General features: G+C 41.9%; 1 protein-coding gene across 1 annotated transcript; it reads right to left on the reverse strand.

Moving 5' to 3' along the window:
* Positions 1 to 23,921: 23,921 nt before the first annotated feature.
* Positions 23,922 to 45,979, reverse strand: MELK (maternal embryonic leucine zipper kinase). Its single transcript, XM_072155115.1, has 18 exons — positions 45,824 to 45,979; positions 37,836 to 37,921; positions 36,650 to 36,735; positions 36,019 to 36,135; positions 35,322 to 35,465; positions 35,171 to 35,239; positions 33,270 to 33,362; positions 32,242 to 32,340; positions 31,226 to 31,294; positions 30,999 to 31,097; positions 30,742 to 30,828; positions 30,392 to 30,520; positions 28,798 to 28,932; positions 28,478 to 28,697; positions 27,480 to 27,567; positions 26,837 to 27,005; positions 26,649 to 26,752; positions 23,922 to 24,311 (listed from the first exon to the last, which is right to left on the reverse strand). The coding sequence occupies exons 2-18, from the start codon at positions 37,897 to 37,899 to the stop codon at positions 24,125 to 24,127; spliced, it is 1,959 nt and encodes a 652-aa protein (XP_072011216.1). The 5' UTR covers positions 37,900 to 37,921; positions 45,824 to 45,979; the 3' UTR covers positions 23,922 to 24,124.
* Positions 45,980 to 72,089: the final 26,110 nt, after the last annotated feature.

A 72,089-nucleotide genomic window follows, 5' to 3' on the forward strand; every position in this document is an offset into this window, starting at 1 on the left:
GAAGGCCTGGTCAGCCGCTGGGGGCCAGGAACGAGAATTGACACCTTTTTTCGTTAGCGCCACCATAGGAGCTACCAGAGTCGAGAAGTGAGGAATGAATTGTCTATAATAATTTGCGAAGCCCAGGAATCTTTGAATAGCCCGTAGTCCCACTGGGCGTGGCCACTGAAGAACCGCAGATAACTTGTCAGGATCCATTTGCAAGGCTTTATCGGAAATAATGTAGCCGAGGAATGGAAGGCTTCTTTGATGAAACAGGCACTTCTCCAGTTTGGCGTAGAGATGGTTGGCCCTGAGGCGGCTGAGCACTTGCCGTACATGGGAATGGTGGGACTCGAGGTCAGCAGAATACACAAGGATGTCATCCAGGTAAACCACAACACAGCGGTACAATAAGTCCCTGAAGATATCGTTGACAAACTCTTGGAAAACGGCTGGCGCATTACAGAGTCCGAAAGGCATAACTAAATATTCAAAATGCCCATCACGGGTGTTAAAGGCGGTCTTCCACTCGTCGCCCCTCCTGATGCGGATAAGATTGTAGGCCCCACGAAGATCCAACTTGGTAAAGACTCTCGCACCCCGTAGGCGATCAAACAGCTCAGTGATCAACGGCAGAGGATAGCGATTCTTAACAGTGACTTTGTTAAGACCGCGATAGTCAATACAGGGGCGGAGAGAGCCTTTTTTGGTGACAAAAAAGAAGCCGGCGCCTGCCGGAGAGGTGGATTTGCGAATGAAGCCTCTTTGTAGATTCTCCTGGACATACTCGGACATGGCGGCTGTTTCAGGTACCGAGAGCGGGTACACCCGACCCCGAGGAGGAGAAGATCCAGGCAGCAGGTCGATGGGGCAATCGTAGGGACGATGTGGAGGAAGGGTCTCAGCTTGTTTCTTGGAGAACACATCCGCAAAGTCCTGGTATGGAGCGGGAAGCCCCCCCAAAGGCTTAGGAGACAAGGTAGAAGTCCCAACAGGGAGCGGATGTAGAACCTTCATACAGTGCGATGAACAATCCGGACCCCAGCGGAGAATTTCCCCAGAAGACCAGTCCAGAACAGGGGCATGATGTTGCAACCAGGGGAGGCCCAGCAGGAGAGTGGAAGTGCACTGGGGCAGCACAAAAAAGGACAGTCTTTCTCTATGTAATGCTCCAACTTGCAGGAGCAGGGGTTCTGTGCGAAACCGGATGGGCACGGAGAGAATTTGGCCACTGACCGAGGCAATGGACAATGGCTTCCTGAGACGAACCACCGGGAAGTGATGCTGGGCGACCAGGGCAGCATCCATAAAGTTCGCTGTAGAGCCCGAATCCAGGAAGGCGGAAACTTGGATCTGGGTGCCAGTGCCAACGCTGAGGAGTACGGGGAGAGTCAAGCGTGGAGAAGCTTTATTCTCACCTAGGGACGCTTCTCCTGAGAAGCCTAGGTGCTGGCGTTTCCCGGACGTTGGGGGCGGACAGGACAAGCCCCGATGAAGTGCCCTGGGCTGGCACAATACATGCACAGGTTCTCCTGACGTCGCCTGGAACGCTCTTGTAGAGAAAGCCGGACTCGGTCCACCTGCATAGGTTCATCAGCAGAAGATTCAGCCGGGGGCTGAAGCGGCTTTTGGAATACAGGTGCCAGGCGAGGAAGACGTCTAACACGGCCTTGGGGGTACTCAGAGCGTAGTTCCTCAGCACGCTCCTTAAACCGCACATCAATTCGAGTGGCCAGGGTGATTAGACCACTCAGAGTTGACGGCAGGTCCCGTGCTGCCAGCACGTCCTTGACCTGCGCAGAAAGTCCTTTCTTGAAGGTAGCAATGAGGGCCGCATCGTTCCAGGCAAGTTCAGAAGCCAGGGTGCGGAACTGAACTGCGTACTCTCCCACAGATGAGTTACCCTGGCGCAGGTTCAATAATGCAGACTCCGCAGAGGAAGCTCGGGCCGGTTCCTCGAAGACTGACCGGAACTCTGCCAGAAATTCCGAGAGGGTAGCGACAACCGGGTCATCCCTGTCCCAAAGAGGAGTAGCACAGGCCAGGGCCTTCCCGGAAAGAAGGCTGAGGACAAATGCCACCTTGGACCGCTCTGTGGAAAACTGCGACGGCATAAGTTCTATGTGCAGGGAGCACTGGGTGATGAAGCCCCTGCACATCTTGGGATCCCCGTCATACTTGCCGGGCAGAGAGAGACGTAGCCTGGGTTCAGCAGCAGGAAGATAAGCCGGGGTAGCAGGAGTCGCAGCGGCCACCTCAGGAGACTGTTGCTGATGCTGGGTTGCTAGCAGCTGTTGCAGCATGGCGGTGACTTGCTCCAGTTGATTCCGTTGTGCAGCAATCTGCCGGGACTGGTGGATCACGATGTTGGCGAGATCAGGCTGACTGGGAGAAGAAGCCTCGGCGGGATCCATGGCCGGATCTTACTGTTAGGATCAGTGGATCCTCTGGACCACCGCGGGAGATGTAACTAACCAACACCCGGAACCGGAGCCTAGCGGCACCTGGTATTCACCAGAGCCCGCCGCAAAGCGGGTTGGACTTGCTGCGGCAGGATACCACTAGGTCGTTCCCAGGTGTGACTAGCCCACGGTGGCAGCCGAGGTCGAGGTACCTTAGCGGATGACAATCTCGTAGACAGGTCCAGGCACAGGGGGTCAGGGCAGGCGGCAGAGATGCAACGTCAGGTCCAAGTCCGGGGTCAGCAACAGGAGGTCCAGGCAGGTGGGAACGGGAACACAGGCACACGGAACACAGCAACACGGAGGAACTCGGGTAACACAGGAGCGGGAACACACAGGAATACACGGGAACACAGGAAAACACGGGAACGCAGGAATACACAGGAACGCAGGAATAATCGCTAGTAAGCTTTCTCTAAGGCTATGAGGCACAAAGATCCGGCAAGGGTAACAGGAAGAGGCAGGCTTATAAAGATTTTGGCAATATGGCCAGCGCCAATTAATGGCGCGCTGGCCCTTTAAATTTGGAGAAGGTGCCGCGCGCGCGCCCTAGCAGTCGGGGACGCGCGCGCACAGCGGAGGGGAGCGAGCCAGGAGCCGGGACGGGTAATATGCGCTGGCGGCGCGCTGGCGGGGGCAGGGCGGCACGGGTGAGCCCGCGACCCGCGATGTGGGTCGCGGGACCACCCGTGACACACTGTTTCCACGTGGTTGTGTTTCTTCAGACTTCTGGAACATGTACTTCTGGTATACATAAACTGAATAGATGTGCTTGTTTGGCTTTAAAGGGAACCGGTCACCCGGAGACCCATTTCTAGAAACCCACCCAGTTCACACACAGCATAGTACATAATGGCCAAAGAGTTTTTGCATAAAAAATAGGTTTTACAGAAAATAAGATCTGTTATATGGTACCTTTCAATGCTGTGTTCATATATTTGAAAATTGCACCTCTATAGCCACTCTCAGGGGACAAGTGCCTAGTCACAGAACACATGGCTTTGAAAAGGTACTATATTATATTTTTTTTAATAAAAACTATTTGGCAGTGTATGTACTATGTTCTGTGGGGACTAGGGGGTGCCAAAATGGGTGTCCTGGTGACAGGGTTTTATTAATCCCACATGTCATTAAGATTCCTGAAAGTCATGCTTGATGGTATGGGTACCTTTCAAGGTAGCAAAAGAGGCTTAGTTTTCCCTGTCCAATCCAGAAAAAAAACACACTAGCACATTTACCAGAATCCCCCAATAATAATTCCTTTATTTATAAAGTGCACACAGATTACACAGCGCTGCACAGAGCCAAAAATCGGTCCCTGTCCCCAGTGGGGCTCACAATCTAATCAACCTACCAGTATGTTTTTGGTGTGTGGGAGGAAATCGGAGGACCTGGAGGAAACCCAAACAAACACGGAGAGAATGTACAAACTCTTTGCAGATGTTGACCTTGGGACATGAACCCAGATCCCCAGCGCCGCAAGGCACCAATGCATCATCAATGGCTATAAGTTTCCACACGCCTTAAATCTCTGAAGAACTCCCTGACCCTAGTAAAAAGCCTCTAACTCAGCTAAACCAGTTGGGAATCTATTCCTTCTGAAATAGAAATACTGATTTGGCTTAATGTCATTAGGCTTCTTTAAAGTGATGCTTGATAAATAGACTGCCTTATAAGGTAGCAAACAAGGCGTGTTTTTTCCTGTCCCATCCTGGAAAACTTATTTGCATATTTGCCAGAATACCCTAGTCGAGCATCAATGGCTAAGTCTCCACATTACCTTACTTTTAGTATTCATGAGATAAAATTCTTAGACAAGGAAAAATTCTAAGGATATACACTCACCGGCCACTTTATTAGGTACACCTGTCCAACTGCTCGTTAACACAATTTCTAATCAGCCAATACCATGGCGGCAACTCAGTGCATTTAGGCATGTAGACATGGTCAAGACAATCTCCTGCAGTTCAAACCGAGCATCAGTATGGGGAAGAAAGGTGATTTGAGTGCCTTTGTTTTCAATAATTTTTATTGAATTTTTAAGATAATAAAACATTTTAAAACATGAAATTTTGTTTGTCAGTTATGTAGCAACATAGATACATTTCTCATAAAGTACACAATATGTATATATTCTTATAATTAGCTTAAATAGCCCAGCAAAGACCTCTGAAGCTGAGTCTCTCTAATACATCTAAATCTTTCTGACAATACAATAAAACCAAAAAGAAAAAGAAAAAAATAAACATAATGAGGGGGGATTGGACGGAAGAAAGGGAAGGGAAATTGGGTACCCCTGGCCTGGGGTGAGAGCCCGAGAAAGGACCTAAAATACCAAAAACATTGCTCATTCAGTAGAGGAATATGTGATCCAGTCTTGCCAAATTTTTCCAAAAAACGCTTCTTTATCATGTAACATACTGAACAACTTATCGTTAATCATAATCCAATTTAACTTAGATTTTACCAAATGCAATGGAACAACAGCTTTTTTCCACGAGGTTGCTATTGCGATCTTAGCTGCTAAGAAAAGGTTAGAAGCAAATCTATGTTGTGCAATCGAGAGGTCTGGTATTGTTCCATTTAAGAGTGCGTAAACAGGAGAGAGCTTAAGATTTATTTGCGTTATGGAATATAACATATTAAATATGCGTCTCCAGAATCGCTTGACCTTAGGACAATGCCACCATATGTGAGCATGAGTACCCTCCATCCCGCACCCTCTAAAACATTGAGATGATACTGTAGGAAAAATTTTTGACAGGCGAGAGGGCACCATGTACCATCGTGAAAAAACTTTAAAGTTTGCCTCCACTAAATTAGCATTTATCGAAATCTTAAAGGTGCGCTCCGCCATATCTTGCCACTCTCTCATTGTTAGATTGATATCAAAATCCTTTTCCCACTCTAGCATATAAGGAAGCTTATTGACAGAAGAGACCATCATAGTATATATTTGAGATAAAATACCTCTCCCCGTGTTACTATGTAAACAGAGTGTTTCAAACATTGTTCTAAGACTTATATCAGGAGTTACTTTCGTAAGCGATTGCAAAAAATGTGTAATTTGGGAAAATCTAAACAATTCTGTATCTGGAAAATTATGAATAGAGCGAAAGTACGACACAGACCGTATTCCCAGTCTATCAATAAAGTCAGCGATTCTATATAGGCCTTTGTCCAACCACCATTGAAAGGCTGATGGTGTTAAGCCCGGAGTAAAGCTTGGATTGGAGAAAAGCCTTGCAGCTGGCGTATGAGCAGAAACCATCTTGAATCTTCGTTTCAACCTATCCCAAATTGCTAAGTTAGAAGAGAGGAGTGGGCACATTATAGCCGGCCTGTCCTTAGGCGCCATCCAAGGGAGTAGATCTATAGGAGTCGGGGAGCATGCCGTTTGTTCGATAAGACCCCACAGAGGTAGTCTAGACCGTCTGTGTATAAAAACCAATGGAGCTAGTCTAGCTGCATAGTAATATTTTGTAACATTTGGAACCCCTAGTCCCCCATCTATTCTTGGGGTATACATAGTGGTTTGCACTATCCTGCTACGTTTTTGTCCCCATATAAATTTATTAAACATAGATTGGAGGTTCTTTAAGTATAATCCTGGAATATCAATAGGTATAGTACGAAAAAAATAAAGCAGGCGAGGTAACAAAGTCATCTTTAATGCCGCAATGCGACCAAGCCATGATATCTGCAAGGAGGACCAAACTCTCAGCTCATCCAAAAATTTGTTGTATAATGGTTTGAAATTCGCTTCGAATAACTTGGTGAAATTTGACGTCAGATTGACCCCTAAATAGGAGATTTTATCTTCCCTCCAGCGCATCTGAAAATTTAGTTGTATTAGTTTAGCCATGCGAGTGGGGATAGTTAAATTTAAGGCTACAGATTTGTCATGGTTAATCTTGAGGCCTGAACGGGAACCGAACCTATCCAGAACCTGATACAAATTTGGTAGCGTAGTTAGAGGGGATGTTATCATAAATAGAATATCGTCTGCGAACAAGGCACACTTATGTTCCCTACCTCCCACTCCAATTCCCTTAATATTACAGTTTATCCTAACCAAATGGGCTAAGGGCTCAATGGCTAGTATAAAAAGAATGGGAGATAGGGGACACCCCTGTCTAGTTCCACATTTAATCTTTATGCGATCTGACATGAACCCCTTAATATTAACTTCTGCTGTTGGAGCGGAGTACAAGCTAGACAGTATTGTTATAAACTTTTGCCCGAAACCCCAACGTTTGAGTATATAAAAAAGATAGTCCCATTGGAGGGAATCAAATGCTTTATGGATATCAATTGCTAAACACATAGCCTGTTTTGGTGGGGTGTTATCCCACTTAGCATGAACCAGGGAGATCAAATCTATCACTCTCCGGGTTTGGTCTGCTGCCTGTCTGTGGGGTACAAAACCCACCTGATCAGGATGGATATATCCCTCCAAAAAAGTGTTAATTCTCATGGCCAGGATTTTTGTAAGGATTTTCACATCATTGTTAATCAAAGATATTGGCCTATAATTTTGGCAGTTAGTGCTATCTTTCTCTGGCTTTGGTATTAGAGAAATATGAGCCGCTAGGGCTCCCGGGAAGGGAAGCGATCCCTCTCTAATAGAATTAAAGTATTGTACTAAGTGGGGCACCAATAGATCAGAAAATTTCTTATAATAAAAATTTGAAAATCCATCCGGACCTGGACATTTAGATGGTTTAAGCAATTTTATAGCCTTCAGCACCTCCTCATGGGTGAAGGGGGCATCAACCAGGTCTTTGTGTGATTCACTTAGTACTGGGAGCTGAATATCCGCGAATAAACGGTCAGGAGACCGACAACGAATTTCCTGACTATAAAGCTCCTTGTAGTAATTTGCGAAAATTTCCAATACTTCTTTTGGATTTTGGGTTAATCTGCCATCTGACTTCCGAATTTTGGGAATAGAAAAGGTTTGGGGACGGGGGGTTAGCCTACGGGCCAGCAAAGTACCGGTTTTATCACTTTGAGAAAAAAATTTGAATTTGGACCATCTGATACTGCGCTCCGCAGCAGAAGTGAGACATAAGTTAAGTTCCGTCCTTGCCTCCTCAATTTGGGCCTTAAGGTCCTTATCAGGGTTCTTTTTATGGTAAGTCAGTAGAGAATAATATTTCCTTTCCAGTTCCTTTCTCAATTTTTCCCTCTGTTTCCTCAATCTAGAAGCTGATTGCATAAGTAAGCCTCTAATTAAGACCTTATGTCCCTCCCAACTCGCAGCTGATGAAGTAGGAACTCTTTGTTCTTCTCTATAATATGCCTTTATAGCCTCTTCTATTCGGTCTGCTATTGCCGGATTTGTAAGCAATGATTCATTAAGTCTCCAAGGTGAGCTTGGGGGTCTTAACCAAAGAGACTCTAAAGTCAGCGAAATCGCATCATGGTCCGACCACGATATAGGAATTATTTTGGCAGAGAGCAGATGGAAAGTAAGATGTGACTGAATAAAGACATGATCAATTCTTGAATAAGTGGCATGAGCCGCCGAAAAATAAGTGTAGTCCCTAGCTGACAAATTTTTGGTCCTCCATGCATCTATCAGATCAAAAGAATGTAAAAGCTTAGCTAAGCTCAGCCCCTGTTTCGGTGGTGGACGTAATGTAGAACTAGAGGTATGTGACTTATCTAAAATATGATCTAATGCTAGATTAGAGTCCCCACCTGCAAATACGCTCCCTTTAAAGTGAGGAGCTAAATCTTTAAACATTTGAGAAAAAAATTTCAATTGGCCTTCATTTGGTGCATAATAATTTACAAACGTAACCGGGGCTCCCTGAATCGAACCAGAAATGAGTATATACCTACCATTGGGGTCATAGATCATATGTTCAAACGAGAATGGAACCTTTTTTGAGAAAAATATGCCCACTCCTCTCTTCTTTTCTGACGACAGCGCTAAGTAAAACAATGGATAATGATGGTGCATATATCTGGGACAGGATGTTGTAGAGAAATGTAATTCCTGTAGGAAAATTACATCACTATGCATAGAGTGAAATAATTTAAAGGCCGCTCTCCTTTTAACCGGAGAATTAAGACCCTGTACATTATGGGAAATTAATTTAAACGTCTGGGTAGATGTAAAATTTTCAACAGCCATCATCCTCTTGTTGTACTCTAGGCTTACCTTCGCTCTCACTTAAATCCAGGCCAGGGGGGGAAAGGAATCTAAGGGATTGGGGAACATCATACAATAAAGGTAGAAAATAATTTAACATATACAGAACCAAAAAAACATTAATTCTCTTTATCAATGTGGGATCATGGTCGAATACCATGACCCCAAAGTAGAATTCTGATCCGTCCCAGTAGCAGACCAGCTAACTACCAGGGCGGGTCACAAATTCAGGGGAGGCCAAGCGACAACCTCCCAGACCTAAGGCAGCAAAGGTATCCTCTTAACCCTCATCCTACATCAAAACGAATGAACAATTTTGTTATTTGAAAATGAAACGTCAACAATACGAGACTTTCTACGTCACAATGACTGACTATCAGCAGGTTATGGTAAAGTGAAACCTCAGGTCGTCGGCAATTTTCTCTTCCATATTGGAGAAAGAGGCGCAGTCTTACGAGGCGGTCGAGTAGTGGTGGGTTTCTGGGAGGATCGCAGTTCCATACGTCCAGGTTCCTTTTGCAACAGTCCCAATTCAGTTAAGACTTCCTCTCCCTCCTGTAAAGATGCAAACTGGTGCAATTTGTTGTGGTAATAAAACATTAATCTGAACGGAAAAGCCCACCTATATTTAATGTCCTGTGAGCGCAAGACCTGAAGTAGTGGCTTTAAATTCCTTCTTCTTTGTATAGTGCGGGGTGCTAAATCAGTAAAAATTTGTATATCAAAGTCTCGGACATGTAAGGATTCAGTTCCTCTTGCTGCTTTCATAAGCTGTTCTTTAACAGAGAAAAAATGGGGCTTAACCACTATGTCCCGAGGTATGCCATCTGATCTAGGAGCGGTAAGGGCTCTATGAACCCTGTCTACATCGTAGTATCTCTCTGGGAGATCGGGTAATATTTTCTTAAACATATCGTGCACAAATTGTTCCAAATCAACCACTGATTCTGGTAGGCCCCTAATCCTGAAGTTTTCTCTGCGGGACCTGTTCTCTAAGTCCTCAATTTTGGACCATGCTTCCTCTAATTGACTATGAATATCTGAAATAGCAGCAGAGTGCTGGTTAATGTGAGCTACTGTCGAGTCCACTTTAGTTTCAATAGAATCAATTCGGTTGCCCAACATTTGAAAGTCCTCTTTTATATCTGAGGTAATTTTATTACAGGCTTTGCCTAATTCGTGTTGAAGCAATTGAGAAAATTTCCCTATGAGTTGCTTATCCCCAGAGTAGTGATAGTCTCCTTGACATACCTCAGGCTGTTCTGAATCAGTGGAGGCCGCTGAGCTCTGCTGGCTGAAGGCAATTTCGGCCATAGCTTTGTCCATTGCTCCTTGTGAATCCTGTGAAGCTCTGAGACTCCCCTGAGAAGGATCTGGTGTGGTTATAGCTGGAGTTCCCTCAGGCAGGTTCGCCATGTCCTCATATAGCTGAGGGGAAGATGGCGCCGCATGCGAGCCTGCGTCTTCCATCAAAGATGGCGGCGGCGGGAAATCCTGGGTGGGCTCCGGAGCCGATTTCCCTGGAGCTCCCGTCTTTTTTTGATTGCCTTTGGCCATCACGGGCAGCCCACTGTCTTCCCACGTCTCTCGGTGAGCTGTGTAGAGGGTAAGTGCTGAGAGTTGCTTATAATAGCTGCTTGCGGTCTGAAGAGGCGCGGAGCTCTACTCGCCTGCTGCCGTCTCGAGCGCCGCGCGCATGCGCCTCGATTTGAGTGCCTTTGAACATGGCATGGTTGTTGGTACCAGAAGGGCTGGTCTGAGTATTTCAGAAACTGCTGATCTACTGGGATTTTCACGCACAACCATCTCTAGGGTTTACAGACAATGGTCCGAAAAAGAAAAAAACATCCAGTGAGCGGCAGTTCTGTGGGCGGAAATGCCTTATTGATGCCAGAGGAGAATGGGCAGACTGGTTCGAGCTGATAGAAAGGCAACAGTGACTCAAATCGCCACCCGTTACAACCAAGGTAGCCAGAAGAGCATCTCTGAACGCACAGTACGTCGAACTTTGAGGCAGATGGGCTACAGCAGCAGAAGACCACACCGGGTGCCACTCCTTTCAGCTAAGAACAGAAAACTGAGGCTACAATTTGCACAAGCTCATCGAAATTGGACAGTAGAAGATTGGAAAAACGTTGCCTGGTCTGAGGAGTCTTGATTTCTGCTGCCACAGATGGTAGGGTCAGAATTTGGGTCAACAACATGAAAGCATGGATCCATCCTGCCTTGTATCAACGGTTCAGGCTGGTGGTGGTGGTGTCATGGTGTGGGGAATATTTTCTTGGCACTCTTTGGGTCCCTTGGTACCAATTGATCAACGTTGCAACGCCACAGCCTACCTGAGTATTGTTGTTGACCATATCCATCCCTTTATGACCACAATGTACCCAACATCTGATGGCTACTTTCGGCAGGATAATGCGCCATGTCATAAAGCTGGAATAATCTCAGACTGGTTTCTTGAACATGACAATGAGTTCACTGTACTCAAATGGCCTCCACAGTCACCAGATCTCAATCCAATAGAGCATCTTTGGGATGTGGTGGAACGGGAGATTCACATCATGGATGTGCAGACGACAAATCTGCTGCAACTGTGTGATGCCATCATGTCAATATGGACCAAAATCTCTGAGGAATGCTTCCAGCACCTTGTTGAATCTATGCCACGAAGAATTGAGGCAGTTCTGAAGGCAAAAGGGGGTCCAACCCGTTACTAGCATGGTGTACCTAATAAAGTGGCCGGTTAGTGTATTTACTGGCACAAATCTGATGTGATCAAAAAAACAATTAATTCGTTAAAGCCCATTTAATCAGCAATCATTTCCTGAACAAACAGTATCATAAAACCCATAGAACACAACACACAACGGCTTATGAATAAAGTGGTTTCAAAGTCTATTGCATTGCTAAGCCTAAGATCTGAACAAATCATTGTGCACGGTTCAGTCCATCATATGGAAAAGGGGCACGGCACAAATACCAAAACATGGCCTTCCATCTAAATAGACAGCCCAAACAAAGATGGGGAAGACGGATGCTGCTGTATACAAGGCAGGGAAAACCAGTTATAAAACCTTAAATTCTTTATTTAAATATATTCAATATATGCTACATAAAACATATGCTACATAAAAAAACAATCCATATGCATCTACAATTCCCCTCTTCCCACCCTCCCCATTTTACCCAGACGAAGAAAGAGCAAAAGAACAAAAACAGAGAAAATGCAATCATTTTCTTAATAACATTAAGACTATTTCCTCTATTTCCAACTACATGAACAACACCATCTAATTCCCAGATCTACCCAAGAAAAAAAGAAAAGAGAAAGAAAAGAGAAAGAAAAAAAAAAAAAAAAAGAAGACCCCACAACACAACACATAGGGATCCCCCCCTTTTCATCTCCTCCTCAGTCCACCTCATACATTAAAGATGTTAATCTTCTAGCAACCTCCTATATTCCATTGTGAATTGATATTTCACTAGTTCCCCCAAGTCTTCTGAAATAATTCTTGTTTCCCTTTCATATATGCTGTCAATTCTTCCATTTTTTCATTTTCCTGATCTCTTCATTTCTCTGGACCCATTCCTTATATGTGGGAGTATTTGTGTTTTTGCAATTGGAAGTTATACAAGCCCTCACTGCATTAACTAGGGGACCCACAATTAAATATCTATATCTCTCTGGTGCCAGTTTAGACAATTGTAACAGACAAAGAGGTGGGACCACTCTATCTCCTCTTCTCCTAATTGCCTCAATGTTCTTCCAACCTGATCCCAGAGAGGTCGAATGCCAGAGCACTCCCAAAAGACATGTAACATGGTAACTCTCCTTTCCACATCTCCAGCACATTGGTGAGATAGATGGATGCATCTTATTTAATACAACTGGAACACTATACCATCTCAATATTATTTTATACCCTTGCTCTTGTGTATTAGAGGCCATTGAAGAGCAGTATGTTAAATTATAGATCTGTTTCTCTTGTTGTTCTGTTATGTTAATATCAAGATCTCTTTCCCATTTCTTTATAAAGTTTGGTCTCTCTCTGGTCTCCCCATCTCTTATCAGAGTGTAGATTACTGACAGAGTGGGAGATATGGCCTTTACCCAGACATCTCTCTTCAAATAATGTTAACTCACGACAAAAGGAGCTTGCTGGTGGTAGGGATCTTAAATAATGATGTAATTGGAGTGCTCTCCAATATCCCAAATGGCTGGGAGTCTCTTGTGAGATTAAATCTCTTAGCGACCACCACTCATTCTCCTTTATATAATCCTTAGCGTATATTCTCCCAAACTGTTTCCACTCTTTAAATTTCTGGTCTTCCCTACCTGGTTCGAATTTTGGGTTATTTAGAATGGGAAACAGGAGAGAATGTAGGAGATAGATGACTTCCTCGTAAATATTTATTAGATATTTTTAATGTGGGAGTTATAGTTGGATGTTTGAAGTCAGATTAACATGGGAGTAGGATCCAAGGGGCACTCTTAAGAGAAATCGGTGAGACGCTTTCTTCTATTTCCATCCATAATTTTATGTCTATGTCAATCTATTACCCTTGAAAGATGAGTGGCTATATAATATCTAAGTATATTTGGCACTCCCAGTCCTCCTTTGTATTTTGAACGGTGTAATATCTCCCTTGAGATTCTCTCCTTCTTCCCCCTCCAAATATGGCAATATATTGCCAAATAGGCAAAAATACATGGTTATTTTTTCAAAAAATGATTTAGGAATAGTAATTGGAATTGCCTATAGAAAATACAAGATTCTTGGGAGTAAGTTTATTTTTATTATAGCACATCTGCCCAACCAAGAAAAAGTCCCCTTACCCCAATGATCCAGGTCTCGCTCTACCCGATTCATTAACGGTATAAAATTCTTTCTAAACAATCTATTCAAATCAGCCGTTAAAGCAATTCCCAAATACTTAATCTCCCCTTGAACATAACACCAGTGCTAGAATGGAACAGTTAATATAAAAGCATAGTTGTGTTAACTATTAAAGCTGGTACTGACACACCCCACTGATTATAGTGTTGGTGCTGCTGTTTAGCAGGGATTCTTTGCATCATACAATCACTGTGTGAATGAAAATTTAAATTGACAGCCTTTAAAAAGGGCCAATCAATGCAACTCAAATTTTGTCAAATATGATACAAGGAGTCCCTGCTTCCCCATAAAACAGAAGGGCCAAACTATAATCAGGATTACAGATACTGCACTGCAGGTACTCCTTACATCATATACCACTACGGTGCTCAGAGCCCCATCCCTGGCACTTCGGTCAGTCTGAAGTCCATTTATCACACGATCCATGATTCACAGATAGACAATCCTCATGTGCTTTAAGTTCTACCTCAGACTCCTGGCAGGCATTGTAGCTACATCCTAGTTCCAAATTTCAGGCCTGCCTTGATAGAGGAAAATGCAGCAGTATAATAAGCCCTTAATAGATTTTATCCGTAAGAGTCTATAAGATTAGTTTATTCTTATAGAATTAAAATACATTACTGTTAATGTATAATGAAAAACATCTAGTCAACAATCACAGGTCAAGTCAGATGAGCCTTATTCTAGGTTTGTAAATTGTCAGAAAAATTAGGAACCGATTGATAAGATTCATAAATTCTGTTTTAGGCACTACAGTTATTACTAAACTCTGGAGTTTTACTTTGGTAGTTTATTATAGGTTCAGAAATCCCAGATTGATTTATAGCTTGGCATTCCATCCCCATCCATTACGTATTTATAACCTTCACTCTGTCAGTAATAAAGACAAGTAGTTGATGTACTTTGATATTCACTTTCGGAGGCAGTGTATATGTGAAAGTGAATAAGATTTTATTTTTACTCCAAGTTCTGTGCTTGCATTGATTTTTGATACCATCATTGAAATGCAACAGTCTTAATTTACCATCACACTGGAGGATGGGTAACAAGATATATTAGGGGAAATTTAAAGGCAGTTACGGCATAAATTTTTCAAAAATATCAATATTTTCTATACGGGGACAACTCCTTTAAAAAAAAATAAAATTATATATGTTTTGAGAGCTTTTTCTCACCTTCCTCCCTTACTTCTATTAAGCCACAGTGCCACACTTTAATTTCATCCCAAAAACAACCGCGTGCATGCTTCAAGCTTGAAGCCAATTCTAGAGTAGGTGCCAGGTCACTATATTCAATAAGTGTCACTTTGGCCACTAGGCATAATAGACTGAGTTTTGCCAATTCTGTAGGGCAGTGATGGCAAACCTTTTAGAGACTGAGTGCCAAAACTACAACAAAGACCCACTAATTTATCACGAAGTGCCAACACAGAAATTTAATTAGTGATTTATACTCCCTGTTCTGTCACAGCTTTCATTCATATCAGCACCCTGAGGACACCAATAAAGCAGAAAATAGAAGAAATTTGGATGGTCTTTGTAGTTTCCCTCCAGGATCCCATAAACAGGAAGAATTGTCAGGGCCGGTGCGGGAGCTACAATGATAATCCAGATCTGTCCACACCTTCCCACTCCTCCAGTAGTCCCAAGTAGCACTGTCACTTTAAAATAGCTCTGTGCACAGCAAGTCCTGGGCTGTCTGGAACTGCAGGAAGATACCTGGAGTCTCCTCTGGTGATGGCCTGGGTGCCCACAGAGAGGGCTCTGAGTGCCACCTCTGGCACCTGTGCCATAGGTTCGCCACCATTACTGTAGGGGTTTTCTATACAGAAATCACATAATTTAGATTAAAACAGAATTAAAATAATAGATAACACCTCTATGGAAAACCCTATTATTATTGTCTCAAGAAGACAAGTTTTTTTTTATACCTTCATCTGCTTATTGCATGCCTAAAGCTCTCCAAAGACCTGAATGAGTTGGCTCCAGTCCATTGCGGCCAATGGACACTGCATAGTACACCACTAAATGCTGTTACTAGAGTTAACGCAAAAGTCAGACATGAGATTTAAAAAAATTCTATTTAACTAGTTAGTTACTTTTCAAAGTGATGCATATTATGAATTCTGTAAATATTGGTAAAAATGCCCCCTCTTCCACTTTGGGCAGTACTTGTTAGAAGTATCTCCCTTTATTGAAACTACAGGAATCAGTTATTTATTAACTGAAATACCCTACATCTGTTCATACAGTACGGTAACCTGTCCCATATACACAGCTTACAAATGAGGCTACCTGCACACAACGCTAACAAGGGTTCCCTTGAACTTTGTTTGCATCCAGCGAGGCATCCACGGGCGAGCTCCTCTCACACACTGATGACATATGAAAATAACTGCCACGGACACAAAACCACTTAAGTACTGTGCGCAGCGCGACCGTGGCATTTAACTTGCCTGACAGGGGTCTCTCCCCCACGATGGGCCATTTTCGGGTGGCGCCGATCGACGGCATAGCAGCCCTGACGTCCGATCAGGATACAAGGGCTGTCCTCAGGTAGTGCCTGTAAGATCCCGGGATCTTAACCCCTTCCCAACATATGACGTAATAGTATGTTACAGGTCGGGTGCAGCTTTCGGTTTACCAGCTCTCCATAGCCAGTAAGTCTTTGCTGCTAGCACCAACCGCTGGTGTCAACCCGTATTGCAGGGTATGTACCTGCATATGTATTGCAGGGTAGTTGCATGAACAAGCAATCAGAGGATTGCTTGTTCCTGTTCCATGATGGAACTAATAAAACCACAAGAAATATAATGCAAAAAAATAAAGTCTAAATCCTAACATACACCACATATATAGAAATTTTACCTGCTAGATGAACACCATAAAAAAAATTATATATAATAATAATAATAATAATAATAGAAAATGTTATGTCACTAGAAAGAAGGAGATGCAAAAAATGATAGATATTATAAAGCCATTTGGAGAACAAAAAAAAAATTGTTGCCCACAAATTTCAATATGAATACCAACCCCAAAATGGTCACACTGGAAACCCACCTCTCAAAAAAAAAAAAAGCCATCATATGGCCCCAATAAAGAAAAAGCTAAAATTTTATAGCCTACAAAAGGGTGCAATATGGTAATTAAAATCTTGGCAGCTGCACGGAGCTCCTTACCAACTACCACCTGCTGTGCCCCCATAAAACAAGCTACTGCCACATGTGGGTGTACGTACTTGGGAGAAATAGCACAACAAATTTTTAGATGGGTTCCCTCTTTCTCTTTTGGAAAGGTGTTCATTTTGGAGCCAAATAAAACGTATAACCAACAAAATTTGACCATTCATAGTAATTAAATCAAAATGAACGTGAAATTTAGATCAAGGGGTTAGCAATCTTCTTAAAAGAGGTTTGTTAGTTTGAGGGGTGCAGATTGGAAAATGGGTTATATATTGGAGTTTGATAGATTTAAAATTTCATTAACAGTAATTATCCCTAAAATAGTAAATTCTGAAATTACAAATCGAATATCGGTTTTCTGCAAGCCATATGACGAAATTAATTATCCAGACATTTCAAAAATTCTGAAAATGTAAAAGCAGACATATGGGAAATGTTATTCAGTAACTAATTTATTTGGTAAAAACTATCTGCCTAAAAACTTCTTGGCCAAAATGAAGTACAATATGTGAGGGAAACAACAACAACCTCATAATCGCTTTGATAAGTAACAGTGTTCAAAAGTTATAACCATATAAAGCGACACAAGTCAGAATACAAAAAAATGGGGCTGAGCCTTACGCTACAAAATGTTATTAAGGGGTTAAATACAAGTCTGATCTCAAACAACTGCCATTAATTGGATATTTGAAGTGCTGCCATCAGGGTGCTGTCACACGTCGCGTTTACTGCATGCGTTTAAAAACGCATTGCTACAGCTGAAGGGGTATTTCCCTAATTAAACAGCTGTTAACGCTTGCGTTTACAAAACGCAAGCGTTAACGCATTGTTAACGCATGCGTTAACATCGCGGTTAACACATGCAGTTGTTAACATATTGTTAACGCATGCGTTAACCGCGATGTTAACGCATGCATTTTGTAAACGCAAGCGTTAACAGCTGTTTAATTAGGGAAATATCCCTTCAGCTGTAGCAATGCGTTTTTAAACGCATGCAGTAAACGCGACGTGTGACAGCACCCTCAGGTTCCCTTTAAAGTGTAACAGTCATTCTGAGAAAAAAAACAAAACACTAAAATACATAATTCTGCTCCAGGGGTCCCTGGGAATCATTCCTCAAAGTATTTTGCCTCATGGTCCTCATTTAGTACCTTTTTTGGCCCATAGCAACCATGGTTTCCAGCTCTCAAAAAACCTATAATCAGCAAGATGGATGGGCGGGACCTGCCCCCTGTCACCTCATCACAAGCCCCTGCTGCTGACCAATGAGGCCAGAGCTACCTATTTATCTATGTAACACTCCAGCACAGCACACGAGGTGACAGCTTGAAGACTTGGAGTGTCTCCTGCCATTTCCTTGTGTGAGGTGATGGAGGGGAGGGAGGTCTGCAGTTTGTCTGTGGGGATTATTTGTTTACATACAAGTGTAGTATGTCTCTGCTTATGAAGACGGAATGTCCATAGTAACAGCCATATGAGAGATTACTGACACCTAGAAAATTACCTGCCCTACAACATATCAAAAGTTTTTTGAAATGACGGTTACACTAAGCTTTAATCTTTTCTTTGTCATATGTGAACAAGTAACAGCTTCCATATGCTCAGGTTACTGCAGGGGGCTGTATGAAGGCTTTTTATTGGGACATTTTATTAAATTAAGTCATTAAGGAATTATATGGCAGGCTTCAAATAGACAAAAATCAATAGTCTTGTTGCAGGACAATGCTGGGCTTTATGTAGCCCAAAATGTAGGCAGAAATCCCAGACCTTAATCCAAATGAGAACTTCCATACGCGTACTTTACGGATCCATGCATATGCCAGTCTAGAAGCTCATAAATGACCAAATGCAGGTTTCTGATGACTCCTCCAAGGACACCATATACATAAAATAGTCTTTATGCCCTCCCTCAGAATTACATTGGAAGTTGGCATTATAAAATGCATGCAAAGGTCATATGCCTGCTATTTAAACTTTTGCTTTGAGGGGCAAATTCTAACAACCCCATATTAACTTTAGTTTCCATTGGCTACTTTTCTCTCAACAAATAACTTTTAATTTTCAGTAATTGAGATCTGATGCATACAATGTTAAATGTGATTTAACTTAACCGTAAATGTGTGAACGCTTTTCTTTATTGAATTCCTTTCAGTTCATATGGACAGCTGATAAGGGAAAAATCAGGTTAGGTTTCAAATAACAATTTAGAGACAATAACTGGCTGTTGTTACCCTCCCCAGCACAGCTGAAGAATGAAGTTCTCTAGGTATGGAAGCAGTTTTATTTGCCATGTACGAACTTGAAGGCTTTCAAAAACGTCTGATCCTGCAGAGCGCAGCAATGAGCAATACATGGAACAGAGAAGATGGTTTTCCTTAAAGGAAACCTACCATTTCAAATGGTAGGTTTAAGCTGTAAACACCGAGCACCAGCTCAGGGTGAGCTGGTGCCGGTGCTTAGCTTCGTTAGTGTTAAAACCGTGATATCGCAGTTTTAACACTTTTTAAACTTTATAGCAGAAGCCGCTTCGGCGCTGCGCGCGACCGTGCGCGCGCAACGCCTGTGGCATTTCCTATGTGATCGTGCGCACGCAGCGCCGAAGCAGTTTATGCTATAAAGTTTAAAAAGTGTTAAAACCGCGATTTTAACATTAACGAAACTAAGCACCGGCACCAGCTCACCCTGAGCTGGTGCTCGGTGTTTACAGCTTACACCTACCATTTGAAATGGTAGGTTTCCTTTAAATGGGTTGTCCAGGATTTACAAGCCTTGCTTTTACCTCTTCTGGCGCTACCATGGCTCTTGTCCAACTTCTGCATGACCGATTCACATTGTATCAGTGCAGGAGTCTAGACAAACAGGGGCACGGCTAAGACTGCATGCAACAACGGGAGCGCAGATAGAGGCAAGGATAAGATTTTAGTTGCTTTTATAGCCCCCTCATAGGCCTGCTATAGATTTTTTGTAAACCCCAGACAAATCCTTTAACCCCTTAACGCTGAAGCCACTTTTCACCTTCCTGACACGGCCCATTTTTTTAAAATCTAACATGTGTCTATTTAAGTGGTTATAACTTTGGAACGCTTTAACATATCCAGTTGATTTTGAGATTGTTTTTTCGTGACACATTGTACTTAATGTTGGTTGAGAAATTTAATCAATATGTTTAGTATTTATGAAATAAATGGAAATTTGGCAAAAATTTTGAAAAATACAATGTTTTCCAAATTTTCTATTTTTTGGAAAGTTGGTCATATCACTAAAATAACTTGATAACTAACATTTTCCATATGTCTGCTTTAACTTAGCATCATTTTTCAAAAATATTTTCCTTTTTTTAGGATGTTAGGAGGCTTATAACTTTAGGTACAATTTTTCAGATTTTCACGAAAATCATCAAAACCTACTTTTGGAGGGTCAATTTAGTTAGAAGTGACTTTATAAGGCCCACATGACAGGAAACCCCCACAAATGACACCATTTTAGAAACTACACCCCTCAAAATATTCAAAACAACCTTTGGGAATGTTGTTAACCCTATGAGCGTTTCATGAGGGTGAAAGAAATTAAAGTGAAATTACAGAAATGTAATTTTATCTTACTATAGATTCATTGAACACTAAAATTTGCACCTTCACAATGGGTTAAAAAGGAAAATGCATTTTACAATGTTTAGGGCAATTCCTCCTGAGCATGCCAATACCCATTTTGTCACTGTACCCTGCTGTACGGGCACAGGGGGGCACTTGGAATGGAAAGAGCGTTGTTTCGTTTTTGCAGGGTAAATATGGCTGAAAAAGTTTACATGTGTCAGGATGCATTTGGAGAGCCATAATGGTACCAAAACAGAGGAAAGCCCCAACATGAGACACCATTTTGGAAAGTACACCCCTTGGAGAGTTTATCAAGGTGTAATTTGTGTATTTGCCCCAACAGGAGTTTGATTCAATTAGGCCCCAAAAGGGAAAAAAGGTGAAAATTTTCTCAAAAAAGTCAGTCACTTTTACCCCAAATTTTCGTAAGCCACAAGGGATAAAAGATGAAACACCCCCCATAAATGTGTAAAACTATTTCTCCTAAGCACAGAACTGCACCACTTTTGCATATAAAAGTGGTGGTACGCAGTGAAGCTCAGAAGGGAAAGAGGGGCTTTGGCCTTTTAGAAGCCAGATCTGACAATCATCCTTTATATGTGTCAGGATGCATTTGGAAAACAGAGGAGAACCCCAAGTGTCACCATTTTGGAAAGTACACCCTTTGGAGAATTTAGCAAGGTGTAATATGTGTATTTTCCCCTACAGGTGTTTGCTTCAATTAGGTCCCTAAAAGGAAAAAAAGGTGAACTTTTTCCCAAAAAAGTCACTTTTACGGCTAATTTTTTGTATCCCATAAGGCATTAAAGATGAAACAACCCCAAAAAATGTATACTAGCATTTCTCCCGAGTGTAAAATTGCCCCACACATGCAAGTAAAAATGTTGTGAAGCTCAGAAGGGAAAGAGGGGCGTTGGCCTTTTAGAAGCCAAATTTGACAGACATCCTTTACATGTGTCAGGATGCATTTAGAGAGCCGTAGTGGTACCAAAACAGAGGAAAACCTGAAAAGTGACCCTTATTGTTGAATGTACACCCCTTGGGGAATTTAGCAAGGTGTAATATGTGGTGTAGTGTAATACACGTGGTGAAATGAGCATTTTGAACATATAGGAGGTTTCCAAATATGATGCAATGGAGTCCAAGATGGAAATTGCAATTATTTCTGGAAAGTTCAGTGCTCGTTATGTGGCGCCCCATATGAAATAATCGAGGGGTATAGGGAGCAACGGGACATAACAGTTGTTACAATTATTCATTTTACTGAAATGAATTCACAACAGGTTGGGCGTGAATTGTGAATGTGTTGCGTATAAGGAGGTAGAATATACCAGGGGACCAACTAAACTTGTCACTCTGGAGTTGTCGCAGGTCTCTTAGTAGTATATAGTGTCCATCCTAACAATCTGTGCCCAGTGTGACGAATACTGCCGCTTTTGGCTGGACCAAAATCGACCAGCCAATAGCGGCAAACATGGACAGAGGGTGGAAACAAAACCCCTCTGGACCGCAAGGCACAATTGGTGGCTGTCAGGAACAGCCGCCACCCTGCCCCGATCACAGTGTCTACAGACATGGTGATCGGTATTACTGACGTCATAAGTAAATTCGCTGCTATTGGCTGGTCTGAATTGATGAGCCAATAGCAGCGATCATGTGGGTGGGACGTAACCCTTCTGTTCCATGGGGCAGGATGGATGGTCGTCAGGAACAGCCGCCATCTTGCCCCGATCACTGTCTGAACCGTGTTGGAAAGTCACTACCCGCCGCACCGTTCTATAACAACGAGTGTTGGGAATAGGCTATCCAATCTTTATTTTTTAAGCAATTTAGACAAATAAGGGCTTATTTTTTGTGAGATGAGATGCACTGTAAAAAACAACCCCTTCATTTTAGTGGGTTTTTAGCTTCTTGAAGCAATTTTATTAACTTTTTACGTGTGGAGGAAAATAAAATCATTAATTCTTGTTTTGGATTTTTAGCATTTTTTTTGGGGGGGGGGGGGGTGTTCACTGTAGCATAACAATAATATATTATCTTTATTCTACGGATCACTACGATTACGGTGATACCTCATTTATATAGTTTATTTTATATTTGTCCAATTTTATTGAAGGAAAACTAGAATAGAAAAAAATTGCACTTGTTTTAGTATTGCCATTCTTATAGCGGCATAACTATAGTATTTTTTGGTTTACGGAGCTGGTTGTAAGCTTATTTTTTGCGTGACAAGATGTTCTTTTCATTGGTATCATTTTGGTGATTAACTTTTTCGGATCACTTTTTAGAACATTTTTTGTAAAGCAATTTGATAAAAAGTTTAATTTTTTGTTTTTTTTTTTTTTTTACCACGTTCACCGAGCAGTTCCAATTCTGATTAGGATTTATTGTACAGATTGTTACGGACGCAGCGATACCAAATAAGTGGGTTTTTTTGTGATTTAGTGTTTTTTATACTTTATTACAGGGAAATGTGGTGTTTGGGGGGGGGGGGGGGGGGACTTTCACTTTCTTTTATTATTTATTTTTATTTTAAAAAAAGCTTTATTTTTTTATACTTTTTTTTACAGTTACTGACATCTTAGCTTGAACAAGTGATCTTCTGATCACTTGTTCAAGCTCTTTTACAGGTTACACAGTGCAATACAGATGTATTGCACTGTGTAATGTAATGCGCATGCCCAGTGTCTTACAGCCGGGTCCTGCAAGAAGGCTTCTGGATGCCGGTGCCCGGGGCTGCAATCGGAGGAGCGGACCCCCCCCCCGGTAAGCGCCGCAGGGGGGTCTGATTGCCTTTTACTTATCTTTAAATGCCTCTAACACGCCGCGGTCAGCGCGACTGCGGCGTGTTAGGGGTTAAAACCTGCGATCGGAGAAATCTCCGATCGCAAGTGTTAGAGGCGGGTGTCGGCTTGACGTAATAGTACTGCATTTTGCGGGAACGCATCTCCCGCCATGCAGTACTATTACGTCAAATGTCAGGAAAGAAGTATATGTGACCAAGTTTATTTTAATTAGCTTTACATGGGTGAATGCTGTATAAGACCAAGCATCAGGGCCTTTAAATATTAGTGACCATTTGGGCCTTGTTTGTAGCTTGAGAAAGGCTCAATGTTTGGAGCAGAAATGTTGGAATAAAGTTCACCTAGGTATTTTTCACCTTGAACTTATGGTGTGCTGCTCATTTATGGGATATAATAAATATATTTTGATGCAATGGTTTCCCCCTTCCTGTGTACATTTACTTTTTTTGGAAATGTATTGGCTTGGATGACCTTTTAAAAGGGATTATCAAGATGCATTCACAGTTCTGATCATTACCCATTGGTCTTGGACCAAAACAATGAATTTACATTTCATTACAAAGCATTCAGCTACATCGTAGGAGGGCTGGCATTTTGTTGCCTAAATACATTTATTGGAATCAATCCCATTTTACTCCACACATTGAGCAGCCAGTTTAACTCTAGTAACCACAGCTGTGGCTTAATTAACGACCTCAATAAATCCTACTTAAGATCTACAGACAGCAGAATTATGCAAATTCACCAACACCCATGTCCCAGTAAACATTCCTTGTTTTAAGAAGATTTCCCCTGCTACATCTTCTGAGGGATGGGTACAACAACAATTGGGTAGTGTTAAAATTATTTTATTCTTGGTGTAACATGACAAACATTTAAAAAAGGTCACAAATAAAAGACAATTTTGCTTTACAATTATTCACATGATCACTTACTCAAGACTTCCCAATCACTAACATTTTACAGACTATAATACAGAACAAGCATTTTAAAGTGGTTATTTTATGTACATAGTGAAACAAAGCTCCACAGTAGCTAGACCACAGTAACCCTGCAACTTGAAAGAATGTCTTCCACCAGTCTCTTGTATACCCAAGCATCACCTTTAAGGCGCTGTCTTCTGATACCTATTATATCTGGCTTGTTGAGTTGGCACACTTCAAGTTCGAATTGCATTGTCACCTTTCCAAAGTCCGACTGTGTTTTGCATTTTAAAGTATACCTGTAGAACATAAAATTCTAGATGTGAAATACATTTTACTGCAGTTTCAGCTCCCAATCAATCGGTGAGGGTCAGTAAGATTCCAGTGTGGGTGGGGACTGACCAGACACCTCATGATTCCTCTTTGCTGTGAGATGCTGTGTGACAATGTGGTTATATTATCAGGGTACGGGTTTATATACACTTTTGGTGAGCTTCTGAACACTCACTAGTATATGACACTTGGAAAGAGATGAGGAGATGCATTTTACACATTACATTCTCCCCTCAGTTTTACTTGTCCTGGAATGCAAGGGTATGTCTGCCGACCCTATATGCAGAAGAGCCAGGGTTGGATCCAGGGGCAACAGAAATTGTTTACACCAGGACTGATAGAGACAGGTTGGAATTATATCTGAAATGCTGCATTATTGTCAAGAACAGAGAGTTAAAATGTTATTTTGTTATCCCGAGTATTTTTAAGAATCTTATCTTCATGGGAATACCCCTTTAAAGGAAACCTACCACTTAGAAAAGGTCACTATGAACCAAGCACACTCACTTTGCTGTTGGGAACCAGATTCAGGTGCTTCCCTTTATAATCCACAAAATCTTGTAGTTTCTTCAGTAGACAACTCTAATCTATGCAAATCGGCACCGGACACTCCTGTGCATATAACACAGGGCATTTGGCGCTTATCTGCCAATAATTTATGCACACCTCTTGCTGAGCTTCTATCCTGCACCTTTTCTGACATTTGGGAGCTCAGCTTTCATCCGGCCCTCCCTCTGCTTCGGCAGTTCGAGAGCCAGTGATGTCACCCAGCTCTCGGGAACACTTGTGCAGTCATTTTCCTCAATGAACAGTCGTGCAGAGTTTGTATCTTGCAGCTGCGCCGAGGAGCAGGCGGCTGCGCATATAGTGAGCTGATCACACACACGTGAGAGTGATCCCGAAAAGCCAGTGACTTCACTGGCTCTCGGGAACTGACAAGGCAGAGAGGCGGCGGGATGGAAGCTGAGCTCTCGGAAATGTCCGAGAGGGCGGGATTGAAGCGGAGCAAGAGGCGTGCATAAATTATTGACAGTTAAACAGAGTGCAGTGTGTGATATGCACAGGAGTGCCTGGTGCCAATTTGCATACATTAAAGAGCGATCTTCTGAAGAAACTACAATGTTTTGTGGATTATAAAGAGCATCGCCTGAGTCAGGTTCCCAACAGCTAAATGAGTGTGCTTGGTTTACAGTGACCTTTTGTAACTGGTAGGTTTCAAGAATAGAGTCCACTGGATCAACAAGGGTGCAGTGAGAAGTTACACTTTTGTACATTTCAAAAATATATTGTACACCACAGTGCAGGGGTGAACATCCTTTACTGATCCACGGGCCGCATTCACATACATTCGCTCCTCTCCACTTGAAGGCCATGTTATGACTTAACAGAGCTAACACAAGGCCAATCAGTCTGAGAAACAGGGAGGCCTCTAAGAATAGGGAATAGTTTACACTTCCTGAACCTTTTGTTAGAATATATTAGTGGGGCGGTTGTTGTACATTTAAACTAAGCCTATAGCATCTAAGCATCTCATCTCCTTTTCCACGCCCATCTATATGCTGATTTTTTCTTCTTTGATATATGCAGCAGAGACTAATAAACTGGGAGTAGATTTTGTACATATACTAGAGACTGATTTGTCTAGGTTTGTTCTCATCCTGGTACCAGGGAGCCATTTTTGGCCATAAAAGAGTTAATTTGAAAGTCACCTGTACAACTGAAGTAAGGGCGGTTAAGCCCCTAGATAAAAATCTTTAACACCCCAGAAGCACCAAAAACCACAAAACGGCACAGGCATTTATACAATAACTAAAATCGGCCCAAGGCAGACTTCATTATCGTGTTTTGAGCACTGTATTTGTAAATCCTTCAGAGCAAATATATTGGAGACTCCCTCCCTGTAGGTAGACACACACACTGTATAAAATGTGCAAAAAGCTATACTTTGCTAAGCAGAGGCAGGCACAGGGGTTAAAATCCAGCCAACAAAGAGGTGTAGGACTTCTTTTCTTCTGGTGACAAGGTACAAGGCTATAGGACGAACCAGAACAGCTTTATAAACAAACAGAAACGGGACCAATAGGGGTGCACTAACTGTTAATGCATAGACTGAGGGCACATCCTAGGCAGTTTTTAAAGTGAAAACTTGATGCTCCATATACACCACAATATTTAGTAGCCTCTTGTAACCAGTGAGTACAACAGTATTTCACGCTGCCTTGGAACTTACATTAATTAAACCTTTCAGGGTTGTAGAATAATCCCAAGAGGGAAAATAAATTATATAAGCCTGATGCACTTACCCCTTCTGTACATAGTCTACATTCTTCTGTGGCAGCACTCTGACTATTTCATTTAGCAGCTGGTCAGGATTCAGCAGATTTATCATGGTTACATTGTAATGAGCCTGTAAAATAAACAGTAGAACTATCAGTTATAATAAGGAATGAATATGCCAAGTATATAACAAACATGCTTGAGAAAGATTTACCCTCAGCTTTCTGGGTCCATCTCTTGTACATCCTTTTCGTTTGCTCGGGGTTAACATTGTTATGACCTTATCCAGTCCTCTTTCCAGACTCCCAAATACTTTTGCACCTTTCTTCTTCTGTGCACTATCCAGGTGCGCCTGATTCAAGTCAAGATCCACCGAGCGACAGCTAACAGAACAAGTGAACATGATCATACAATGTAGATAGTAATGTTTTATTGCCCTGTGATACCACCTAGTGGACATATACTTGTCTGGTGTCAACAGACGGGCGCAGAAGCGTGAAGACGAGCCGCGCGGACATCGGGGGAGCAGCGCTGCACATCTGGGCCACCGGAGGGTGAGTATGTAAGTTTATTATTTTTTTACTCTTTATAGCTGGATATTGACTTGTGTATAAGCCGAGGGGACATTTTTCAGCACATTTTTTGTGCTGAAAGACTCTGCTTATACATGAGTATATACAGTAATAACAGATCTCCTCAATACACAGTTAGAAATAGCTATTCGTTTCAGATATATTTGGTAGATATGATACTCTGGCTTGAGAAATAAGGATATTGGAGTGCCTGTGCAAAATGACTCAACAGTCTAGACTCTTGAATAAATCGTGCCCCATGTAAAGAACCTGGTGATCACTTACCGTCTTTCCGGGCTTATTACAGCTGCAATCTCGCTGTCGGTCTGGACTACTTTCTTCAGGGGAGTTTCTTTGTTTGTAGAGTTTTTTTCTGCAAACACCACAAAACAGTTCTAATGGTATTAGATCTATAGAGATATCCATCTTATTAGAAGAAATAAAAACCCCACACGCACTAAAGATGAAATTTCTTGTAAAATTGTCTCTAATCCCCTGGATTTGGAAAATTCCAGGCCAATTTCTCTTAACATTGGGTTCACATGTAAAATACTGAAGTACGAGAATTCGCTCCATCATAATTTAGACTCCTTAGCAGATGATCACTTTCTGAAGGTCTACTTTTATAAGGTCTGGTAATACTGACTTCATGCATTGCCTACCATTTTTCTCCATTAGTTACAAATAGGCTAATATTTGGTTTAGAGGCTTGTAGAAAAACTTTGGAACACTATTTTTACCACCACTAGAGGGCACACAATTGCATATATGGTTAAAGAGGTATACAGAATGAAGGGCTACACATAAGGTATTATCACATCATTAAATGGACTTTACTAAATTCTGTGTGAATCATTAGTGCAAAGGCTGTATAACTTAGCTCTTTTAAAAGTGGAATATAATACATTTTTTTGGTATTACTTTTGGATTTTATCCTTTAACCATAGAAGGGTTTCCGTTGTTGATTGCTCGTTCAAACAGCACCATTCAAATGATACCTACCATAGGAACAAGAGATCGTAAGGGGCAGCAAAGCTTTCCCCCACATGTTACACTAGCATATTTTATAGTGTCAGCTAGATTTGTGCACTGGATTTTATCAGTGAGGATTATGACATTGTCAGATGTCCAAACATTTTAAATACATTAAGACCAAAAATTGGTAAATCGGTTTTATTTTCTCTCAGACTCCATCTTTGCAGACCAAGACAGAAAGATTTGTGATGTGGTGACCTCTAATCCGCAAAGTAAAAAAAAAAAATAAATAAATAAATTATATCTACCTTTTCCCAACACCAGAATATTGTTGTTGGGGGTGGTAAGTACGCCCTTCTTTTTAGTAATGGGAGTCCATGGTGCTGGATGTAAAAATGGCCCTTCACTCTTAAATAGCTTGCTGTCAGAGTTCTCCTTATCTTCCCTTTGTTTTACGTGAGCCTTCTGCTTCACTGGCGTTGATGGTGCAGAATCCACACTATTCAGTTCAGCGCGAAACTTTGTACGCTACACAAATAAGAACAAGTCAGCAATATTTGAAGATATTCTAAGCCAAACATTTCTTTAAAGATTTAGCATTCGTATAAAACTCTAGCCATTTTCATACATCTTTTAAGGTGATTGGTTCGATGCCACTGTATGTACAGTCTTCATAAAATAAATCATCTGAAAACTCCATGGATCCGAAGACATATGGAAGGTCACCATTATCAGCCTCTTCAAAATTCAACTTATTCCGTGCCTGTTAAAGTATAAATATGTAATACTTTAATATATAAATAAAATGTATAATTATATATCTAAACAACCTGCCAAGCATATCATAACGATAACACTTTGAAGTATTCTGATATTAAGAGGCCACTTTATACCCCACACACCTACTATTTGTATTGTACTAGTTACTTCAGCACCTAGGAGTAGTTGACAGTAAGGCAAACCATCTTCTATTGAATGAAAACCAATATTGTAATGAAAGAAAGGTGTCAAAATGCAATTAGCCAATGATGGTATATCATGATCCTTGCATCCAGAAAGGCATCACTCCTACGATTTGGTGTGGCACACTGCTGAGGAACAACCAAAGATGCTCTGGCCAAATGTTTTTCCTCAGCCGTATGCTGCACAAAAAAACCAAAGTGTGATGCTTTTCTGGATGCATGGTTCTTCTGCCAAAAGTAGGTATAGATTATAATGAGTGAGCACATTACTCCACACCTGGTTTGGGCATCAGAAAAACTGAATGTGAGAATGCACATTTAAGTGCAGGCATTTGCAATACCCATTGAAGTAATTAGCCTCAAATGTGTACAAGAAAAAAAAAAAAAAAAAAAGTGTCAAATCAACCAAAATATCAAACTGTCAAAATATTTGGTATGTGTAAATAAATGCTGACCAATTTAAAAACATTTGACAGGTACACAGACACAAAAAAGACAATGGGATGAATGTTGTAAAATCATCACAAAGTCTTTCCCCATTTTACGGCCGTGCATCGCTATGGAGAGGTGAGGGGAGGGGGTCACTACTCCTCCTCTCCCAGGGCCGAACATATGCCCATCGGGCATATGTTTATGTAAATGTAGCCTTAACGCCAAAGCAACTTTTCACCTTCTTGACACAACACAGTGCTCTGTGTCACTATAAGTGGTTAAAACTCAGGAATGCTTTAACATACCCAAATGATTTGGAAAATGTTTTCTTGAGACTCTTGTCCATCAAGTTCAACCAAGGAAGGGAAGGGGATTGCATGAGGAAGGGATTTAGGGGAAATAAATCTATAGAAAATAACCATCAATGTTATTTAGGTGTAAAAAGGCATCTAGACCCTTCATGAAGCTCTTTGCTGTCCCTGCTGTGACTAGCACCTGAGGCAGGCTATTCCACAGATTGACAGTTCTCAGAAGAAAAAAAAAAAAAAAAAAAAAAAAGCCCTGTTGCCTCTGGTGATTAAACCTTGATTTCTCCAGACGGAGAAAGTGCCCCCTTCTCTTTTGATTTGATCTGAAACAACTTGCTGCCATATTTTTTTTATGGACCATTTATATAAATTAATAATGTCCCCCCTCACTATTATGAGGTCACTATTTTGTCCCATGGACTCCCCAAGTATATAAGAAAGAAGGCATTTTGGGTTCTTCAAGCTTTTCACCACAGGTTTTGAGGGGGGGGGGGGAATATATACTTTTGGTTAGACATACTCTAAGTTCCTTAAAACTTGAACCAGAGGGCTCTACAGCGGATGAAGGGCGAACCAAACGAACAGGCTTTCCGCGGCTCTTCTTGGTTTGAAGCAGCAGATAGGAGGCTGTAGTGTGATCATAATTCCACTAGAATTTAATATATAAAAAACAAAAAGGTTTTGCTATAATTAATACATCTTACTTTCAGAACATTCAAGAAATTTGAGTTAAGTTAAAGTAAAGGCTAAATGGTTTCATTCTTTTAGTAGAAGACATGTAGTGAGCAAGTAGGAAAGCTCTATACCAGAGCGCCATCTAATGGGAAAAACATATTACTGCATTATAACATGCTGGAAAAGGGAAAATACCTCCTTGATTAGGCGAGATGTGCTTTCTTTACTGTGCTTGTAATATACAGATAACTCCGTAATGCAATCTTCATCCATGTAGCCAAGCTAAGAGTAGAACACATAGTAAATTGTCAGGGGGGGGGGGGGGGGGGGGGGGGAAACCCACACAGCAATTCCATAATTTTATAATGAACATTACCCCTAGCACCAAATCCACTACAACTGTTTTAGTATATCTGAAGCCAACAGAGCAATGTTCATATGAGAACACTCACAGGGCATTTACTGTACCATTCCACAGGACAAGGGTAACCTTGCATGAGCCACGGGTGTCTCAAAAGATGCTTCACTGAAATCCTTTTTTTGGGATCCACCTAGCAAACAGGAAAAAATAAAAATCTGTATTTTTTGGCACGTTGAATATTCAAGAAGTCTGTCGTATTAAGTTTACTGTGGTATTGAGCTACAAACAAGTACAAGAGTACAAATCACATGCCATTACCTGAAGCATCTGGCTCAGCAGCAGTACACTCCCAGGTGAAAGCCACTTAGGGATTTCATATTTACCTCTCTGGGAAAAGAAAAGATTAAATATATGAAACAACTAGATCTCATCTGCCTTCTAACCGTATATGATCTAACCCTGGTCTGTGAAAACTACATTTTCTTTAAAGATATATACCATAAAGCATGGGGGTAGTATTGTGGAATACATTTTGCTAATTGGAATCCAAAAATCAGGAATGTATCATCATCGCCATCTTCCTTGCATGACTAGGGACTTCTGACAGTTCGAAATTCGTTTGCATGAAACCCTAAATATTTGGCCCAAATTTCTGTTATTGTGACGAATTTATATATATTCTACTCACCTGCAATAAGTGTACTATATCAGATTTACATTCCTAACAATAAGACAGCTGCAGATGAGAGCAATATTTACCATTAGGTCCGGACATTGCAAGGAGACAGGGTTGAGAAGGATGCCCCACGCATATCGCTGCTTCCATGCATTTGCATGGTTCCTGGACAGTGTTTAGAGCAGGGTTGTTTTGGGGTGACAGGTGTTTGCATTATCAGGTGCCAGTGTCTCCCTGTTGTGTGTTTTTTGTTGGGGGTACAATTTGGCTTGTATTTCCCCACATTTTAAATGATTTTATATATGTTTGTCCGATTAGCGTTTTCCTTTTGTATTCATTTATTATCTAATAAAGATTATTTTCTTTCGCTACTTGACACATGCTTTTTGTATTTGTAGTAAGACTCCACACGACTACTAAGTGAACTTAATTGGCAATCTCCGCAAGGAGAACTCTTACTTCCCGACCCTTTAAACTTCGCACACAGAATAGGTAGACATGCTAATGGACATGTCAGCATTGCACCAGCAATATTGACTTCCAAGTACTTCTAAAGTAAACTTTCTTGCAGAAGCATCTATTGCAACTGCAGCATAGGATTAAATGTACCTTCATGGGCAAAGCTTAAACATATGGACAAACGCTGAAGACAACTTACCATTATCTTTTTGTACAAGAGCATGACATTGTCATCATCGAATGGAAGGTAACCACACATCAGTGCATACATCAGAACCCCCATGCTCCATATGTCAGCCTATAAAATATACAAGGGTAAATTTTCCATGCTGTATTATGGACTTAAAACATACGGACTGTCCTGTGTCTCATCTATTCACATCCAGAACTAAAGATTGTCCAATTCATAAGGAGAACTTTTGCATTTAACAAAAATGAGGCAGTTCATGCAGGCGGTCCCCTACTTAAGGACACCCGACTTACAGACAACTCATAGTTACAGACAGACCCCTCTGTCCCAGATTGCAATAATCAGCTGTTAGGTGTCTGTAATGAAGGTTTATTGATAATCCTTGGTCCCATTACAGCAAAAAAATGATTTAACTCCAATTGTCACTGGGGCCAAATTTTTTTTGGTATGGATCTACAATTATAAAATATACAGTTTCGACTTACATACAAATTCAACTTGAGAACAAACCTTCGGACCCCATCTTGTACGTAACCCGGTGACTGCCTGTATATCGTACATGTCACTCCTTGTGGTTTCATGCAGTGTCAGAGTAGGATGCCACTACTTCTCACACACCAACAAGTAAATTGTTACTCAGATAAGATGCAGTAAACTTATTTACAGATGTGCAATTTACAATAAGTCAGATGATATTCTTTTGTGGCAAGTAAACCACCACTCAATACAGACCTAGAACCTACCTGCATTCCACCTGTACTGGCATACTTTCCACAATCCAAGTCTGAGGATGTCACACATGACTTATTGTGTATTGCACATATCTACAAAAAAGGAATTTACTGCTTTCTATTTGAGTGCTAAGCCTTTACCTCTGACTTACTGATCACCCATCCCACCCTCAGAGCTCTTTTGTAATTGAAACCTCAGTGAGCTTTGGTCCGAAAATAAAAGATTAGGAAGGAAAGATTGAGCATAATAAGAACGGGAATAACTGGAATTACTTAATATAGCTTAAAATATATCCCATTACTTGCCTCCGATCCAATATAAGCTTTTCCCTGTATGAGTTCAGGAGCAGCATACGCTGGGCTTCCACAACAGGTCATCAAGTGATAATCCATGCCACCCTACAGATGGAACAAGATGGCAAAATGAGGATAGATAGGGACAATTTATATCTCAGTAATTTCTGTCTTTGTTAATGTGAGCTATAACCAGGTGTGGACACTACACATAGAAAGAGATTATCACCAAAATATGGGGATAGAACTAGGCCTTAGAAATCAAAAGAGCCACCAACATTTAAGGTAATTTACAGCAAGTCTGTAAAAGTCAGGAGTTTAAAGACGATCCAACAAGTCTTTGTAAAAACATGCATTCCCCTTGAAACCAATCTTATAAATCTGCTCTCTACCCTTCCTTGTAGAGCCATTTACAAAATTAACAGATGGAGTTACCAGTAGCATGTGCCCTTTCCCTGTAGGGCATTAACAATGATCACCTTTGACAAGGTAAATGGTATAAGCCAGTTGTCAGTATATTCAGAAACAGCAGCACAAAGTTTAAGGCGGAAGATGTACAATATGTTAATGAGCATATACTAAATTCTTTTCCCATCTTTGTTGGTTGAGAAAGTCACCAGCCAATACCATATAAAAAAAAAAAAAAAAAAAAAAAAAGAAGGACATAATCACACACAAAATGAGTGATTACTACATGGTTGCATAATCAGGATATTAAAGATGCTCGAGAATATATATATTTGAAGCATACCTTTCCACAAGGTTCTAACATTGCGTAAACCATTGTGTGCACCCTCATCTGCATGGACATGTATATTACCTTAAAATTAGTATTTGTGTCATTTCAAAAAAAAAAAAAAAAACCACCTTACAGCAGTGTGTCTCCCCCCCCCCCCTCTAGCAACAGTGTGTAACAAATGTGTATATATAGCAGTCTTCTAGTGAAATCACAAGTGCATCAATCAGGCATGTCATGCTCAAAAAAGTAGTGTAATACATAATGGTAATATTACCACATATATAGTGGGAGATTTAATAGGGCTTGCATCTTTGTTTTCTGGCAAGAAACTCTGGTATAATTGCAGTCACTGGTGCACAGGCAGTAATTGCAATTATTTCTCTTTATGCTACCTCCATGCAATCCTCTGAGCAGGCGGTGAGGAGGGCTTTATCTAATGAATCCATATGGTGTGAGGGGGGGGGGGGGCCCTATATCATCGCAAACAGCCCTTGCCCAGATTATTTTAGGGAACAGGAGACTGCAGTGAACTCACGTGGTAGCATTAAAAATTCTATGACATGAGGGCAGGGAGGGGCCTACTGAGGCTTGGTTGCCCATGGGCGTAGTGAAACAAAGCCGACCCTGTCTCTACGACATGAGGGCAGGGAGGGACCTACTGAGGCTTGGTTGCCCATGGGCCTAGTGAAACATAAAGCCGACCCTGCCTCTACGACATGAGGGCAGGGAGGGGCCTGAAGTTTCCTGCCCCATGCACACAATACAGCCAGAAGGGGCAGGGCATTCATCATACACCGACACTGTAGTTCCAAGAAAGGGAATGCATGTCCCTAAGGAGACTGCCTTTGATTCCACCTTTGAAGGACATGAATTCTCAGCTGAATTCTGGGTACAGAATACCCAAATACGGTTTCCACGATGGTTAAAATCTAATGCTACCTAAAAAAAGAGAACAGCTAAAGGTAGGTGGCTCTAGAGTCAAAATTTTTCTAGGATGGAAAGGGATAACAGAGACCATTTTTTACAGTTTCGAGAAATTAGCTGTAATATTTAAGTTAAGCAGAAGAGGGAGCAAGAGTATGTTTTTTTTTTTTAAATCCATAATCTTTATACAAACTAAAAATTCCATTATAAAAACAGACTGCTTTTTGGAAACAGAATGCTAATTGCGTACCTTTGGCTTTGCACAAAGTCCAAAGTCTATTAGTTTCAAGTTCTGATCCTCATCAATAAGAAGATTTTCCTATAGGAAAAAAAATTTAAAATTCTGAAACAAGAATAAGCTGCATTAATGCATGGGAAAGAAAGAATACAATTCAACTTACTGGCTTTAGATCTCTATGTGCATATCCCTGGCTGTGAATATATGCAACAGCTGACACAATCTGCCGGAAAAAAACCCTGGCTTCCTCTTCAGTTAAACGGTCTTTAGCGATGATATAGTCAAATAGCTCTCCACCAGGACAGTACTGCAAGAGAGAGCAGCTAGATAATCTTGTTGCCAAACACAGAATAAATAAATTTATCTCTACAATGAGATTCCATTCCCCAGGATGTCATTTAGTACCGTATGTAGCCATATTCGTTTCCACATGAAAGGTAATCTACGTGGGGGTGACTTAAGATAAATGGCAGAGACCAACGAAAATGGGTAGAGTAGCATCACCCTTAGGGCTCATTCACACGCCCGTCTGAGGGGATGTATATGCGGCTTCATATAAGTCCCCATAAACGGCAGTGGATTTTCTATGGAGGGGTCTCCTCCTCTCCAGTGCACGGTGGGGAATGTACCCTTAAAGACTATTAATTTGATTTGCTGCAGATTTATACAATATATTCCATTACATTGTACAAAGAATCATATCGAACAATAGGAGTGAGAGTCCTGCTCACAGTCTATGAATCAAATCTATAGAATTACTATAAGAATCATAATGCATCAAGGATTATCAAAACACAAGTTAAAAAAAAAAAACCCACACTTCACAAACTCAGAAATAACATTCACAGAAGTAAGCTCACCTCAAGAGCCATAAAGATCTTTTTGGGGGTTTCAATTACATGATAGAGTCTACAAACATGTTGATGACTCAAGTTCTTCATTGCATCAATTTCGGTTTTGACACGTGGCAAGTCATCCTTCAAGACACATAACACCTTCAATAGCAGGACTAGAAGAATACCATTCTAGACAAAATACACTGCATAAACATATTGACTTGACCTGCAATTCATGAGATTGAATACATTCTTACTATAGAGAACTTTTACAGATTTTATAATTTAGTAAGGTCACATGCATATAAACATATGCTTGCACAGACGGATTTACAGTACATGTCATATTTTTCAGCAAATCCAACCGGCTTGGTCACAGCGCAGTAAGACAGCGTGTGCTCACCACACTGACCAGGTGCCATAGACCTCTATGGGGGTCAGTCACGAGGCTGAAAATTGTGCAGCTGTATCAGTGACCCCCCTCCCACCTCCCAGGGGGGTGAGGGAAAAATAAAAATGTTGGTTACATGATAAACCAAACCATGGTATGCTACTTAAAGTTTTGATTTTTTTTTTTTCATTTAAGGTTTTACTTGTATGAATACCCTGTGGCCTATATTGAAACACCAAATAACCGCATATAATAGAAGTTTACCCCAAGGGATTCTTTGTCCATGATCTTGATTGCCACCTTTTCACCAGTCAGAAGGTGAGTTGCTAGCTTGACTTTCGCAAATCCTCCTACCACGGGGAGAGACAAATCCATGGATTTGATTATAAAAATTTAAGGAGTCCAGCAATACCACTAAGCATTATAATTTGCTGTCAGCATGTTGGAGAAATGCATTGTGATTTGAAAGCTACCTTTATTATTTCTTCCAGTATTCCATTTCTAAGATATTACCAGATTATTCTGTATTAGACAGTTGCATCCAGGTTCCACAGAGCACTGTTACTCCCACCTAATTAACTTCTTCTCCCTGTGTCACCCAATTCTTTTCACAAAACTGATAACTTGTCTAATGCAGAGAGCAGCGGTCCAGTAACGAACAGCACTGCGCCAAACGCACGAGCTGGAGCACCAATTGCCCCAGGGCTGGGGATACCATGTATACTTGAGTATAAGTCGACCCGAGTATTAGCCGAGGCCCCCCAATTTTAACACAAAAACAACTATTGACTTGTATAAGCAAAGGGTGGGAAATGCATTGGTCACAGCCTGCCCCCAGTATATAGCCAGCTCCTGCCCTCTTGTGTATATAGCTAGTGCCCCCCCATCCCCTTCCAGCCATAAAAAAAAAAAAAAACAAAAAAAAAAAAAAAACACACACACACGTCTGTACACTCCCCTTATCGAGGCTCCCCTCCCCCGCGGGTTCTCTTCTGTGTTGAGCTCCAGCTCCCCCCACCATCTCGTCAGCCACTTGCTGACATGGTTTGTGCAACAGGACAGCGTGAGGAGCCAAACACTGACAGAGCAGGAGCTGAAGACAGAAGAGGACCCGCGGAAGGAGTCGGAAAGGCAAGTACAGAGGTTAATTTTTTTTAATTAACTCGAGTATAAGCCGAGTTAGGAGATGCATATGTCAATACATTAGCACATGGCTTTTCCAGAGGTTGTCCGACATAGTCAATGATGCACAACACTGGACCAAGGAAGCCATTCAGAAATATCAATTATCTAATTCTTCTTGTGTTAAATAATTACATATTTTATTGATAGTTAAGTCAGTATTGTGCAGCATAGCCAAATACAGCTGTTATACGATGAAAGGTTTCTTCAAGCCAGAGATAATAGGAATCTTCTAATTCATATACCTACAACTTAACCAGCAGGTTACCTGTACCGATGGTCTCATGTAGCTCATAATACTTGAGAAGTTCATCATAATCGTCAACGGCCATTCTTTGATTGTATGCGCAAGGCCTGAAAATGTAAGAATTAAAATAAAAATTATTGTATCATACGACTATTAGTCTGTCAGTTCGATAATGTGGAGTGACGCAATTCTAAAAACACAAACCAAATTGAAACGATTAGGGTGTGATGGTTTATGTCAATTAATATTCACATATAGTCTTATCATTTAGCTCTTTAGTGGTGCAAGTTATTTTATAAATTATCTAGTTATAAAGTCTCTAGTTACAATAAAATATAACAATTCCAACTTACATACAAATTCAACTAAGATACTTTAGATTTGTACTCATCTTGTCATCCGGGGTACTGCTTATATATTTTATTACACACACATAACAAAAAGGTTCGGTGGAGGAATTGTGTGAAATACACAAAAAAAAAAAAAAAAAAAAATCTTAAAAGGACACCCGTCATCAGGTGCTGTCACCACTACCTGTTGGAGCAGCTCACAAAAATTCCATCCCAGCCTTTATCCAGTCAATTCAAACATTATTCATTGTAACATCATCTTTTCTTTATTATGTAAATGAGGCTGGTCACATGGTCAGAGGAGGTGATGTCACCCCTGTACCCCCACCCCTCTCCTGCTCATGTCTGTGTGAAATGTATAGTAAAGCATTGCTGGAGTCTGTGCTTTACCTGCTGACATGCTGTGTCCTCCCATACACATGTGTGAGACAGACATCAGCTACACAAGTACCTGACATGTTCTGCTATAACATGGCTGCATCCTGGAGCTGTTGCATCTCTCCTATACACACACAGGCTACAGGGGGCGTGAGCACATCATTATAGAGGCTGTCAGTCAGGCACTGGGGGCTGTGCCTCCCATTCATGAATAAGCTGGACAGCTTGAATATGCTAATGACGCATAGGACATTTCACAGGTTATTTGCATACAGCTTTAGGACCTCATTGCTTAGGTTTACAGGCATGTAGAGGGACAATGAAGGGATAGAGGCTTTCTAATGGCAGCTTATGAAAATATAATTAGTTTAGGGGGGGGGGGTTATTTTGCCTGATGGGTTCTCTTTAAGGGAATAACCTTTTTTATTGCAAATTCTAATTCACCAGGAAAACTTCATTAATTCTATCTACGATTAAATTCATTCTGACAGACTGCTTTTAATTCGCAGAAAATTAAACCAGGAAAAAAAAAAAAATATATATATATATATATATATATATATATATATATATATATATATATATATATATATTCAAATTGTGAGGTTGTTTAAAAAAAAAAAAAAAAAAAAATTATATATATATGTATATAATTTTTTTTTTTTTTTTTTTTTTAAACAACCTCACAATTTGAAATATATATATATATATATATATATATATATATATATATATTCAAATTGTGAGGTTGTTTAAAAAAAAAAAAAAAAAAAATTATATATATATATATAATTTTTTTTTTTTTTTTTTTTTAAACAACCTCACAATTTGAAATATATATATATATATATATATATATATATATATATATATTTCAAATTGTGAGGTTGTTTAAAAAAAAAAAAAAAAAAAAAAATTATATATATATATAATTTTTTTTTTTTTTTTTTTTTAAACAACCTCACAATTTGAATATATATATATATATATATATATATATATATATATATATATATATTTCAAATTGTGAGGTTGTTTAAAAAAAAAAAAAAAAAAAAATTATATACATATATATATAATTTTTTTTTTTTTTTTTTTTTAAACAACCTCACAATTTGAATATATATATATATATATATATATATATATATATATATATATATATATATATATATATATATTCAAATTGTGAGGTTGTTTAAAAAAAAAAAAAAATAGGAATATTTCTTAAAAATCTATCCAAAGATACTAAAATATTTTTACCCCCTGGGGAGGGAAGGGGGTGTATTTTTTTTCATAAAGAAACTACATTCAGTGTAACCCAAGAACATAGACATAGTAGTTTTCTGTTCTCTACAGGGTGCTGGTTTAATGCATCTCATACATCAGAGAGCTTCATTAACTTAAAGAGAACCTGTCACCCAAAATATACCTTAAAAAAAAAAAAAAAAAAACACTAAGAGCATGTGATCAAGCAGCTGAACACCCTCCAGCTCACATTTCTTTCATGGCCCAGAGTGGTGGCATCATCCAGAAAATCATCTTTGGAGTAAATGTGTTGTATAAAGTCAAAGAGGAGAGTTTAACACGGAGTTGAGCTCTCCTCCTCTCAGAGCACACACTTCACTGTAATTGATGGTCCTGATCATCGTTATCCAGATCTACGGAAGTCTGGTGCATTATCAAATTCATGGGAGGAGGGGTTCAGAGGCAGGGAGAGCTAAACTTCACTGTTAAACTCTCCGTCACCTTGACTTTATACAACCAATTTACATTTTGCTTCAAAGTTGATTTTCTGGGTGAGGTCACCACACTGGGCTATGAAAGAAACATGATCTGTAAAATGTAAAGCTGACAGACAACATACTGGTAGTAGTTTATTAGGCCAGTTTCTGGTGACCGGTTCCCTTTAACTCTCCTCCCCGCTGAAGATTAGGATTTTACTGGTTGCCTACAAAGTTTTCATGTATTGAATAGCTTTTAGAAAAATGTTGCATATGTTCATTTTCAGAATTTGGATGCGATTAGTATTTAGCAAAATATCCCTTCAATGTTTTTTCCCACAGTTTTTTGGACATTATAGAGCTATTTGTTACCAAAATTGAAAAAGTCCCAGGTAAAAATCTATTTAATTTTCCCTGGGGAATATTTTTTTTAATTTTTTTTTGGGTCCAATGATAGTAATGGAGTCCTGCATATGCAGACATGTCACTGCATCGACGGTTTCCTAGTTGACATTTCTCACAGCTACAAACAAGCTGCAAGCAAGGAACTAGTATTGTCTGCCATATATTTAACTAAAGACATACATCTCTTTACTTTCACCTCCAGGGGCATTAGGAGGTTATCCAAATCCCTTGCGAAATCCTACGGAAAGGTGGGGACAGAGACCTGATGAAATGCATCACATTACTATACTCTCACTAGTGTTCAAAGTTCCGGTCTGTGCGCAACATTGTGCATTCAGTCAGAAGTTGTATTTCAGCAAAGCCTTCCACCAGCAGGTTAACACAAATGCAATTGGTGCCAGCACTGAATTTCCAGGTCCGCTAATCACTACAGGTGGTCCCCTACTTAACACCCAACTTACAGATGACCTCTAGTTATAAACGGACCTCTGGTAATTAGTAATTTACTGTACTTTAGCCCTAGGCTACAATAAACAGCTATAATAGTTAAAGGATTCTACAATTAAGCTTTGTTCTTAATTCTGGTTCTTATGACAATCAAACATTTTTTAAAGTTCAATTGTCAAAGACCAAAAAAAAAAAAAAAAAATTTTGTCTGGAGCTACAATTATAAAATATGCAGTTCCGACTTGCATACAACTTCAACTTAAGAACAAATCTGCAGAACCTATCTTGTACGTAACACGAGGGCTGCCTGTGCTCTTCACCCTTGCAGGGGTGTGGAGATATACCATTTTTGTGGAGTCAGAATAAAGTGTACTGACTCAGACTCCAAAAATCTATAAATAACTACAATTAGTTACTGCAGTACGTACAGAATAGTTTTCAAAAGAACTTGGAGAAGTAGTGGCATAATAAATTGTGTTCTATGAATGTCTGTTCTCGTCCTGGTTGAAGGATGTAAAGCTTTAGGTTAAGATAAACGTGGATGCACTTTTTGTACATGCTCAGCAGTGAAGTTCCTAGCCAAAAGATCACAGTAAACGGGCACTTCAAATATGTGACCTCATCTAGCACTACTATTGCAACTAGAAAATCAGGATTAAGAAAAATTCTTGATTGGTAGATTTCCTTTAAACATGCCCATGTATGAGTAAAGGCAAGGGTGCGGTCACACAATCGAGTTTTGATTCTGTTTTGTATCGGAATCAAAACACACTGGGTCAGGCCACGACCGATTCCATATGCTTTTGTATGCAAACCCATGCTATACGCAATCAGCACCCATTGTCCTATGTTTTCTAAATGCAAGACACATATGCGATTGGCTGCAGCCTGGCCCAGTAAGTTTTGATTCTGTTACAAAACTGAATCAAAATGCAAATTGCGTGACAGCACCATTCAAGAAATTGGGGAGTCGGAGGTTTGGCTTACCGACTCCATAGCCATGAGCCCGTGGACCTGATCAAAGTTTAATAAGAAGCATCTGCCTCTCCATGCAAAGTCTACGGGGCAAGAGAGTCTACCACTGAACATAGGACTGACTGAATAGAGCAGCAGCATACACATCCAGTCCATTAAAGTGCTTTTCAAGCATATTTAGAACCCCAATACTAATGATCAGTAGAAAACCTGAGCATACTGACATTTTCTATCAATTATGTGAATAGGCAATCGATATCCAGTAATTGAATGAAGTCATTCCCTTAAACATATTGTATATGAATATACTCCATTATTTCGGATATTTGGACTACTGACAAAGAAAGTTGTAGGAAAGATTGCCATGCTTGATTGACAGTTTTTAGACTGGAACTCAATACGCCATAGCTTCATTTTTTGTGTTTGTTTAATCTTTATTTTTCTATTGAATCCAAAATGCAAGTAGAAGCAGCTTAGAGATACTAGACTTCAACTACAGGATGAAGGTGTAGTCTGTATTGTATGTCACTAGAAACAAAAAAGATGTCATCTTAAGTGTCAAATGACAAATCCTTTGTGTGCCAAAAGCAATTGATAGAGATCACAAGCAACAACAACTTGGAGTAGTAATAGTCTCAACAACCCCCCACCCTTCATTTACTTTAAAATAGAGGGAAACTATGATATATACACATATACCACAATATTGGGGACTGAAAATTGTTGTGCTAAAGAGGGGCACTATTCTCGTGTTTAGCGAGAGCCAACATAAATGGGAGCCCATTGCTGTGTCCCTGAAACCAAGAGCTCATCCCTGGCATAGAGTTGGGTGTATAGAAATAACCGAAAATCACCCGCACCTAGTCAGATGCAGGAGAAATTGGCAGATCTTTAATCCTACAGGAGGTTGCCCTCAAATATAGAAGTCATAACAATTACTCAGTCTTTTTCATGTGATGTTGATCTTAGTTCACATAAATCTTATCCTTGCACCCAAAAAAGGGATCAAGGTCCAATTTTAATGCCTGTCCAAGTATGAAAGCAGACATGTCTCAGGTTAATGTGCTTGAAAAGATGGAACCAGAATACCAGTTATTCTATTCATTGACTATGGAAGAGTGTAATTAATGTTCTGCTTGGGTACGGACAATTAGAAGTTACTTCGACACAGCACCTACAGACAATTCTGTCTAATCCACCAGTCAGGTTCTTGATGTCCTGGTGGTATTGAAGTAGAACCTGTTATCATAAACAAGCAGTGCAGTCTACAGGCAACAGGATATAAAGCAGGAGCTTCTGGGCAGGCTGAAAAAGCTTTGTGGGGAAATCTCTAGTATAACATTTACATCTATCGACATTTTCTGCTCAGAAGTCTGGTGAACGCTTTTTTTTTTTTTTTTTTATTTGCAAGTGCCATCAGGACCACGGACCAGACTCTTAAGCCTAGAATGGCCAGAGATATTTCCATCCTGCTCCCTCATGTCAACCGAAGAATTCTAGAAACCACTTTAAAAGGGTTGGCCACTAACATAAAATGCCAATGTGCCTTTACGGTCTTAATAATAATACTGGAATGTTCACCAATTGATTCATGTTTCCTTTAGTGCTGTGTGCAGACTGTGAACTCTGTATGATCTTTGTTTACATGTCTAAACACTCAAATAGGAGGGACCGGAAGGAGTTTATGATTCATCCTGCACCCCTGTAAGTCAGCGAGACTGCCAAAAAAACAAAAAAAAAAAATAAACACACACCACACACTGGTGGCTGCCATGAGGACAGACTGAAGGAGAGAGAAACAGGAAGTAGCGGAGGGTAGCATGTGGAGAACAGGGAAAGGCTGAATCTCACAGGAGGTAAAGACACAGGTAAATATATATGCAGACACCTGGCTAATGGAACAGATTTATTGAAATGTGGCCAACCCCTTTAAATATAACCACAGTTTACAACTGACTCCTACTAGCTAATGCATAAGGGTCTATTAGGATGTGTTTACACATTCAGGTGTATTAAAGCAGATAAAGCCAAATACTAGAATGAATTAAAAAAAAAAAAAATTATATATATATAAATGTAGGGCCAGTATTTTATATCATCTTTTAACGCCTTGCACCTGGTTTAAGCTGCAATCACTGCATAGAAAAATAATGTGCAAATATCAAACATATTAAGATTAAAGTGCCTGTCCATAATTTCCGTTACCTATTATAACATTGCATTAAAAGAAACCCACCACCACGGATCTACCTATTAGGGTAGATCCGGTGGTAGGTGCATCTAACGAATGTAAGGATAGCTCCTTTTTAGGGCTAATCCTTTAGTCCCCAAAATCTTAGAAAGTTTAATGGCCTTGATATGCAAATTTTCTAAAGAGGCTACTGGAGCTTGGAGTAGCTGAGGCTACACAGCACGGCTACTCCAGGCCCCAGTGGCGTCTTTGATCCTCCTACCAGATATCTTCAGCATGAAGCCACTGGCCTGTGTTCTGCACATGTGCAGAATTCCGGCTTCGCGGACGAGTGCGCACAGAATACAGGCCAGCGGCTACAAGGAGCTGTGTGCTGAAGATATCTGAAAGTAGGATCAAAAAGGCTACTGGGGCGTGGAGTAGCCGCACCGTGTAGCCTCAGCTCTGGCTACTCCATGCCTCATTCGAAAATGTACATATTAGCATAATAAAAGTTATCGAAAAAAGGTTTGTAGGGACTAAAGGATTAGCCCTAAAAAGGGCTATCCTTACATTCGTTAGATGCACCTACCACCGGATCTACACAACCACTTATTTATGCTGGTTTCTCTTGTTAATGCTGTCAAGGCAGAAGGAGGAGACCAGCCAAGCTCTCTCCCACCCACACAACAGCCACTGTGCCCAGTAAACCCACCCTGCCAAACATGCCTTGGGGTGCTAATTGTTCATGTCTGGAAACTCTGTGCATGCTTGAGTTGTGTGTGTGGTGCAGAGTTTGTGCTAGAGCTAGCCAGCCATTGTCAGATGTGCACAGCCAATGAGAGAGACAGCTGAATGAAAGTGTTTTTTGGAATGAAACATGAAGATACAGCTCTAGTCACCTAGAATGTACAATTAAGAGCTTATATTGATGTTCTGTAACAGGTTCCTTTACATAAAAAGGACTTCTACTTTCCTGTGATGTCCCCTCTGGTCCAGCACCCTCCCCATGGACTCTGACATACAGTAACATCACATTAACAGTTCAGAACTGTGGCAACACAATACAGATTGACTGCATCAGTCACAATATGTCAACATGTCAGACCCAGTATACCAGTGGTACACAGTCCCTTTAAGAAATTGGACTGCTTCATGTGCATAAGAGCCAGGCAATCAACTGCATGTCTGATAACATTATGGGATGCCTAGGAACTCTCCATTACTCTGACTACCACCAACAATGGATACACACGAAAAAACAGTGCAAACTCATTACACATACACACCCAGAACACTAAACCAGCAGGGCAGAGAATAGAAACTGGTGTCCTAGAGGTAGGGATGGCTACAATATAAAGGCACTAGACTTGTACATTGCACCAGTATATGCTGCCACTATATAACCTATGTCTCGTGTATATACTGATACACACTACTTACAAATAACATAGAAGCAACACACACAGACTACATTGCAGTACTGCAATCCATGGCACACACATCGCCTATAAGTACTAGTCACAGACACGATCAGCACTGTATGGAGCCGTCACTAACCTGTCACAAGCAGCTCAGAATCATAGAGTAACCGCTAGCTGCAGTACACCGGGCACAGCCTCCCTATGACGTCTCATGGAAGGCACATTTAAATTTGCCGGGGAACAAAATGTAACTTCCGGCCAGAGAAGAGCAACCAATCAAATCATACTTCACGAGCCAAGCGCTAGATTGCAGCGCTTTGCATGCCGGGAGGGAGGTCATAGAAACTAGGCAGTGCAGTGCTAGGTGTGTGACGGCGCGGAGGAGCCATGTTGGTACAGGATCGGAAGTGGAACGTGTAGCTCTGATTTAGTTGCTTTGTCTCTTGCCGCCTGTGCCTGTATAGTAATTGTGGGTCTGTTGGTAACGCTAATTTGGGTCTTTATTTTGGAATCTTGTAATGCAAACGCTGCTGCCTTTGTTCGCCTTAAATCCCAAATTTTAGTGATTTAGTGAGCCACGGCCAGGGGCGGACTGGGAATTTAAAGTGGCCCTGGAAAAAACTGTTAATGCGGCCCCATTCTGTGGGCGGGGTCAAAACAAGTAGGCGTGACCATGTGATGTGGGTGGAGTTACTAAACTGCATACAAACTGTTTATAGAAGGTCTAAATCAACATGTACAGCACAGTGAAAGAAACTCATACTACCTCCCTTATACAGGAATAAAGCTTCTTTTTTTAAGAGAACACAACTTAATACTGCAATACATTCTCCGATAACCAAGAATATAACTACTATAATACTGCCCCCTATGTACAAGAATATAACTACTATAATACTGCCCCCTATGTACAAGAGTATAACTACTATAATACTGCCCCCTATGTACAAGTATATAACTACTATAATACTGCCCCCTATGTACAAGAATATAACTACTATAATACTGCCCCCTATGTACAGGAATATAACTACTATAATACTGCCCCCTATGTACAGGAATATAACTACTATAATACTGCCCCCTATGTACAAGAATATAACTACTATAATACTGCCCCCTATGTACAGGAATATAACTACTATAATACTGCCCCCTATGTACAGGAATATAACTACTATAATACTGCCCCCTATGTACAAGAATATAACTACTATAATACTGCCCCCTATGTACAGGAATATAACTACTATAATACTGCTCCCTATGTACAAGAATATAACTACTATAATACTGCCCCCTATGTACAAGAATATAACTACTATAATACTGCCCCCTATGTACAGGAATATAACTACTATAATACTGCCCCCTATGTACAGGAATATAACTACTATAATACTGCCCCCTATGTATAAGAATATAACTACTATAATACTGCCCCTATGTACAAGAATATAACTACTATAATACTGCCCCCTATGTACAAGAATATAACTACTATAATACTGCCCCCTATGTACAAGAATATAACTACTATAATACTGCCCCCTATGTACAGGAATATAACTACTATAATACTGCCCCCTATGTACAGGAATATAACTACTATAATACTGCCCCCTATGTACAAGAATATAACTACTATAATACTGCCCCCTATGTACAGGAATATAACTACTATAATACTGCTCCCTATGTACAAGAATATAACTACTATAATACTGCCCCCTATGTACAAGAATATAACTACTATAATACTGCCCCCTATGTACAGGAATATAACTACTATAATACTGCCCCCTATGTACAGGAATATAACTACTATAATACTGCCCCCTATGTATAAGAATATAACTACTATAATACTGCCCCTATGTACAAGAATATAACTACTATAATACTGCCCCCTATGTACAAGAATATAACTACTATAATACTGCCCCCTATGTACAAGAATATAACTACTATAATACTGCCCCCTATGTACAAGATTATATCTACTATAATACTGCCCCCTATGTACAGGAATATAACTACTATAATACTGCCCCCTATGTACAAGAATATAACTACTATAATACTGCCCCCTATGTACAAGAATATATCTACTATAATACTGCCTCCTATGTACAAGAATATAACTACTATAATACTGCCCCTATGTACAGGAATATAACTACTATAATACTGCCCCCTATGTACAGGAATATAACTACTATAATACTGCCCCCTATGTACAGGAATATAACTACTATAATACTGCCCCCTATGTACAGGAATATAACTACTATAATACTGCCCCCTATGTACAAGAAAATAACTACTATAATACTGCCCCCTATGTACAAGAATATAACTACTATAATACTGCCCCCTATGTACAAGAATATAACTACTATAATACTGCTCCCTATGTACAGGTATATATCTATTATAAACTATAAACTTCTATACAACACAGCTACATACAGCCACCTCATCCCGAGTAACACAGCTACATACAGCCGCCTCGCCCCCAGTAACACAGCTACATACAGCCGCCTCGCCCCCAGTAACACAGCTACATACAGCCGCCTCACCCCCAGTAACACAGCTACATACAGCCGCCTCACCCCCAGTAACACAGCTACATACAGCCGCCTCATCCCGAGTAACACAGCTACATACAGCCGCCTCGCCCCCAGTAACACAGCTACATACAGCCGCCTAACCCCCAGTAACACAGCTACATACATCCACCTCATCCCCCAGTAACACAGCTACATACACCCGCCTCATCCCCATTAACACAGCTACATACACCCGCCTCATCCCCAGTAACACAGCTACATACAGCCGCCTCATCCCCCAGTAAACACAGCTACATACAGCCACCTCATCCCCCAGTAAACACAGCTACATACAGCCGCCTCATCCCCCAGTAACACAGCTACATACAGCCACCTCATCCCCCAGTAAACACAGCTACATACAGCCGCCTCATCCCCCAGTAAACACAGCTACATACAGCCGCCTCATTCCCCAGTAAACACAGCTACATACAGCCGCCTCATTCCCCAGTAAACACAGCTACATACAGCCGCCTCACCCCCAGTAACACAGCTACATACAGCCGCCTCACCCCCAGTAACACAGCTACATACAGCCACCTCATCCCCAGTAACACAGCTACATACAGCCGCCTCGCCCCCAGTAACACAGCTACATACAGCCGCCTCGCCCCCAGTAACACAGCTACATACAGCCGCCTCGCCCCCAGTAACACAGCTACATACAGCCGCCTAACCCCCAGTAACACAGCTACATACAGCCGCTTCATCCCCAGTAACACAGCTACATACAGCCGCCTCGCCCCCAGTAACACACCTACATACAGCCGCCTCACCCCCAGTAACACAGCTTCATACAGCCGCCTCGCCCCCAGTAACACAGCTACATACAGCCGCCTCGCCCCCAGTAACACAGCTACATACAGCCGCCTCGCCCCCAGTAACACAGCTACATACAGCCACCTCATCCCCCAGTAAACACAACCACATACAGCCGCCTTGCCCCCAGTAACACAGCTACATACAGCCGCCTCGCCCCCAGTAACACAGCTACATACAGCCGCCTGGCCCCCAGTAACACATCTACACACAGCCGCCTCGACCCCAGTAACACAGCTACATACAGCCGCCTCGTCCCCAGTAACACAGCTACATACAGCCGCCTCGCCCCCAGTAACACAGCTACATACAGCCGCCTCACCCCCAGTAACACAGCTACATACAGCCGCCTCACCCCCAGTAACACAGCTACATACAGCCGCCTCGCCCCCAGTAACACAGCTACATACAGCCGCCTCGCCCCCAGTAACACAGCTACATACAGCCGCCTCGCCCCCAGTAACACAGCCACATACAGCTGCCTCGCCCCCAGTAACACAGCCGCCTTGCCCCCAGTAACACAGCCGCCTTGCCCCCAGTAACACAGCTACATACAGCCGCCTCGCCCCCAGTAACACAGCCGCCTCGCCCCCAGTAACACAGCTACATACAGCCGCCTGGCCCCCAGTAACACAGCCACATACAGCCGCCTTGCCCCCAGTAACACAGCTACATACAGCCGCCTTGCCCCCAGTAACACAGCTACATACAGCCGCCTCGCCCCCAGTAACACAGCCACATACAGCTGCCTTGCCCCCAGTAACACAGCCGCCTTGCCCCCAGTAACACAGCTACATACAGCCGCCTCGCCCCCAGTAACACAGCTACATACAGCCGCCTCGCCCCCAGTAACACAGCCACATACAGCTGCCTTGCCCCCAGTAACACAGCCGCCTTGCCCCCAGTAACACAGCTACATACAGCCGCCTGGCCCCCAGTAACACAGCTACATACAGCCGCCTGGCCCCCAGTAACACAGCTACATACAGCCGCCTCACCCCCAGTAACACAGCTACATACAGCCGCCTGGCCCCCAGTAACACAGCTACATACAGCCGCCTGGCCCCCAGTAACACAGCTACATACAGCCGCCTGGCCCCCAGTAACACAGCTACATACAGCCACCTCATCCCCCAGTAAACACAGCTACATACAGCCACTTCACCCCCAGTAACACAGCTACATACAGCCGCCTTGCCCCCAGTAACACAGCCACATACAGCCGCCTCATCCCCCAGTAACACAGCTACATACAGCCGCCTCATCCCCCAGTAACACAGCTACATACAGCCGCCTCGCCCCCAGTAACACAGCCACATACAGCCGCCTCGCCCCCAGTAACACCGCCACATACAGCCGCCTCGCCCCCAGTAACACAGCTACATACAGCCGCCTCGCCCCCAGTAACACAGCTACATACAGCCGCCTGGCCCCCAGTAACACAGCTACATACAGCCGCCTGGCCCCCAGTAACACAGCTACATACAGCCGCCTCGCCCCCAGTAACACAGCTACATACAGCCGCCTCGCCCCCAGTAACACATCTACATACAGCCGCCTGGCCCCCAGTAACACAGCTACATACAGCCGCCTCGCCCCCAGTAACACAGCCACATACAGCCGCCTCGCCCCCAGTAACACCGCCACATACAGCCGCCTCGCCCCCAGTAACACAGCTGCCTCGCCCCCAGTAACACAGCTACATACAGCCGCCTGGCCCCCAGTAACACAGCTACATACAGCCGCCTCGCCCCCAGTGACACAGCTTCATACAGTCCCATGTAACATACAAACCAGCCATGCAGTCCCATGTAACATACAAACCAGCCATGCGGCCCCATGTAACATACAAACCAGCCATGCGGCCCCATGTAACATACAAACCAGCCATGCGGTCCCATGTAACATACAAACCAGCCATGCAGTCCCATGTAACATACAAACCAGCCATACAAATTATACACTTACCCTGTAAGTTCTCTTCTCATTACCAAAGCTCGTCTTCATCCTGGACTAAGAGGAGGTAAGATAGCTTCTTGCGATCCAGGAAAGGGGGGGGGGGGCGATCGCGGGGGAGGGGGGGGGCGATCGCGGGGGAGGGGGGGCGATCGCGGGGGAGGGGGGGGGTCGATCGCGGGGGAGGGGGGGCGATCGCGGGGGAGGGGGGGCGATCGCGGGGGAGGGGGGGCGATCGCGGCGGGGGGGGGGCGATCGCGGGGGGGGGCTGTTTGGTCTCTGAGCTGACTGCTCACATCAGTGCTCGGGCCTTCAAACCTAGCAGGGAGAGATGCCGGCCTGCGCGGGGGACGTCATGACGCGGGTCACGTGACACAGGCATCAGAGAACAGGAACACAGCAGGGGGATGTGCCTGCAGCGCTGCACCCGGCCTCACATTCCTAAGGCCTTCAGCGCGATCTGTAAATAAATGTTTTTTTTTCTTTTTTCACCAGCCCCACCAGTGTCAGACCGGCCCGGACCGGCCCCAAACGAGTCGGCCCACCGGGATTTCTCCCGGTGGGTCTTATGGCCAGTCCGCCCCTGGCCACGGCCTTTTCTCCTCCGCATAGCATTATCACACTGTCCTTAATAGGCCTCACACAGTATACTCCCCTCACATAGTATACTGCCATCTTTCTGTGACACCCAGCCCTCTAACTATGGGCTTTCTACAATATAGTGTATACCTCCCAACTTTTGGGCTAAAGAAAAATGGACAACAAGACACACCCCTTTTTAAGATACCATGCCCATTGTGGACCCCAATCATAGTATAAAATCAGCCTTAATTGGCTAGCTTTGTGCAGCGCTGCATAATCTATAGGTGCTATATAAATAAAGAATGTATTATTATCAATGGCCTCCACATAGTATAATCCCCCCCCCCCCCAAAGAACCCATATAATACCCCATTTTTAATTATATCCTCCCTTTTATTTTGTGGCCTCCATCTCCCCTTATATTGTGGTCTCCTGTTCTCAATCTCCCCTCAAATTGTGGCCTCCTGTCCTCAATCCCCCCTCAAATTGTGGCCTCCTGTCCTCAATCTTCCCTTATATTGTGACCTCATGTCCTCCATTACCCTCATATTGGGACCTCTTGTCCTCCCTAATCTCTCACATTTTGGCCTTTTGTCCTTATCATCCCTCTCATATTGTGGCCTCTTGTCTTCCATGATCCCTCTCATTGTGGCCTCTTGTCCTCCATCTCCCCTACGTCACGTATCGGATGCGGGTGCTTGGAAACGGCTCTCGGGCTGAGCCTTCTCCATAGCTGATGAGTGTTTGCTGCATTTTGCAGGTAATACCTGTAATCGGTTTAAGCAATGATCGTGGACGCTAGCCCTTCGATCGCCGCCAGCAAAGCTGCCATGTTGGCTTAGATCATCACTCCTGGGGATCGGCGATTTGTTGCTATGACAGCAAAGACCCGAGGCTGTTTTGTTTCACACTATGTATTACAATGTGCGATTTTCACATTGAGCAATGAACTGGTAATGTCCTCTACACAAGGAACCTCCAGGGGGCAAGAGTGACAAACGGACAGACAGAAAGTGCTGACATAGTGTAGTACGTTTGTAGCTCCTCACCTTCTTGCATAAATTTATGCATGTGTAAAAGTTGAAACAGGCTGCCGTAGGGAAATAATGAGACCCAGAGGGGATCAGGAGGGAATCCATCTCTCAGAGTGATCCAGTAACAGATAAATGCACAGCTTCCCCAGTAATACATATATAAACAGTTCCCCAGTAAAACATATATAAACAGCCCCCCAATAACCCACATATGTAGAACCCCCCAGTAATACATTTATAAACAGCCCCCCTATAACACATATATGCAGAGCCCCCCAGTAATACATATACATACATACATATATATATATATATGTATAGCTCTCTCAGTTACCCATATATACACAGCTCCCGGCAGTAAATACATAAATACACAAGGTTTCGTTGACTTTGCAAAAATGGTGTGCCATTTCAAAGAGACTGAAACCCTCTGGAAGCTGGTTATTCAGGCAAAGGCAAAAGGGGTTACCCTTTTGGTTATGGTTATGGTTGTTGAGAAACTGGGAAAAGACTGAACCCAAAGTGTGTAAAGAAGTCAATGAACGGTGGTAAAGGAAGTTTCATGATTTAGGAAATGTTTTCTCCAAAAGGAGTTGGACCTCTCATACAGGTACACGGCAAATTGAATCCAAGTGTGTAACAGATCCTTCTTCAACAATACATAGTTCCTTCCTTGCGTTCTTCACTCAATCAGCCAGCAATTTTCATGGAGAATAATAATAATAATCTTCATTTATATAGTGCCATAATATTCCGTAGTGCTTTACAAATCATAGGGGACATGTAGAAATAAAATGATACACTACATAGTACAAACAGTCATTTTTAACAATAGGAGTAAGAGCCCTGCTCCCAAGAGCTAACAGTCTATGAGGATAAGGGGGTGACACAAGAGCTTGTATAATGGTTCAGCCAAAAGGGAACACAATAAAATAATTTAATAAATAAAATTAATAAATATCTAGTGGCACTTCTTAGTTTAACCTAACCAATCTGTTGTGCCTGCATGTACCCTTAACACCAAGGGGTAGAAGATTTTTTGTAAAACAAAGAAAGAAAATGGGGGCATCAACAGAGAGGTTCACTGCATTTATATGTATCATACAGTGCAATACTTAATAGTACAATAACAAAGATACAATAAAAGCTTATAATAAAAGAAAGATGCAATTCATAACCTATTAAAATGTCTTTCAGATATGTTATGGTTCCTCCTATAGCATGAAGCAGAAAAATGTAAATATAAGAATTAAAAATATTTATATTTATGAAAAAGTGTTCTGAAAAATCTTCTAAATTTAATGGACGAGTGTCCAGGAGGATAACAGTAATATTGGATGGTAGAGCCCTACCACCGACATGAGTAGTCAATCAATCAAATATATTGTATATTGGGTTTAGTATTGGAACTAGATAATGCGCCCACTGTTAATGTCATATAATAGGACAAATAGTTGAATATTTTGAGAAGATTCATTGTTTTGGAGAAATGTCCACATTAAAGATGATACTTTACTGTGTTATAGTGATCTCGGTGTTGAAAATGAAAAAAAGGCAACTGCAACAAATATTAAATATTTGTTTTCTATGTTCATTGCCAAGGTATTGGATGGAACTTTTCAACTCTGCAAAGATCTCAAAATAGTTTTCAGCAATATTAAAGGTATTACAGATAATCTGTAACTCAGAATACTGATATAATGGTCAGAAGACACAAACAATTTTTTCAGTAATATTACTGAAATATACAGATATAAGGATTTAAAATAGTGATTTGAAAATGTCAATATGTTATAAAAAATATTAGAGGAATGGTATAATAACATAATCATATGATACAATAACATAAGGGAGACTTAAAATATAAGGAAGATTTAGGTAGGTAGGGTAGACCAGGAGGGAATGACACAATCTTTAAACAATCGATAGAAATAGTGAAACTTATTATTAAAAGGAGATCACAGATACTAGAACAATAAGACACACTCATTTTTGACAAAAAAAAGACATATAGCACCTTTTGAAAATAATGAGGAATCTAGAGGATTACAAAACCAAACTTGTGAAAAATTAAACAGATCAGAGAGGGGAGCTCATTGAAAAAAAGCAAAAATTTAGATGAAATCAAAAAAGAGAAACTGATCAAACATTGCTAGACACACAAAGACACAGAACAGAACATGAAGAGAGGAGAGACAAAACAATGGAGAATAGTATGAGAGATATTCCATAGAAACTTATAACAGATATTCAGCCTTGCTAAACCATAGCTTCCTTTTTTAACAGAGGGATTGGTTCCTCCCATTGAAACCACATGAGAACATGTACCAAAACAACAAAATCTCAAAACAGTAGAGACAGGAATCAAAAAGATCACGGTCACCATCACCGAAAATATCATTACAAATACTATCAAACCAGTTACAATCGAAAACAAACCAGTTTATTAAACAAGGGTTTAAAATTTGCACCAAGTCGGAAATTCGACAAATTTGACACTTCTAAAGAAATATATGTAGAATTTATGCCTAAGGAAATATTACACAAAAAACCCATTGGAGAAATTGGTAATTACTACTGATGGTTTTCAACATACTGGGGCAGATTTATCAAGCTGTCTGAAAGTCAGAATATTTCTAGTTGCCCATGGCAACCAATCACAGCTCCCCTTTAAAATATTCATGAGCACTGGTGAAATGAAAGATGAGCTGTGATTGGTTGCCATGGGCAACTGGAAATATTCTGACTTTCAGACTGTTTGATAAATCTGCCCCACTGATTTAAAACCTACATCTAAGTTTTACCCAAAACAAGAAATGTGTAAAGAAATAAAGAAACTCATTTAAATTAGCATATGAAAGGGACTTAAGAAAATATAATGCAAAATATAATTTCAACCTAACTAGACCTGAACAAAAAGCAATCAGGGTTCTACAAAAAAATAACAACATAACAATCCGCCCAGCGAATAAAGAGGGGGTGTTGTAGTTTTAGACACAGATAATTACAACGATGAATGCCTACGACAACTTAGAGATAGAAACACCTATCAAAAATTACCTTACGATCCCACTGACAAATATATAAGAGAACTAACCATCCTTTTAGATGAAGTATATGATTTACAGAGTACAAATAAAAAGGAATATGATCACATATTACTCAAATATTACAGAATTCCAGTCCTTTATTGTCTGAGGAGGTAACTATATCGCAAGAATGTCTAGAGCAGAGTCAAGACACATTTTCAAATTTGAGACCATGATACCGAAGGGTTTAAATGCTGAATTAGAGATTTTTGGTTTTATATAGTGGATGGGGTGAGGTACACCATGATTTATAATAATCAATAATAGTTAGGCATTTTGGGTGGTGGGGTACACCATGATGCAATATACAATAGTCACGCTGTATACCAACACTTATAGTTGCCTCCCGGTCTACCCTACCCCACCACCAAAGAAAAAGATATTTTAAGTTTTCCTTATGTTATTATATCATATGATTATGTTATCATACCATTTTTTATTTTTATAACATATTGACATATTTTTAAATCTCTATTTTAAATCCTTAAATCTGTATCTTTCTGTAATATTACTGAAAAAATTGTTTATGTCTTCTTACCATGACTTTTAATATTGCCGAAAAATAGTTTTTGATCTTTGCATAGTACCTATATAATATATTTCAGTAACAATTTTGTTTAAAAAAATCCATTCAAAGGTCCATGAAAGGTTTCCAAAAACTTTTATAAAAGACCCCATAAAACAAGGAGGATTTATACGCTACTGAGGAAGAAACAGTAAGCTTCGGAATGAGTCTAGCAACATAATATATGGAAACGGACCCAATCTAAGGACCTATTCACACAATACAACAAAAAGAATAAGAGCATTATCTTTTTGAAAAAGAAACTCCTATCCTCTTTGAAGAATAATTCCTATCAAGAACTCTAAGGATATTCCTAAAACTAAATATACCACATAAGCGGTTTGTGGATGTGAAGAAAACAGAACTCTGTTACCATCCGGACATAACACTTCTTCGATTATGCAGTGTTTTTGATATGTTTTTGACGCATTCCAAAGACTTCTGCCTTGATCACATGCTAAGGTTACATTGCGTTTTCACTGCATCTGCCAAAATGCAATGTAACCTCAGCATGTGATCAAGACTGAATCCTTTGGAATGCGCATCAAAAAATGTGACACAACACATCGTGTGAAAGCGCCCTAAGACGAGAGAGACACACGACTCCTACTGCCTCTTCATGCAATGCTGAGACCGCTACAACATAAAAATGCTGAGATCGCTATAACACACTAAAGTATCATATTTAATGTGAACATTTCTCCACAACCAAGAGTCTTCTCAAAATATTCAACCCTTTGTCTTATTATATGACAGTTACAGGGTCCATTTTCTAATTCCTATACTATATCCAATATACAAGCTGTTCGATTAATTGACTACTCACATCGGTTGTAGGGCCCTACAATCCGATATTACTATTATCCTCCTAGCCACTCATCCATTAACCCCTTCCCGACATTTGACGTAATAGTACTGCATGGCGGGAGGTGCGTTCCCGCAAAATGCAGTACTATTACGTCAAACTTCTGGCCCGGCTCCTGAACGGAGCCGGGACCAGAAGCTGCGGGTGTCGGCTATATATTATAGCCAACACCTGCCTCTAACACCCGCGATTGGAGCATTTAAAGTGAATCGGACCCCCCCGCGGCGCTTATCGGGGGGGTCCACTGCTCCAATCGCAGCCCCGGTACTGCGTGATCCTCCTCCGTGGGCCGGGTCCCTGCCTTCTGGCAGGACCCAGCTGTAATACACTGAGCATGCGCAATAAATGAAAAAAAAAAACGCAAAATAGCCCAAAAAACCCCACATATTTGGTATCGCCGTGTCCATAACAATCCGTACAATAAACATTATTGGACCCGCTCGGTGAACGCCGTAAAAACCAAACCCGAAAAACACGCCAAAAATGTACATTTTTCATAAAATCTCTACACAAAAATGTTCTAAAAAGTGATCAAAAAAAGTTATGTGCGCCAAAATAGTACAACTGAAAAGAACAACTCAACACGTAAAAAATAAGCCCCAAACTAGCTCTGTCAACCAAAAATTATTAATGTTACGTCTCTGAAAATATGGCGATGCAAAAACAAATGAGATTTCCTCTATATTAGTTTTTATCCAGTAAAATTGTAAAAATAAATGAAAAACTATATAAATGAGGTATCACCGTAATCGTAGTTATCTGTAGAATAAGGATAATATAGTATTTTTAGTGTACGGTGTATGACCCCCAAAAAATATGAAAAGAAATTAAACCAAAGTTGACAATTTTCTTTTCACCCATACATTCAAGAGTTAATAAAATCTCACCAATAAGCTAATGATCCACTAAAATGAAATATTTGTAAAGTGCATCTCATGTCGCAAAAAATAATCCCTCATATGTCCAAATTGCCAAAAAAATAAAGATTGTATAGCCAATAAAAAGTGACAATGCATAATCTGCTCTGAATGGCACAGCTTCCCTTCGATTCCCTGGCGTGTGCACATACAGTAGGTTACCACCACATATGGGGTATTGTTATACACGGGAGGGATTGGGTATCAAATTTTGTGGAGCCTTTTGGTATTTTATCCACTGAAAATTTGTACATTTTTTGAAAAACACATTCATTTACCCAAAAAAATTTTACTTTCAAAATTGCATCCGATTTTGCTTTAACCCCTGTAAAACAATTAAAGGGTTAACAAACTTCATAAAAAATGTTTTACATACGTTGAGGGGTGTAGTTTCTATAATGCGTTAATTTATGGGGTTTTACTTTTATTTAGGTCTCTCAAAGTGACTTGAAACCTGAGCAGGCCCCTCAATAGCAGGATTTTGCGTTTTTTATGAAAATGTGAAAAATCGTGCCTAACGTTCAAAGCATCATAACATCCTACAAAAATAAGAGTATGCATAAAAAACCATGTCCACATAAAGTAGACTTTTAGTGAATGTTAGTTATTAAGTATTTTTGCGGTTATGACTATGTATGGAAAAAGTAGAACATTTTGAAGTTCGAAAATCAAGAATTTTTCCAAATTTTCACCAAATATCTGATTTTCTCATAAATAAATGCAAAACATACCACCAAAATTTTTCAACTAACATGAAGTACAAAGTGTCACGAGAAAACAATTTTAAAATCACTTGGATATGTTAAAGCGTTCCAAAGTTATAACCATTTATAGTGACACAGGGCAGATTTGAAAAAATGGGCCGTGTCAGGAAGGTGAAAAGTAGCTTTGGCATTAAGGGGTTAAATTTTGAAATATAAATATTTCACATTTTTATATCTTTACATTTTTATGCTGCATATCACAGAAGGAATCATCACATATCTGAAAGACGTTTTAATATGTTATGAATTGTGTCATTCTTTTATTATAAGCTTCTTTTATTGTATCTTTGTTATTGTACTATATTGGAACCTCTCTGTTGGTGCCCACATTTTCTTTCTTTGTTTTACAATAAATAAAAATACTGCTGCTTGATAGCTAATTTAGGCTTGCCTAAAGAGCTGGGTTTTAAGAGCATGTTTGAATTTGGAAGTTTTATACAAATAAAATATATTTATACAAATTTATGTACAAAGTCCAAGGTCAAAGGGACTGCAGAAAAGCCTGTAGCTTGGTATCTGATAACAGACAGGAGGAGGACACCGGATGGGTTATTAAAGAGAGGAAATTTCATGCAGATAGCTAATTTAGGCTTGCCTAAGGAGATGGGTTTTAAGCGCATGTTTGAAACTTTGGAAGTTAGGTATAAGTCTAGGTAAGAGCATTCCAGAGAATTGGTGCAGCTTGGAGACGTGTGTGAGAGGTTAGAATTAAGGTAGAGATTAATCTAACATCACTTGCAGATTGAAGAGCATGGGTTGGGTGACAGACTGCGATGAAGGAGGAGAGTTAGGGATGTGCAGTACTAGGCTGAGGGTGATTTTAAACTGTATTTGGAAGGAAACGGGAAACTAGTGCAGTGACTGGCACAAACCGGAGCCATATATGTAGAATTTGGTCTGAATTTGGTCTGAAAGACTGGCTGCTGCATTATGAATAGATTGGAGAGAGTTTAGTGAGTGGAAAAACCAATTAGTAGGGAGTTACTGTAGTCTAGACAAGAGTGAATCAGAGCGAAAATTAACATTTTAGAGGCTTCCATTTTAAGAAATGGGTGGATCTAGAGACGTTTCTGAGATGCATGCAGCAGAGCAAGCAACGGTTAGAATATAAGGTGTGCAGGAAAGGTTGGAGTCCAGCACAACCCAGCAGGCATGGGGTCATAGTGTATGATGTTAGAATGTGAATGTTACGTGCAGAAGTGTTTAATTGGAGAATTACCTTGTTCATTCAGCAAAATGGGTAATGCAGTTTCTTGAAACTGAAAACATTGAAATAACGTGTCCAGCACAAAGTCCTGATCTAAAACCAATAGAAAAGCCCTGGGAAATTCTTGGTGACAAAGTTATTGCCAAAAAATCCACAAAAATCACAGAACTGGTTGAGAGACTGGAAGAAGAGTGGACCAAAATCACACCAGAGCAGTGTAAGAGACTAGTGATGTCCTGTGGCTGCAGATGTGTTTAAGTTAATCAAAGCAAAAGCCTGTGCGCTTCCTACTGAGGTGACTGGTGTAACCTTCAGAAAATTTTAATAGAATATTTCTTTGTGCAACAAAATTTGAGGGGTGCAAAAGTATGACGACCCTTATAATTTGCTTGATTTGAATACTCCTAACTAAAGGTATACTGATTTGAATACTCCTAAAAAGGTATTTAAGGTGGCCACTTGCAAGTTGTTCTCTTATTTGAATCTCCTCTGAGCAGTGGCATCATGGGCTATTGAAAACAACTCTCCAATGATCTGAAAACAAAGATTGTTAAGTCCAGAAGTGGCAGGCCAAGAAAAATATCAGAAAGGCAGAGAAGAAGAATGGTGAGAACAGTCAAGGACAATTCACAGACCACCTCCACAGACCTGCAGCATCATCTTGCTGTAGATGGTGTCACTGTGCATCGGTCAACAATACAGTGCACTTTGCACAAGGAGAAGCTGTATGGGAGAGTGATGCGAAAGAAGCCGTTTCTGCAAGCATGCCACAAACTGAGTCGCCTGAGGTATGCAAAAGCACATTTGGACAACAAGCCAGTTTCATTTTGGAAGACCTTTATTTTGGAAACACTGATGAAACAAAGATTGAGTTGTTTGGTCATACAAAAAAGCATTATGCATGGCGGACAAAAAACACAGCATTCCAAGAAAAACATTTGCTACCCACTGTAAAATATGGTGGAGGTTCCATCATGCTTTGGGGCTGTGTGGCCAATACCGACACCAGGAATCTTGTTAAAGTTGAGGGTCGCATGGATTCCTCACAGTATCAGCAGATACACCATCCTCCATGGAGGCTGCATGGAGATTTCATGTGGTCACATACATGGTGTACAGTTTGCTATTCTCAGAAGGCTAAAAGACCTGTGATAATGTCACTGGTCACATGTCATGAATGTAACACAAGGCACAGTGTAAAAAAAAATGTTCACGATTAGAGATGAGCGAGCACTAAAATGCTCGGGTACTCGTTATTCGAGACGAACTTTTCCCGATGCTCGAGTGCTCGTCTCGAATAACGAGCCCCATTGAAGTCAATGGGAGACTCGAGCATTTTTCAAGGGGACCAAGGCTCTGCACAGGGAAGCTTGGCCAAACACCTGGAAACCTCAGAAAAGGATGGAAACACCACGGAAATGGACAGGAAACAGCAGGGGCAGCATGCATGGATGCCTCTGAGGCTGCTTAAACGCACCATTATGCCAAAATTATGGGCAACAGCATGGCCATGACAGAGCGACAGAATGAAGCTAGATAGCATCTAAAACATACAATAATTGACCCTGACACTATAGGGGACGGCATGCAGAGGCAGCGGCAGGCTAGAGAGTGTCTTGGCAACATACCCCAAATGGACTCAGGCTTAAAACCAATGGGTGGCAGAGAGGAACCAAAGGAGGTGAGCAAGAAGCGCTCAAATAATATCGGTAAATGATAAAAGTTTGCCAGTATATTTTGTGGATTACACAGAAGGGTGGCGACAAAGTTAACAAGTTTGATGTGGAAGCCATGAAAACAACCCAAAATTCTGCCTGACACAGCTCGTTTGATAAGGGGACCATGTATGGAGGCAGTGAACTAGTAGTAGATTAAAGGTGCTGCAGTTAAAACTATGTTAGTTGGATCTTGGGATGGAGCTGGCGCTCCGCTGCCAGGCGAGCTTTCGCCAATCCAAGCCCCTGTCTCTAGGCTACTCCCCAAACAGCACTTCTAAGAACCTTTTGTATAAGATCAAGTGTAGTAGCGTTCTTATAAGTTTAGGATATGGCGGGTGAGGGGAATGTAAACAGATGCACAAGAAGCGCTGAAATAATATTGGTAAATGATAAAAGTTTGCCAGTATATTTTGTGGATTACACAGCAGGGTGGCGACAAAGTTAACAAGTTTGTTGTGGAAGCCATGAAAACAACCCAAAATTCTGCCTGACACAGCTCGTTTGATAAGGGGACCATGTATGCCTACAGTTCATGCCAGTCGCTGCACTGGCTGCCAGTCTCCTTTCGAATACAGTTTAAAATAATAACCCTCATCCATAAAGCTCTGTATAATGCTGCACCCCCCTACCTCTCCTCTCTTATCTCAGTCTATCGCCCAACCCGTGCTCTTAGGTCCGCCAGTGATCTTAGATTAACCTCTACCCTAGTGCGGACCTCCCACTCGCGTCTCCAAGACTTCTCTAGAGCTGCACCAATTCTATGGAATGCTCTGCCCCGGACTATCAGACTAATACCTAACCTCCAAAGTTTCAAACGTGCTCTTAAAACCCATTTCTTTAGGCAAGCCTATAACACTCATTAACTGCATGAAGTTTTAACTCTTCTACTAACCCGTCCTGTGTCGTCCTCCCATCTGTTATCCAGCAACCAACAGGCACCAGACTTCTCTGCAGTCCCATTCACCCTGGACCTGGTATATAAGATGACGGCTGAGTGGTTCAAGCGACAGCAATTCCATTTATTATATTTTGTTCTATTCCCTAAGAAGAATGGCTTGACCATTAAATATTCTTTTACCTCGTGTTACCCCATCATCTTCATAAACCGTAAGCTCTGGCGAGCAGGGACCTCACTCCTGTTGTTCCATACAAATGTTGTGCTCTGTTACATTACATTTGTATTTGTTTCCTATGATTTGTAAAGCGCTACGGAATATGATGGCGCTATATAAATAAAGATTATTATTATTATTATTATGGAGGCAGTGAACTAGTAGTAGATTAAAGGTGCTGCAGTTAAAACTATGTTAGTTGAATCTTGGGATGGAGCTGGCGCTCCGCTTCCAGGCGAGCTTTCGCCAATCCAAGCCCCTGTCTCTAGGCTACTCCCCAAACAGCAATTCTAAGAACCTTTTGTATAAGATCAAGTGTAGTAGCGTTCTTATAAGTTTGGGATATGGCGGGTGAGGGGAATGTAAACAGATGCGCAAGAAGCGCTGAAATAATATCGGTAAATGATAAAAGTTTGCCAGTATATTTTGTGGATTACACAGCAGGGTGGCGACAAAGTGAACAAGTTTGATGTGGAATGCCCTGTAATAGCTCTTGGGCGGTGTGCCTTTTATCGCCTAGGCTCAGCAGTTTGAGCACCGCCTGCTGTCGCTTAGCGACGGCACTGCTGCTGTGCCTAGAGCTACCGACTGATGGCGCCATGCCCACGGATGGTAATTCGGAGGTGGAGGAGGGGTGGGAGGAGGAGGAGGTATAGTAGGCCTTTGAGACCTGGACCGAGGTAGGCCCCGTAATCCTCTGCGTCGGCAGTATATGACCAGCCCCATGGTCAGACTCGGTCCCAGCCTCCACCAAGTTAAGTGTAGTAGCGTTCTTATAAGTTTGGGATATGGTGGGTGAGGGGAATGTAAACAGATGCGCAAAAAGCGCTGAAATAATATCCGTAAATGGTAAAAGTTTGCCAGTATATTTTGTGGATTACACAGCAGGGTGGCGACAAAGTTAACAACTTTGATGTGGAATCCATGAAAACAACCCAAATTTCTGCCTGACACACCTCGTTTGATAAGGGGACGATGTATGGAGGCTGCTATATGGACGACTTTTGGAGGTAGCAATGGAGACAACGTGTGGAGGCTGCTATGGAGACAATTTAATTTGGATAGTGCCTGTATGTGGCAGTCCAAAAAAGTTTTCAAACCAGAGGAGCAGGTAGGTGGCCCTCCAGAAAAATGAAATAGATTGAGTGCCTGTATGTGGCAGTCCAAAAAAGTTTTCAAACCAGAGGAGCAGGTAGGTGGCCCTCCAGAAAAATGAAATAGATTGAGTGCCTGTATGTGGCAGTCCAAAAAAGTTTTCAAACCAGAGGAGCAGGTAGGTGGCCCTCCAGAAAAATGAAATAGATTAAGTGCCTGTATGTGGCAGTCCAAAAAAGTTTTCAAACCAGAGGAGCAGGTAGGTGGCCCTCCAGAAAAATGAAATAGATTGAGTGCCTGTATGTGGCAGTCCAAAAAAGTTTTCAAACCAGAGGAGCAGGTAGGTGGCCCTCCAGAAAAATGAAATAGATTGAGTGCCTGTATGTGGCAGTCCAAAAAAGTTTTCAAACCAGAGGAGCAGGTAGGTGGCCCTCCAGAAAAATGAAATAGATTGAGTGCCTGTATGTGGCAGTCCAAAAAAGTTTTCAAACCAGAGGAGCAGGTAGGTGGCCCTCCAGAAAAATGAAATAGATTGAGTGCCTGTATGTGGCAGTCCAAAAAAGTTTTCAAACCAGAGGAGCAGGTAGGTGGCCCTCCAGAAAAATTGAATAGATTGAGTGCCTGTATGTGGCAGTCCAAAAAAGTTTTCAAACCAGAGGAGCAGGTAGGTGGCCCTCCAGAAAAATTGAATAGATTGAGTGCCTGTATGTGGCAGTCCAAAAAAGTTTTCAAACCAGAGGAGCAGGTAGGTGGCCCTCCAGAAAAATTGAATAGATTGAGTGACTGTATGTGGCAGTCCAAAAAAGTTTTCAAACCAGAGGAGCAGGTAGGTGGCCCTCCAGAAAAATGAAATAGATTGAGTGCCTGTATGTGGCAGTCCAAAAAAGTTTTCAAACCGGAGGAGCAGGTAGGTGGCCCTCCAGAAAAATTGAATAGATTGAGTGCCTGTATGTGGCACTCCCAAAAATTGTTTAAAACAGAGGCCCGGGTAGGTGGCCCTCCAGAAAAATTAAATGCATAAAGTACTATAGCTAGAGCCAGTGGGCCCTGTCAAAAAATAGCCAGTTTCCTCTGCTTTAGTGTACACAGAGGAGGAGAAGGAGGAAAATGAGGAGGAGGAGTGCATAAATTATTCAGGTTGAGCTTCCTTCACCTGGTGGAGATTGGAAATTATGAGAAATACAGGCTTTATTCATCTTAATAAGCGTCAGCCTGTCAGCGCTGTCAGTCGACAGGCGTGTACGCTTATCGGTGATGATGCCACCAGCTGCACTGAAAACCCGCTCGGACAACACGCTAGCGGCAGGGCAGGCAAGAACCTCCAAGGCGTACAGCGCCAGTTCGTGCCACATGTCCAGCTTTGAAACCCAGTAGTTGTAGGGAGCTGTGTGATCATTTAGGACGATGGTATGGTCAACTACGTACTCCCTCACCATCTTTCTGTAAAGATCAGCCCTACTCTGCCGAGACTGGGGACAGGTGACAGTGTCTTGCTGGGGTGACATAAAGCTGGCAAAAGCCTTGTAAAGCGTACCCTTGCCAGTGCTGGACAAGCTGCCTGCTCGCCTACTCTCCCTCGCTACTTGTCCCGCAGAACTACGCACTCTGCCGCTAGCGCTGTCAGAAGGGAAAAAGTGTTTCAGCTTGTGCACCAGGGCCTGCTGGTATTCATGCATTCTCACACTCCTTTCCTCTCCAGGGATGAGAGTGGAAAGATTTTGCTTGTACCGTGGGTCCAGGAGAGTGAATACCCAGTAATCGGTGCTGGAATAAATTCTTTGAACGCGAGGGTCACGGGATAGGCAGCCTAGCATGAAATCTGCCATATGCGCCAGAGTACCAACGCGCAAGAATTCACTCCCCTCACTGGCCTGACTGTCCATTTCCTCCTCCTCCAACTCCTCCAGCTCCTCTTCTTCTGCCCATACACGCTGAACAGTGAAGGACTGAACAATGGTCCCCTCTTGTGTCTTGCCAACATTCTCCTCCTCTTCCTCCTCATCCTCCTCCACCTCCACCTCCTCCGATATGCGCTGAGAAACAGACCTAAGGGTGCTTTGGCTATCAACAAGGGAATCTTCTTCCCCCGTCTCTTGTGACGAGCGCAAAGCTTCCGACTTCATGCTGATCAGAGAGTTTTTCAACAGGCCAAGCAGCGGGATGGTGAGGCTGATGATGGCGGCATCGCCACTGACCATCTGTGTTGACTCCTCAAAGTTACTCAGCACCTGACAGATATCAGACATCCACGTCCACTCCTCATTGTAGACTTGAGGAAGCTGACTGACCTGACTACCAGTTCTGGTGGAAGTTGACATCTGGCAGTCTACAATCGCTCTGCGCTGCTGGTAAACTCTGGATAACATGGTTAATGTTGAATTCCACCTCGTGGGCACGTCGCACAACAGTCGGTGAGTGGGCAGTTGGAGGCGGAGCTGCACTGCCCTGAGAGTGGCAGCATCTGTGCTGGACTTCCTGAAATGCGCACAGATGCGGCGCACCTTCGTGAGCAAATCAGACAGATTGGGGTATGTCTTGAGGAAACGCTGAACTATGAGATTTAACACATGGGCCAGGCATGGCACATGTGTCAGTCTGCCGAGTTGCAGAGCCGCCACCAGGTTACGGCCGTTGTCACACACAACCATGCCTGGCTTCAGGTTCAGCGGTGCCAGCCACAGATCAGTCTGCGCCGTGATGCCCTGTAATAGTTCTTGGGCGGTGTGCCTTTTATCGCCTAGGCTCAGCAGTTTGAGCACCGCCTGCTGTCGCTTAGCGACGGCACTGCTGCTGTGCCTAGAGCTAGCGACTGATGGCGCCATGCCCACGGATGGTAGTTCGGAGGAGAAGGTGGAGGAGGGGTGGGAGGAGGAGGAGGAGGAATAGTAGGCCTGAAAGACCTGGACCGAGGTAGGCCCCGCAATCCTCGGCGTCGGCAGTATATGACCAGCCGCAGGGTCAGACTCGGTCCCAGCCTCCACCAAGTTAACCCAATGTGCCGTCAGCGATATATAGTGGCCCTGCCCAGCAGCACTCGTCCACGTGTCCGTGGTCAGGTGGACCTTGTCAGAAACGGCGTTGGTCAGGGCACGGATGATGTTGTCTGACACGTGCTGGTGCAGGGCTGGGACGGCACATCGGGAAAAGTAGTGGCGGCTGGGGACCAAATACCGAGGGGCGGCCGCCGCCATGAGGTTGCGAAAGGCCTCGGTCTCTACTAGCCTATAGGGCAGCATCTCCAGGCTAAGCAATCTGGAGATGTGGACATTAAGGGCTTGGGCGTGCGGGTGGGTTGCACTATATTTCCGTTTCCGCTCCAGCGTCTGGGGTATGGAGAGCTGAACGCTGGTGGATGCTGTGGAGGATCGTGGAGGCGACGATGGGGTTTTTGTGCCAGGGTCCTGGGCAGGGGGCTGACTATCAGCTGACACAGGGGAAGGAGCAGTGGTGTGCACGGCCGGAGGTGAACGGGCTTGGTGCCACTGAGTGGGGTGTTTAGCATTCATATGCCTGCGCATACTGGTGGTAGTTAAGCTAGTAGTGGTGGAACCCCTGCTGATCCTGGTTTGGCAAATGTTGCACACCACAGTCCGTCGGTCATCCAGTGTTTCCTTAAAGAACCTCCAGACTTCTGAAAATCTAGCCCTCGCCGCGGGAGCCCTCGCCACGGGAGCTTCACTACGTGACACATTTGGCGCTGATGCACCTGCTCTGGCCCTGCCTCTCCGTCTGGCCCCACCACTGCCTCTTCCAACCTGTTCTGGTCGAGGACTCTCCTCCGTCTCAGAAGCACTGTGTTCACCCGGCCTCTCAACCCAGCTTGGGTCTGTCACCTCATCATCCTCCGATCCCTCAGTCTGCTCCCCCCTCGGACTTCCTGCCCTGACAACAACTTCACCACTGTCTGACAACCGTGTCTCCTCATCGTCGGACACCTTTTTACACACTTCTTCCACTACGTCAAGAAGGTCATCATCACCCACAGACTGCGACTGGTGGAAAACCTGGGCATCGGAAAATTGCTCAGCAGCAACCGGACAAGTGGTTTGTGACTGTGGGAAGGGTCCAGAAAACAGTTCCTCAGAGTATCCCGGTTCAAATGCCAAATTTTCCTGGGAGGGGGAGACTGGGGGGAGGAGGCTGAGGTGCAGGAGCTGGAGGAGTGCCGATTTCGGTGACATGGGTGGACTGCGTGGAAGACTGACTGGTGGACAAATTGCTCGAAGCATTGTCGGCAATCCACGACATCACCTGTTCGCACTGTTCTGGCCTCAACAGTGCTCTACCACGAGTCCCAGTAACTTCAGACATGAACCTAGGGAGTGTATCTCTTCGGCGTTCCCCTGCTCCCTCATCAGCAGGTGGTGTCTCACCCCGCCCAGGACCACGTCCTCTGACCCCTGCAGTAGTTGGACGCCCACGTCCCCGCCCTCGTCCTCTACCCCTAGCCCTCGGGTTAAACATTTTGAAAATGAAAGTTATAACTTTAATTTTTTTTTAACTTTTTTTGTGTTTTTTTGTGTTTTTTTTTTTTTGTGTTTTTTAGTTTTTAAAACCAAACGATGCTATCCTATTGCTATGGCTATTTTCTAGCCAAGTATGAAAGCACACTGCTATGCCAGATGAGATGACGCTGAGTTACGAAAAAATAAACGTAAAATAAAAAGTAAATGGCAGACTGTGCCTAATTGAAATCAAACCCCTAATAAATTTTCCCACTTCGGTCTTTGCGATGGATATGTGCGTCAGTAAGTGCTAAACACAACGGTCGCAAGTCTCACTACAAATTCCTCACAATATGGTAGTAGATGCACTACAGCAAGGACAGCCACCAGCAGATTAACCAGAAATAAAATATATATAACGCTATTTTAGGCCTAAGTAAGCCGTTTGGATTCTCCTATGGCTATTTTCTAGCCAAGTATGAAAGCACACTGCTATGCTAGATGAGATGACGCTGAGTTATTAAAAAAATAAACGTAAAAGAAAAAGAAACTGGCAGACTGTGCCTAATTGAAATCAAACCCCTAATAAATTTTCCCACTTCGGTCTTTGCGATGGATATGTGCGTCAGTAAGCGCTAAACACAACGGTCGCATGTCTCACTACAAATTCCTCACAATATGGTAGTAGATGCACTACAGCAAGGACAGCCACCAGCAGATCAACCAGAAATAAAATATATATAATGCTATTGTAGGCCTAAGTAAGCCGTTTGGATTCTCCTATGGCTATTTTCTAGCCAAGTATGAAAGCACACTGCTATGCCAGATGAGATGACGCTGAGTTATGAAAAAATAAACGTAAAATAAAAAGTAAATGGCAGACTGTGCCTAATTGAAATCAAACCCCTAATAAATTTTCCCACTTCGGTCTTTGCGATGAATATGTGCGTCACTAAGCGCTAAACACAACGGTCGCAAGTCTCACTACAAATTCCTCACAATATGGTAGTAGATGCACTGCAGCAAGGACAGCCACCAGCAGATCAACCAGAAATAAAATATATATAACGCTATTGTAGGCCTAAGTAAGCCGTTTGGATTCTCCTATGGCTATTTTCTAGCCAAGTATGAAAGCACACTGCTATGCCAGATGAGATGATGCTGAGTTATGAAAAAATAAACGTAAAATAAAAAGTAAATGGCAGACTGTGCCTAATTGAAATCAAACCCCTAATAAATTTTCCCATTCGGTCTTTGCGATGGATATGTGCGTCACTAAGCGCTAAACACAACGGTCGCAAGTCTCACTACAAATTCCTCACAATATGGTAGTAGATGCACTGCAGCAAGGACAGCCACCAGCAGATCAACCAGAAATAAAATATATATAACGCTATTGTAGGCCTAAGTAAGCCGTTTGGATTCTCCTATGGCTATTTTCTAGCCAAGTATGAAAGCACACTGCTATGCCAGATGAGATGATGCTGAGTTATGAAAAAATAAACGTAAAATAAAAAGTAAATGGCAGACTGTGCCTAATTGAAATCAAACCCCTAATAAATTTTCCCATTCGGTCTTTGCGATGGATATGTGCGTCACTAAGCGCTAAACACAACGGTCGCAAGTCTCACTACAAATTCCTCACAATATGGTAGTAGATGCACTGCAGCAAGGACAGCCACCAGCAGATCAACCAGAAATAAAATATATAACGCTATTGTAGGCCTAAGTAAGCCGTTTGGATTCTCCTATGGCTATTTTCTAGCCAAGTATGAAAGCACACTGCTATGCCAGATGAGATGACGCTGAGTTATGAAAAAATAAACGTAAAATAAAAAGTTAATGGCAGACTGTGCCTAATTGAAATCAAACCCCTAATAAATTTTCCCACTTTGGTGTTTGAGGTTGATATGTGTGTCACTAAGAGCTAAACACAACGGTAGCAAGCCCCCCTGCAAATTCCTCACAATATGGTACTAGCTGCAAATAAAAAAAAAAAAAAGTATAACGTTATTGTAGCCCTAAGAAGGGCTGTTGGGTTCTTGTAGAATCACTCCTGCCTAACACTATTCTAATTGAACAGCCTAACGCTTTCCCTGACCAGCAGCAGCTCTCTCCCTAGCGGCATCCAGACACAGAATGATCCGAGCAGCGCAGGCAGGGGCTCGTCTATTCCAGGGTCACCTGATCTGGCCAGCCAACCACTGCTATCGACGTGTAAGGGTAGCACGTCATGCTGGGTGGAGTGCAGAGTCTCCTGGCTTGTGATTGGCTCTGTTTCTGGCCGCCAAAAAGCAAAACGGCGGGAGCTGCCATTTTCTCGAGCGGGCGAAGTATTCGTCCGAGCAACGAGCAGTTTCGAATACGCTAATGCTCGAACGAGCATCAAGTTCGGACGAGTATGTTCGCTCATCTCTATTCACGATATTTGCCATCTGAATATAGAGCATTATATGTCTGTAGTTTAATATTAACAGACAGTCCCTAAGTACAATGAGTGCTGTGACTTCATCTGGTCAGATACATGCATGGGGTACAGTTTTCTATTATTTACCCCTTAACGCTCTGCGCCGTAGCTCTACGGTGCAGAGGTATAAGGGATGTATGAAGAGGGCTCACGGGCTGAGTCCTCTTCATACAGAGGTGGGGGTTGTTACATATTGCAGCAAACCCCCACCGCTAATAACCGTGGTCGTTGCTTGCACCGATCGCGGCTATTAACCCTTTCAACGTCGCCGGCGGCGTTTAAAAGACGGCCATCAGTTGCCATGGTAGCCTCGGGTCCTTGTTTGACCCGAGACTATCTGGCATCTGCAGATTCGTTACAATGAGCCAGTGGCTCATTGTAATGAATGTGCTGCAAAAATGCCATATATTGCAATACAGAAGTGTTGCAGTATATGGTAGGAGCGATCTGACTATCTAGGGTTAATGTACCCTAGATGGTCTAAAAAATAGTGGAAAAAAATAATTTAAAAAATGAAAAAAATTAATAAAATATTAAAAATTCAAATCACCCCCCTTTCCCTAGAACGGATATAAAACATAATAAACAGTAAAAATCACAAGCATATTAGGTATCGCCGCGTCCCAAAATGCCAGATCTATCAAAATATAAAAACGGTTATGGGCGGTGGTGACCTCCGAGGCGGGAAATGGCGCCCAAACGTCCGAAATGCTACTTTTACACCTTTTTACATAACACAAAAAATGAAATAAAAAATGATCAAAATGTCGCACAGACCTCAAAAAAGTAGCAATGAAAACGTCGCCTCATTTCGCAAAAAAATGACCCCTCACACATCTCCATGCGCCAAAGTATGAAACAGTTATTAGCGTCAGAAGATGGCAAAAAATGTTTTTTCTTTTTTGTACACATTCGTTTAATTTTTGAAAATGTATTAAAACACAAAACCTATATAAATTTGGTATCACAGCGATCGCACCGAATCAAAGAATAAAGTAGGCGTGTAATTTGGAGCGAAGAGTGAAAGTCGTAAAAACTGAGCCCACAAAAACGTGACTTTTTTTTTTTTTTACTGTGACTACCTATCTACTGGGGTAAAGTATGTGCTGACACTATCTACTCGGAGGCATGTGCTGTGACCAACTATCTACTGGG

This window comes from Engystomops pustulosus, chromosome 1 (assembly GCF_040894005.1).
Source record: "Engystomops pustulosus chromosome 1, aEngPut4.maternal, whole genome shotgun sequence".
In the NCBI taxonomy this organism is placed as follows: Eukaryota; Metazoa; Chordata; class Amphibia; order Anura; family Leptodactylidae; genus Engystomops; species Engystomops pustulosus.

What these genes read in the sequence shown, in the direction of transcription:
- MELK (XM_072155115.1), bottom strand. Translation starts at nt 37,899, where the DNA reads ATGGCCGTTGACGATTATGATGAACTTCTCAAGTATTATGAGCTACAT. An exon ending in GACTTTGTGCAAAGCCAAAG is followed by an intron (nt 33,363 to 35,170) that starts GTACGCAATTAG and finishes TTCCATCTGTAG; the next exon opens with GGTGGCATGGATTATCACTT. An exon ending in TATTCTGGTGTTGGGAAAAG is followed by an intron (nt 27,568 to 28,477) that starts GTAGATATAATT and finishes TGGTGTTTGCAG; the next exon opens with AAAAAAACTCTACAAACAAA.